Source organism: Littorina saxatilis, linkage group LG17 (assembly GCF_037325665.1).
Source record: "Littorina saxatilis isolate snail1 linkage group LG17, US_GU_Lsax_2.0, whole genome shotgun sequence".
NCBI lineage: Eukaryota > Metazoa > Mollusca > Gastropoda > Littorinimorpha > Littorinidae > Littorina > Littorina saxatilis.
This window is the reverse complement of record NC_090261.1, coordinates 64,104,484-64,176,572: the sequence shown is the minus strand read 5'-3', so window position 1 is coordinate 64,176,572 and position 72,089 is coordinate 64,104,484. Positions and strand designations below refer to the sequence as shown.

At 42.7% G+C, this 72,089-nt stretch overlaps 1 protein-coding gene across 1 annotated transcript; it reads left to right on the top strand.

The window, feature by feature from the left end:
* The first annotated feature begins 34,175 nt into the window (after positions 1 to 34,175).
* Positions 34,176 to 48,128, top strand: LOC138952113 (uncharacterized). The gene is made up of 8 exons (XM_070323710.1): positions 34,176 to 34,267; positions 36,042 to 36,188; positions 37,563 to 38,212; positions 41,679 to 41,784; positions 42,553 to 42,729; positions 43,325 to 43,463; positions 44,928 to 45,048; positions 45,889 to 48,128. Exons 1-8 carry the CDS (start codon positions 34,246 to 34,248, stop codon positions 46,099 to 46,101), a joined length of 1,575 nt encoding a protein of 524 aa, XP_070179811.1. The 5' UTR covers positions 34,176 to 34,245; the 3' UTR covers positions 46,102 to 48,128.
* Positions 48,129 to 72,089: the final 23,961 nt, after the last annotated feature.

The following is a 72,089-nucleotide window of genomic DNA, read 5'->3' as shown; positions in this document are numbered from 1 at the left end:
CATTGCCCGGTTCACCTCCGTTAGAAACGGACAAAGAAAGACAGAATTTTTACGAAAACACAACAACGGTGAATCGTCAGTGCAATCACTTTTGTGTCGATTCGATCACTATTGGGCTGTTTGTTCATGCCCCCTCCCCTCTCCCCATCATCTCATTCGACTGATTGCTCAGCGTTACTGCAGTACGTGCTTTGTGTCCAAATAAAATCGTTATCTGCAGTGATCTGCTTTTAGTGGTGGTGGTGGTGGTTGTGGTTGTGGTCGTGGTGTTTGCGTGTTCGAAGGCTTTTTGTTAGTACTGTGAATAAAACGCTGTCCTTGATTTTGTTTTCAGAACTACATCAAGACTTGGGCAGCCGAGAAAACGTGAGTGTTCACGTTACGTGTGTTGTTTGCTGGTGGCTTTTGTACATGTGTCGACACAATGTGTGTGGAGGACATGTGGTGTGTTTGGGACGTGGACAAAGGAGAGGGAGAGGGGATGAGGCAGCTTGTGTGTGGAGGACATGTGGTGTGTTAGGGACGTGGACAAAGGGGAGGAAGAGGGGATGAGGCAGCTTGTGTGTGTAGGACATGTGGTGTGTTAGGGACGTGGACAAAGGGGAGGAAGAGGGGATGAGGCAGCTTGTGTGTGTAGGACATGTGGTGTGTTAGGGACGTGGACAAAGGGGAGGAAGAGGGGATGAGGCAGCTTGTGTGTGTAGGACATGTGGTGTGTTAGGGACGTGGACAAAGGGGAGGGAGAGGGGATGAGGCAGCTTGTGTGTGTAGGACATGTGGTGTGTTTGGGACGTGGACAAAGGCGAGGGAGAGGGGATGAGGCAGCTTGTGTGTGGAGGACATGTGGTGTGTTTGGGACGTGGACAAAGGCGAGGGAGAGGGGATGAGGCAGCTTGTGTGTGTAGGACATGTGGTGTGTTTGGGACGTGGACAAAGGAGAGGGAGAGGGGATGAGGCAGCTTGTGTGTGGAGGACATGTGGTGTGTTTGGGACGTGGACAAAGGCGAGGGAGAGGGGATGAGGCAGCTTGTGTGTGAAGGACATGTGGTGTGTTTGGGACGTGGACAAAGGAGAGGGAGAGGGGATGAGGCAGCTTGTGTGTGAAGGACATGTGGTGTGTTTGGGACGTGGACAAAGGGGAGGAAGAGGGGATGAGGCAGCTTGTGTGTGTAGGACATGTGGTGTGTTAGGGACGTGGACAAAGGGGAGGAAGAGGGTATGAGGCAGCTTGTGTGTGTAGGACATGTGGTGTGTTTGGGACGTGGACAAAGGGGAGGAAGAGGGGATGAGGCAGCTTGTGTGTGTAGGACATGTGGTGTGTTTGGGACGTGGACAAAGGGGAGGAAGAGGGGATGAGGCAGCTTGTGTGTGTAGGACATGTGGTGTGTTAGGGACGTGGACAAAGGGGAGGAAGAGGGGATGAGGCAGCTTGTGTGTGAAGGACATGTGGTGTGTTAGGGACGTGGACAAAGGCCGGGGAGGGAGAGGGGAGGAGGCAGCTTGTGTGTGCCAGTCTATGTGAAGCTGTTCGAAGACATTGCTGATATCCTTAAGTTTCTACTATCATCAGTAGAACTGCACACTAAAAAGTAACATCACGTCTGTGTGTATGTATCCATTATCAGCTCAGCACAATAAAGTACCGTACACGCAGAACATAAAAACTGGATTGCTATGCAGTTATAACATTCACACGTATCACTGAAGATCAGCTGCACGCGTCACAGGTGACGAAGTTGTCCCTCTTCGTCACAGCAGCTGCTAAACAGAGTTGTCTGCTCGCCTTGCGCACTGAGCTATTTATAGCTCATTCGTTCCATGGCTGCCAGTCAGGTATCAGTTGGCTAAATGTGTGTGTGATAAGGTCTGACTGTGTTCAAAGCTGGATGACGGAAGAGTGGGCTGTGCCTTTGTTATCCCGTCCCTAAAAATAACTAAGAAGTGCAGACTAAATAATGAAGTTTCAATTTTCACTGCTGAGCTTTTTGCCATACTTATGGCGCTCACCTTTATAAATGACCTTATTGTAACCCCACACCATGTTGTGATTCTGTCTGATTCTTTATCGCCCTGTTGTACGGTTCTGGTAATCGTACTGACATGATCCACGTCATAAATATAATCTCACATCAAATTATTGTCTCAGGCACCCAGCTGGACCTTCAACTGGTCCCGTCTCACGTTGGCTTAGCTGGAAATGAGGCGGCTGACCTTGCAGCTAAAGAAGCAACAGATAATCCCTTTAAAAATACAAATGTAGGCTTCTCAGTAACTGAAATCTATTCAAAAATAAACTCTGTATACAAAACATTATTCTGCCCAAATAACCCTTGTCTGCCCACTCCCGTACTGTCCCATGCATTACTGCGTATCTTCAGACGCCTTCGTACTGGTGGCACTATCTATAAGATTTTCAAACCACACTGCTCCTGTGGACAACTCATCGGTCATCTTTGACCAGTGTCCGGAAAATATACCCTATTTCCTAAACCTATACAAACACATGTCAACCTATAAATTGACACCTCAACAATACTTAATTAAACATAGCGAGCTCGGCTGGTCACACACCCTATTGCTATGCAGGCTCGTATACCACTCCCCCGTGAGTGTGTGGGTCTGAGCCAGCATACTTTAAACAATAACCACACCGGTACGTCTCCCACCATAACAATACCGCAAGGCCTCCTAACACTCTCCCATCCCCTTCCCTCTCCCCCCAATTACCCCTTGCCGGCGTGTTTAGTTGAGGCCCCCATTGCGGTACAGTACAGACAGCTCTGTCAGATCATGAGAAACCCGCGCGGCAGTCTCTTGTCTCTAGGGCTTAGTGATCTGACAGTTCAAAACCAATACAGTGTATCTTACAAGAGTACACAGACCTATTCTAACCTGATATTTAAAACATTCGGACCTAACAATATGTGGTCTTACGCACACGATTTGCAGGGAGCGAAGGGCATTGCCCCACCTAGCGGACGTGTGTGTGTGTTTTTTGTTTTTTTGTTTTTTTGTTTTTTCTTAACCACGTAAACTCGACGAAAACTGTGGCTGTCGGCGCTCGAGTAACAGGGAGCGAAGGGCAGTGCCACACCTATAGTGATCGAGTGCCGCAGCCCAGACAGCTCCTGCTTCCGGACTCTAATATATATTTAAAAATATAACATTATAAACGAGATCTCTCTTTTGTTCTTTTACCAATCCTTTTTTTCTTCTTTTTTTGTGCAAAAAGGACACTTCCTTCTTAATTAAGACTGCTATTGTACTGTCGCCTCACCTAGCAGCGACTATTGCAGTGGCGGGGAGGTCGACGGACAATGCAGACACACATTTTTAACCTTATCATTTTATGCTGCCATAGGGCGCCGGATACATGCGTGTGAGTATGAATGTGTGTGCTTGACTTTTTACCAGATAGTTGTATATCATAAGAGAATTATTACGAGTTTGCACACTCTCCCTATTTATTTCTACAAGTTTCACTTTTTAACTTTTTAACGTAAGGTGGTCCTGAGTCTTAACATCTTTTTATGAAATTATACTTAAATTAAAGATTATGTTTTTAATGGCCCTTCCCTAAAGAAGGTGAAAAGAGTATTGTAAATATTCTTATACAATGATCTTAACGTATACCTTTTAACGTACTTAACCCCACCCCCACCCCCCCCCCCCCCCCCCCCCATATATATAGAGAGTGGGTCCCGAGTCACAGCCATCAGGGTCTGGCGTGCTTGGTCTTGCCCTTCTCCTTTCCTCCTTTTTTTTTTTCTTTCTTTCTTAAATCAAAAACACAGATCATGTCCTTAAAAGGCTAACAATACAGGCCTATAGGACAGTAATATATTTTGTCTGGTCTGGTCTGACTGTCGTTGTCTTCTGGTTTGACCTTCCAAACCTTTGAGTTCACATCGCACATTTGTATCAGGCTCTCAGTATTCATTTTGCCCAAACCCACGCCAGTTTGACTGGCTTTGCCTCCGAAGATAATTCGAGCGTGTCGTGCACTGGTGGTTATGTAGAGGTTACATGCCGAGTCTCAGTGATTATTAAAAATAATGGTCGAAGTTAGCGGATCATGAAAAATGCGAGCTTCAGCGAGCTTTTTCATGACCGCGAACTGAGACCATTATTTTTAATAATCACTGAGACGAGGTGTGTAACCTCTTTATTCCTCCTTTCTTCAGTTATTCAAAGAAAACAGGAGTTTTTGTGCGAAAGTTTGATCGAATCCGAATCACTCAACCAGTCAACCTGCGCAGGCGATCGACTAATGCGCGGTTGTATAGTTCCGTGCAAATCATTCCATTCTGTTTACACTTCTTGTCAGTTTCCCTGTTTTGGACTAAAATCAAGTACACAGATATGCTGTTATTCTGCTGTGGCGGTAAAGGCAGATATTGTGTGTTCTTTTTATGTTTTAGTATCGCTTAAGATAATGTTCTTTCGTCAAATGGGACTAGCAGACGAACATTTGCACCCGTGTTCCAACGTTAATTACTGTATGAAGTTCAGTTTTCTGGGGAAAATAGTGTATGAAACCGCTTTATTTTGTTTAAATTGATGAGATGTGTGCATTTGGTTGCGTGTGATCTGTTTATAAAATGAAATATTGTTAAAAACTGACCGTCGGATTGCAGTCAGTGTTGTCGAAGAAACTGCGTTAAAAGAAGGGGAACTACTCTTGTCGCTAGAGTATGAGTTACTTGCCTTGGGAATTTGCTTGTGATGAACGGTTTGTGCACAGCAGATCTAGATTCAGAAAACAACCGAACTCATGGATTTTATATGGAGATTCATGTGTTCAGGCCTGTAATGCGGTAAGTTTGTATCGTTTGCTCCAGAAATGTATACTTCGTACATTAGAGCGTTCGGAACTTTTCAGTCACAAAAGTAGTACCGAAACAGAACAGCTTCTCAACCCATTGCACTATCGAGGATTCAGGCTGTTGCTGGCTCGTTATTTGTTTGGTTGCTGGGTCATTATCGAAAAATAACTAGCTCTACAAGTTTACAGAGGTAAAGAAGCAGAGGGGGGAATAAGAATTCATACGACGTATGTAATTGCAAAACGAATCCTCGTCTTTTTCAGGGAAAGCCGTATTTCCCGTACTTCCCCAAGACGGGCTCCATCACCTGTTTGCAGGGCGCCACGTGTTCCATCCCCATCTTCGCCACGCCGGGTACCACAGGGTAAGTAACTCTGTCAATACAGGGTACGTAACTCTGTCAATACAGGGTAGGTAACTCTGTCAATACAGGGTAGGCAACTCAGTCAACACAGGGTAGGTAACTCTGTCAACACAGGGTAGGTAACTCTGTCAACACAGGGTAGGTAACTCTGTCAACACAGGGTAGGTAACTCTGTCAACACAGGGTAGGTAACTCTGTCAACACAGGGTAGGTAACTCTGTCAACACAGGGTAGGTAACTCTGTCAACACAGGGTAGGTAACTCTGTCAACACAGGGTAGGTAACTCTGTCAACACAGGGTAGGTAACTCTGTCAACACAGGGTAAGTAACTCAGTCAACACAGGGTAGGTTACTCAGTCAACACAGGGTAGGTAACTCTGTCAACACAGGGTAGGTAACTCTGTCAACACAGGGTAGGTAACTCTGTCAACACAGGGTAGGTAACTCTGTCAACACAGGGTAGGTAACTCTGTCAACACAGGGTAGGTAACTCTGTCAACACAGGGTAGGTAACTCTGTCAACACAGGGTAGATAACTCTGTCAACACAGGGTAAGTAACTCAGTCAACACAGGGTAGGTTACTCAGTCAACACAGGGTAGGTAACTCTGTCAACACAGGGTAGGTAACTCTGTCAACACAGGGTAGGTAGCTCAGTCAACACAGGGTAGGTAGCTCAGTCAACACAGGGTAGGTAGCTCAGTCAACACAGGGTAGGTAGCTCTGTCAACACAGGGTAGGTAACTCTGTCAACACAGGGTAGGTAACTGTCAACACAGGGTAGGTAACTGTCAACACAGGGTAGGTAACTCTGTCAACACAGGGTAGGTAACTCTGTCAACACAGGGTAGGTAACTCTGTCAACACAGGGTAGGTAACTCTGTCAACACAGGGTAGGTAACTCTGTCAACACAGGGTAGGTAACTCTGTCAACACAGGGTAGGTAACTCTGTCAACACAGGGTAGGTAACTCTGTCAACACCGGGTAGGTAACTCTGTCAACACAGGGTAGGTAACTCTGTCAACACAGGGTAGGTAACTCTGTCAACACAGGGTAGGTAACTCTGTCAACACAGGGTAGGTAACTCTGTCAACACAGGGTAGGTAACTCTGTCAACACAGGGTAGGTAACTCTGTCAACACAGGGTAGGTAACTCTGTCAACACAGGGTAGGTAACTCTGTCAACACAGGGTAGGTAACTCTGTCAACACAGGGTAGGTAACTCAGTCAACACAGGGTAGGTAGCTCTGTCAATACAGGGTAGGTAGCTCTGTCAATACAGGATGGGTTGACAGAGTGCTGACTGAGCTGTCCAAGTTATTGTTACTCTGTCAATACAGGGTAGGTTGACAGAGTGCTGACCGAGCTGTCCAAGTTATTGTAACTCTGTCAATACAGGGTAGGTTGACAGAGTGCTGACTGAGCTGTCCAAGTTATTGTAACTCTGTCAATACAGGGTAGGTTGACAGAGTGCTGACCGAGCTGTCCAAGTTATTGTAACTCTGTCAATACAGGGTAGGTTGACAGAGTGCTGACCGAGCTGTCCAAGTTATTGTAACTCTGTCAATACAGGGTAGGTTGACAGAGTGCTGACCGAGCTGTCCAAGTTATTGTAACTCTGTCAATACAGGGTAGGTTGACAGAGTGCTGACTGAGCTGTCCAAGTTATTGTAACTCTGTCAATACAGGGTAGGTTGACAGAGTGCTGACCGAGCTGTCCAAGTTATTGTAACTCTGTCAATACAGGGTAGGTCGACTGAATGCCGACTGAACTGTCCTAATTCTTGTAACTCTGTCAACTCTGGGTGTTCGGGTCCCCACGATTTCTGGTGTAATATTTTCTGCTTTGGAATCGAGGGCTATTATCATTGTGTCTCTAGTTCTTGGTTTCGTTTCACAGACAAAATGAACACGTGCAAATCAACTCTCATTTTGATTTTGTTGTTGTTTTGGCAATGAAAATGTGCTTCCTTGTCTTCGAGTGAGTAGTTTTTACATTTAGTCAAGTTTTGACTAAATGTTTTAACATAGAGGGGGAATTGAAACGAGGGTCGTGGTGTATGTGTGTGTGTGCGTGCGTGCGTGCGTGTGTGTAGAGCGATTCAGACCAAACTACTGGACCGATCTTTATGAAATTTTCCATGAGAGTTCCTGGGATTGATATCCCCGAACGTTTTTTCTTTTTTTGGATAAATGTCTTTGATGACGTCATATCCGGCTTTTCGTGAAAGTTGAGGCGGCACTGTCACGCTCTCATTTTTCAACCAAATTGGTTGAAATTTTGGTCAAGTAATCTTCGACGAAGGCCAGACTTCGGTATTGCATTTCAGCTTGGTGGCTTAAAAATTAATTAATGACTTTGGTCATTAAAAATCTGAAAATTGTAAAAAAAAAAAAAATTTTTTATAAAACGATTCAAATTTACGTTCATCTTATTTTCCATCATTTTCTGATTCCAAAAACATATAAATATGTTATATTTGGATTAAAAACAAGCTCTGAAAATTAAAAATATAAAAATTATTATCAACATTAAATTGTCGAAATCAATTTAAAAACACTTTCATCTTATTCCTTGTCGGTTCCTGATTCCAAAAACATATAGATATGATATGTTTGGATTAAAAACACGCTCAGAAAGTTAAAACGAAGAGAGGTACAGAAAAGCGTGCTATCCTTCTCAGCGCAAGTACTACCCCGCTCTTCTTGTCAATTTCACTGCCTTTGCCATGAGCGGTGGACTGACGATGCTACGAGTGATACGGTCTTGCTGAAAAAGTGCATTGCGTTCCGTTTCATTCTGTGAGTTCGACAGCTACTTGACTAAATGTTGTATTTTCGCCTTACGCGACTTGTTTTTCTTCCAACAAAACATGTCTGCATTCATCCAATGGGAATGTTTCTTTCAGTCACGTGATCCAGTCAATCGGGATCGTGGACGCGAGGACGGGTGTCCCCGGGGTGGAGACAGGGCGGGTGGAGCGCGTCACGTACCGGGGAATTCACACCTACAGGGCGGATGTCCATTTCACCACCCACACGCTGGGCAACCAGGCTGTCTGCTTCGTCGCCACGGATGACCAAGGGTCAGTACAAACCTTTTTTCTTTTCTGTTTTTTCTGTTTTTTTCTTCTGTTTTTTTTTTTTGGGGGGGGGGGGGGGGGCTACGTTGGTGGTGGTGTGAACTAGTATTACCTTGAAAAGTCGGGTGGGTCCCATCCCAGAGAGACAAAAATAACGGAATTCTGTTAAAACTGATGGTTATCCACAGATGAAAAAAGTAATACTATGCTTTGTAACAGTTAGACTAAAGTATGCGAATGTACGCTTGTATATCATCCATATGTGTACTCTTGGTGTTGTTTCTCAGTCACCTTTCTCATTCCGTGTTTCAGCCTGTCCACAGAGCGGTGTACCGACGTGTCGCTTTACCCGCCAAGTGAGTCGTCTTTGCTTTCAGCACACTGTACAAGTATTCTCATCAAAACTGATCGAATAATGTGTGATATCGTGCAAAGTTGAAGCTGCATTTGCAAAAATGAAAAAAACGGAGAGCAGACTCAGCTTATCAGTTGGCTCGACTGACATACATATATACACACAGAGCTTCAACGTTGAAGTCTTCTTCAGCGACATAAATATTGAGAAATGAAAGGAAGGGAAAAGAAAAGGATGACTAAAAACAGAAGAGGATAGAAAGATAAGACCTGCCAGTTTTCTTTTGTTGTAACTCGATCACGAGGAGTCGTTTGATATTTTATTTCGTTTAATTTATTTTACTGTATTATCCCATTGCTGTGAAATTCGGGCTTCCTCCAAATGGAAAGCTGGCCGCTGTAAGAGTCGCGCTAACCAGGTGTGTGGTGTAATCAGCCACCGGCAGTTATGGCAGAATGACCGAGGTCTTTTACGTGCCACTGTAGTGACACGGAGGAGGGACATGGATAACATCCCTGAGTCTGCACATAATGTTGACCCGTGGCCGTACCGGCCAAGATTCGAACTTGTGACCATAGGATCACAAATACAATGCTCTAGCAACTCAGCTTCCCGGACCCCAATTTTCCCTGTGCGAATTTACAATTGCACTTGATTTGCATATATTTGATCGTGGTGACGGGCGCCGTGGCGTGGTGGTAAGACGTCGGCCTCCTAATCGGGAGGTCGTGAGTTCGAATCCCGGTCGCTGCCTCCTGGTGGGTTAAGAGTGGATAATTTTCCGATCTCCCAGGTCAACTTATGTGCAGACCTGCTAGTGACTTAACCCCCTTCGTGTGTACACGCAAGCACAAGACCAAGTGCTAACGGAAAAGATCCTGTAATCCATGTCAAAGTTCGGTGGGTTATAGAAACACGAAAATACCAAGCATGCCTCCCCCGAAATCGGCGTATGCTGCCTGAATGGCGGGGTAAAAACGGTCATACACGTAGAAATCCACTCATCCTAACAACATGAGTGAACGTGGGAGTCTAAGCACATGAACGAAGAAGAAGAAGAATTGATCGTGGTTTCTTTGTGAACTTGATTTGCATATAATTGATCGTGGTTTCTTTGTGAACTTGATTTGCATATAATTGATCGTGGTTTCTTTGTGAACTTGATTTGCATATCATTGATCGTGGTTTCTTTGTGAACTTGATTTGCATATAATTAATCGTAGTTTCTTTGTGAACTTGATTTGCATATGATTGATCGTAGTTTCTGTTTGAACTTGATTTGCATAAAATTGATGGTGGTTTCTGTGTGCAGACCCGTGTGATGCCCAGCCGTGTTACTTCGCGGCCACGTGTCTGGCTGACGGGCTGAACTACACGTGTGTGTGTCCCCCGGGCAAGACAGGACCCACCTGCAATGACTGTGAGTCCTCTCTGCCTGTACAGGTTCAGCAACCCCCCCCCCCCCCCCCCCCCCACCCCCCACCCCCCAACCCCGAATACCCCCCCCCCCCCTCCACCCACCCCGAATGTAGAAAATCTGTGAGAGCGTCAATTTTCATTCGTTGGGGTAGCCTGTCGATAATGATTTCGGGCTGTTTGATCCTTATTGGAGTCGGACTTTTCAACGTATTGCATGGAAACGTGATCGGTAAATACAAAAACAGCAGGGTTTTTTTCCTGCGTGATTAGAGGACAGAAAAACAGGGAAAGAGTATTTTTTATCATCTTAGTCCTGACATCTTAATTTTGTTGAAAATGTATGGTTTTACATCAGGCAAGTAAACTATCGTATCGATCTTTCTTTGTGGCGATCCAAAAATACCGCTCTAGATTCACGTCTTACGATACGCATGACTAATGGCACCACCCTGTTATTGCGTGTTGACGTGTCACTGTCCAGGGTTAGACCCTTGTTTGTCCCACCATGTTATTGTGTGTTGACGTGTCACTGTCCAGGGTTAGACCCTTGTTTGTCCCACCCTGGTATTGCGTGTTGACGTGTCACTGTCCAGGGTTAGACCCTTGTTTGTCCCACCCTGTTATTGCGTGTTGACGTGTCACTGTCCAGGGTTAGACCCTTGTTTGTCCCACCCTGTTATTGTGTGTTGACGTGTCACTGTCCAGGGTTAGACCCTTGTTTGTCCCACCTTGTTATTGCGTGTTGACGTGTCACTGTCCAGGGTTAGACCCTTGTTTGTCCCACCCTGTTATTGCGTGTTGACGTGTCACTGTCCAGGGTTAGACCCTTGTTTGTCCCACCCTGTTATTGCGTGTTGACGTGTCACTGTCCAGGGTTAGACCCTTGTTTGTCCCACCCTGTTATTGCGTGTTGACGTGTCACTGTCCAGGGTTAGACCCTTGTTCGTCCCACCCTGTTATTGCGTGTTGACGTGTCACTGTCCAGGGTTAGACCCTTGTTTGTCCCACTCTGTTATTGCGTGTTGACGTGTCACTGTCCAGGGTTAGACCCTTGTTTGTCCCATCCTGTTATTGCGTGTTGACGTGTCACTGTCCAGGGTTAGACCCTTGTTTGTCCCACCCTGTTATTGCGTGTTGACGTGTCACTGTCCAGGGTTAGACCCGTGTTTGTCCCACCCTGTTATTGTGTGTTGACGTGTCACTGTCCAGGGTTAGACCCGTGTTTGTCCCACCCTGTTATTGTGTGTTGACGTGTCACTGTCCAGGGTTAGACCCTTGTTTGTCCCACCCTGTTATTGCGTGTTGACGTGTCACTGACCAGGGTTAGACCCGTGTTTGTCCCACCCTGTTATTGCGTGTTGACGTGTCACTGTCCAGGGTTAGACCCGTGTTTGTCCCACCCTGTTATTGCGTGTTGACGTGTCACTGTCCAGGGTTAGACCCTTGTTTGTCCCACCCTGTTATTGCGTGTTGACGTGTCACTGTCCAGGGTTAGACCCTTGTTTGTCCCACCCTGTTATTGCGTGTTGACGTGTCACTGTCCAGGGTTAGACCCATGTTTGTCCCACCCTGTTATTGCGTGTTGACGTGTCACTGTCCAGGGTTAGACCCTTGTTTGTCCCACCCTGTTATTGCGTGTTGACGTGTCACTGTCCAGGGTTAGACCCTTGTTTGTCCCACCCTGTTATTGCGTGTTGACGTGTCACTGTCCAGGGTTAGACCCGTGTTTGTCCCACCCTGTTATTGCGTGTTGACGTGTCACTGTCCAGGGTTAGACCCGTGTTTGTCCCACCCTGTTATTGCGTGTTGACGTGTCACTGTCCAGGGTTAGACCCTTGCCTGAGCAACCCGTGTCAGCACGGAGGGACGTGCAGGTCGAGAAGAAACTACTCACTCTACGCGTGCAACTGTGGGCGACTGGGGTACACCGGTCGTCAGTGCGAGATAGGTGAGTGCCCGGCCTGCCTCGCGTCTGTTTCTAACATAACCTCAAGCTTATCATCTCAAAGTTGCCAATGCTCATCGTTGTCTCTTGGCGTTTGTTTCTAACAGCACCACAAGCCTATTTTCTCATAAGTTACCTACAGCACCACAAGCTTATCATCTCACAAGTTACCAACAGCACCACAAGCTTATCATCTCACAAGCTACTAACAGCACCACAAGCCTATTATCTCACACGTTACCAACATCACCACAAGTCTATTATCTCATAAGCTATCAACACTCCATATTGTCTCTTGGGGTCTGTTACCAACAGCTTACAAGCCTATCATCCCACAAGCTTTCAACACTCCATATTGTATCTTTGCGTTTGATACCAACAGCCTACAAGCCTATCATCTCACAAGTTAACAACACTGCACATTGTCTTTTGTCGTCTGTTAAAAACAGCACCACAAGCCTATCATCTCACAAGTTATCAACACTCCACATTGTCTTTTGTCATCTGTTAAAAACAGCACCACAAGCCTATCATCTCACACGTTATCAACACTCCTCATTGTCTCTTTGCGTTTGTCTTTAACAGCCTTCAAGCCTATCATCTCACAAGTTATCAACACTCCTCATTGTCTCTTGGCGTCTGTTACCATCATCACCACAAGCCTATCATCTTACACATATTAATAGCGAACTTTGACATCACTCATAACACTGCAGCTTATTTTGTGCTGAGTTTTTTCCCCGGTGTCGGATCCGGTCCGGTCCCCCCTCTGAAGTAGTCCCCCGGGGGACCAATTCGTGGCAAAAACTGCTCTATAATGGTCCCCCCTTAGACATCCAGCCTCGTTTTTCTTGTTACAATGTTAGTAATGTTACTAGCAATTTTAGAGCAAAGAAAGGAAAGAATCAGAGACTGGTTTCATTTCTTCTTATCAGTATTTATTTATTATTCATTTTATTTCATGTCATTTTTCTTTTGAACGGCATTATAAATCAGATCTATTTTATTTTCTGCAAAATATAGTCAAACAAAGAGATTGCTGTCTGTGCACTACATAATACCGGACGAAGATATAGATTGAAAATGGCTTGAATGCCTAAGAAAAACGAGGCTGGATGTCTAAGGGGGGACCATTATAGAGCAGTTTTTGCCACGAATTGGTCCCCCGGGGGACTACTTCAGAGGGGGGACCGGACCGCATCCTACACCGGGAAAGTCTGCTTGCCGAGAAGTAGAATTTGAATCAGATTCACAACATCACCAAAAGTGTGACGGACTGTGCGGCATTTCACAAAAACAATTAACCCTGGCAACATTTAAGTGAACACCATAATTATGCAGACGTCTCGGTCTGTCTTGTTTTCCGGTGTGTCATTAGTTATTTTACAACATAGTAGGAACTGGTCGATAATACATGTATTCCACTTCACGATGATGCCCGAGTTGTAAATGTGTAACTCGCGCATGTGCGCACACGGATAAAGACATTATAGAAGCCTTCATTTCACGAACTGTTGCACATTTAAAACTATGTGTGTGTGTGTGTTCGTGCGTGCGTGCGTGCGTGTGTGTGTGTGTGTGTGTGTGTGTGTGTGCATGCGTGCGTGCGTATGTGTGTGTGTGTGTGTGCGTGCGTGCGTTCGTGCATGCCCACGTGCGTTCATGTTTGCGTGCGTGTGTGTATGTGTGTGTGTGTGCGTGCTCGCGTTCATGTGTGCGTGCGTGTGCGTGTGTGTACAGACATCAACGAATGTGACCCAGACCCGTGTCAGAACGGGGGGAACTGTGTGGACCAGGTCAACGGTTACCTCTGTAACTGCATCAACGGCTTCACCGACTCCACATGCGGCACACGTGTGTATCTGCTCTTTACACTTGGACCACGTCCTTTTTACATTTAGTCAAGTTATGACTAAATGTTTTAACATCGAGGGGGGAATCGAGACGAGGGTCGTGGTGTATGTGTGTGTGTCTGTGCGTGTGTGTGTGTGTGTGTGTGTGTGTGTGTGTGTGTGTAGAGCGATTCAGACTAAACTACTGGACCGATCTTTATGAAATTTGACATGAGAGTTCCTGGGTATGAAATCCCCAGACGTTTTTTTCATTTTTTTGATAAATGTCTTTTATGACGTCATATCCGGCTTTTCGTGAAAGTTGAGGCGGCACTGTCACGCTCTCATTTTTCAACCAAATTGGTTGAAATTTTGGTCAAGTAATCTTCGACGAAGCCCGGACTTCGGTATTGCATTTCAGCTTGGTGGCTTAAAAATTAATTAATGACTTTGGTCATTAAAAATCTGAAAATTGTAAAAAAAAAAAAAAATTTATAAAACGATCCAAATTTACGTTCATCTTATTCTCCATCGTTTTCTGATTCCCAAAACATATAAATATGTTATATTTGGATTAAAAACAAGCTCTGAAAATTAAATATATAAAAACTGACGATGCTACGAGTATACGGTCTTGCTGAAAAATGGCATTGCGTTCAGTTTCATTCTGTGAGTTCGACAGCTACTTGACTCAATGTTGTATTTTCGCCTTACGCGACTTGTTACATTTAGTCAAGTTTTGACTAAATGTTTTAACGTAGAGGGGGGAATCGAGACGAGGGTCGTGGTGTATGTGCGTGTGTGTCTGTGTGTGTGTGTAGAGCGATTCAGACTAAACTACTGGACCGATCTTTATGAAATTTGACATGAGAGTTCCTGGGTATGATATCCTCAGACATTTTTTTCATTTTTTTGATAAATGTCTTTGATGACGTCATGTCCGGCTTTTCGTGAAAGTTGAGGCGGCTCTGTCACGCCCTCATTTTTCAACCAAACTGGTTGAAATTTTGATCGGGTAATGTTCGACGGAGCCCGGACATCGGTATTGCATTTCAGCGTGGTGGCTTAAAAATTAATTAATGACTTTGGTCATTAAAAATCTGAAAATTGTAAAAAAAAAAACAATTTTTATAAAACGATCCAAATTTACGTTTATCTTATTCTCCATCATTTGCTGATTCCAAAAACATATGCATATGTTATATTTGGATTAAAAACAAGCTCTGAAAATTAAATATATAAAAATTATTATAAAAATTAAATTTTCGAAATCGTTTTAAAAACTATTTCATCTTATTCCTTGTCGGTTCCTGATTCCAAAAACATATAGATATGATATGTTTGGATTAAAAACACGCTCAGAAAGTTAAAACGAAGAGAGGTGCGGTAAAGCGGTCTAGACTATGAAGCACAGCGCAATTACTGCTACCGCGCCAAACAGGCTCGTCACTTTCACTGCCTTTTGCACTAGCGGCGGACTACGTTCGGTTTCATTCTGTGAGTTCCACAGCTTGACTAAATGTAGTAATTTCGCCTTACGCGACTTGTTTACATTTAGTCAAGTTTTGACTAACTGTTTTAACATAGAGGGGGAATCGAGACGAGGGTCGTGGTGTATGTGTGTGTCTGTGTGTCTGTGTGTGTGCGATTCAGACTAAACTACTGGACCGATCTTTATGAAACTTGACATGAGAGTTGCTGGGAATGATATCCCCGGACATTTTTTTTTATGTTTTCGATAAATGTCTTTGATGACGTCATATCCGGCTTTTTGTAAAAGTTGAGGCGGCACTGTCACACCCTCATTTTTCAATCAAATTGATTGACATTTTGGCAAAGCAATCTTCGACGAAGGCCGGACTTTGTATTGCATTTCAGCTTGGTGGCTTAAAACATAATTAATGAATTTGGTCATTAAAAATCGGAAACTTGTCATTAACATTGTTTTTATTTTAAACGATCCAAACACAATTTCATCTTAGTCTTCGTTATTTTCTGATTCCAATGTGATAGGGTGGAGTGGATGGGGGTAAATAGGCCAGGGAGCATATGAGACGCCAGGAAGCATAATGAGACGCCAAGACAGAGGTTGCGAGAACGTGACTTTTATTTAACGTACACCAGAAAGCAGTGTCTGATGACACATGAAAAGAAAAGAAAACATAATATAAGTACATGGCATAACAAGTAAAAACGCACCATTCATACCAATGCATCCTAACCATACATACATTCCACAATAAACCTACTATATCAAGTAAACAGAGGGGGGGAGAGGGGGGGAGGGGGGGGGAGAAAGAGCGATTGGGAGACAGGACCTATTATCCTTTACAACACAATAGATCTCCGAGGGCACATCACGTCTGCACGCATTGAAGCGTGACGAGGGCCGATAATTTCAAGGTCCATACTACTACTACAAGTTACTAAGGGGAGGTTACTCTAGCTATGACGTCACAAGGCACGCTACGTCGTGAACAGACACTCAGCTGTCGCGGGAAACAAAATGGCTGACACACATACATACGTACACATTCCCCCCCCCCCCCCCCCCCTGCATTTTTATTTTTTATTTTCATACAAAGCCGGGTTTTCCCGTGTAACATGCCCCTAATGGCTTTGCCGTGAGGGCGTAAAACTTACATTTTCTCTCACATACGTACACGCCAAAGCATCAATCATACGCTCAGAACACATCATAGAACTGATTAAACATAGCAAATACAATAATACCAAAGAAACAATATCTACTTACAGTTCCTTCCTCAATATACAGCCGCACACAACTCGTCGGAACTTGAATTACGATCCCGGTCGAAAGTCACTTCGCTGATATAAACCCAGCTCTAAAACGTTTGTTCAACTGAACACACACACAAAGTCTCTCTAAACAATCCTCGAATCACTCCTTCGCCAAAATACAGTTATAATGGCCCAATTAAACTACACTACTTGCATTGATTATTACAGAAACACAAACATCGTTCAACTACCTAAAACATCATAATCCAAGATACGCACACTGACACGTCTTCACACTTCGAAATCACACCGGGTACTCCTCTAGCCCACGCTATTATTCATGTCCGATGTCCGACGCCTAACGACATCCCTGCATATGTTTTTGGTGTAGCCGTGTGGCGATTTCATGTACTGTTGTCCCTCTCTTTTACTCCCTGTCTATTATTTGCCCCTGACCCAAGTTGTGTCTCCCGCTAGGATTATTGTGTGTTGTAGCTAGTTGTAGGTGTGTATGGAGGCTGGTTTCTTATTGGTTGATTGTTTGAACGGGTGCGCGCGTGAAGCGGGGGGAGTTCTGTTGCCTATTCAAGAACCCGGAATGTATATCATGTCCTGTAATTAATGTGTTGCACATTGTATCGTCTGTTGCCCAGGTATGAGTGTACTCCATCCAGGGTGATAAAACCAGACCCGTTTGTTGTTATTTGTGACAATATGTACACTTCCCTAGCTATAAAAACCGATCGACGACCCCCGAATCCCACCACGTCTCGGTACAAAGATGAAGCAGGTTATACTGTCGTGTTACAGCTGTCCCTACTGCAGCACCCAGCACTGCAGCGGCGTCTTCAGCCGGCGGCCAGACTGCTTCCGCTTCAGGATCTGGTGCAACCAACACACCAGGGAGTCAGGGTAGTCTAACAAGCGCACCAGGGAGTCAGGGTGGTCTCACTAGCGCACCAGGGGGTCAGGGTGGTCTCATTACCGCACCAGGGGGTCAGGGTGGTTTCACTAGCGCACCAGGGGGTCAGGGTGGTCAAACTAGCACTCAAGGGGGTCAGGGTGGTCTAACTAGCGCACCAGGGAGTCAGGGTGGTCTAACTAACGCACCAGGCAGTCATGGTGGTCTCACTGGCGCACCGGGCAGTCAGGGTGTTCAAACGAGCGCACCAGGCAGTCAGGGTAGTCTAACTAACGCACCAGGGGGTCAGGGTGGTCACACTAGCGCACCAGGGGGTCAGGGTGGTCAAACTAGCGCACCAGGGGGTCAGGGTGTTCAAACTGGCGCACCAGGGGGTCAGGGTGGTCAAACTAGCGCACCAGGCAGTCAGGGCGTTCAAACTAGCGCACCAGGGGGTCAGGGTGGTCAAACTAACAAACCAGGCAGTCAGGGTGTTCAAACTAACAAACCAGGCAGTAAGGGTGTTCAAACTAACAAACCAGGCAGTCAGGGTGGTCAAACTAACAAACCAGGCAGTCAGGGTGTTCAAACTAACAAACCAGGCAGTCAGGGTGGTCAAACTAACGCACCAGGCAGTCAGGGTGGTCAAACTAACAAACCAGGCAGTCAGGGTGTTCAAACTATCAAACCAGGCAGTCAGGGTGGTCAAACGAGCGCACCAGGCAGTCAGGGTGTTCAGACTAACGCACCAGGCAGTCAGGGTGTTCAAACTAGCGCACCAGGCAGTCAGGGTGGTCAAACTAACAAACCAGGCAGTCAGGGTGTTCAAACTAACGCACCAGGCAGTCAGGATGTTCAAACTAACAAACCAGGCAGTCAGGGTGGTCAAACTAACGCACCAGGCAGTCAGGGTGTTCGAACTAACAAACCAGGCAGTCAGGGTGTTCAAACTAACAAACCAGGCAGTCAGGGTGTTCAAACTAACAAACCAGGCAGTCAGAGTGTTCAAACTAACAAACCAGGCAGTCCGGGTGGTCAAACTAGCAAACCAGGCAGTCAGGGTGTTCAAACTAACAAACCAGGCAGTCAGGGTGTTCAAACTAACAAACCAGGCAGTCAGGGTGTTCAAACTAACAAACCAGGCAGTCAGGGTGTTCAAACTAACAAACCAGGCAGTCAGGGTGTTCAAACTAACAAACCAGGCAGTCAGGGTGGTCAAACGAGCGCACCAGGCAGTCAGGGTCTTCAAACTAACACACCAGGCAGTCAGGGTGGTCAAACTAACAAATCAGGCAGTCAGGGTGTTCAAACTAACAAACCAGGGGGTCAGGGTGTTCAAACTAACAAACCAGGCAGTCAGGGTGTTCAAACTAACAAACCAGGCAGTCAGGGTGGTCAAACTAACAAACCAGGCAGTCAGAGTGTTCAAACTAACAAACCAGGCAGTCCGGGTGGTCAAACTAGCAAACCAGGCAGTCAGGGTGGTCAAACTAACACACCAGGCAGTCAGGGTGGTCAAACTAACAAACCAGGCAGTCAGGGTGTTCAAACTAACAAACCAGGCAGTCAGGGTGGTCAAACGAGCGCACCAGGCAGTCAGGGTCTTCAAACTAACAAACCAGGCAGTCAGGGTGGTCAAACTAACAAACAAGGCAGTCAGGGTGGTCAAACTAACACTCCAGGTAGTCAGGGTGTTCAAACTAACGCACCAGGCAGTCAGGGTGTTCAAACTAACAAACCAGGCAGTCAGGGTGTTCAAACTAACAAACCAGGCAGTCAGAGTGTTCAAACTAGCAAACCAGGCAGTCAGGGTGTTCAAACTAACAAACCAGGCAGTCAGGGTGTTCAAACTAACACACCAGGCAGTCAGGGTGGTCAAACTAACAAACCAGGCAGTCAGGGTGGTCAAACTAACAAACCAGGCAGTCAGGGTGTTCAAACTAACAAACCAGGCAGTCAGGGTGTTCAAACTAACAAACCAGGCAGTCAGGGTGTTCAAACTAACGCACCAGGCAGTCAGGGTGGTCAAACTAACAAACCAGGCAGTCAGAGTGCTCAAACTAACAAACCAGGCAGTCAGGGTGGTCAAACTAACAAACCAGGCAGTCAGGGTGGTCAAACTAACAAACCAGGCAGTCAGAGTGCTCAAACTAACAAACCAGGCAGTCAGGGTGGTCAAACTAACAAACCAGGCAGTCAGGGTGGTCAAACTAACAAACCAGGCAGTCAGAGTGTTCAAACTAACAAACCAGGCAGTCAGGGTGGTCAAACTAACAAACCAGGCAGTCAGGGTGATCAAACTAACAAACCAGGGGGTCAGGGTGGTCAAACTAACAAACCAGGCAGTCAGGGTGTTCAAACTAACACACCAGGCAGTCAGGGTGGTCAAACTAACACACCAGGCAGTCAGGGTGGTCAAACTAACACACCAGGCAGTCAGGGTGGTCAAACTAACAAACCAGGCAGTCAGGGTGTTCAAACTAACAAACCAGGCAGTCAGGGTGGTCAAACGAGCGCACCAGGCAGTCAGGGTCTTCAAACTAACAAACCAGGCAGTCAGGGTGGTCAAACTAACAAACAAGGCAGTCAGGGTGGTCAAACTAACACTCCAGGTAGTCAGGGTGTTCAAACTAACGCACCAGGCAGTCAGAGTGTTCAAACTAACAAACCAGGCAGTCAGGGTGGTCAAACTAACAAACCAGGCAGTCAGAGTGTTCAAACTAGCAAACCAGGCAGTCATGGTGTTCAAACTAACAAACCAGGCAGTCAGGGTGTTCAAACTAACACACCAGGCAGTCAGGGTGGTCAAACTAACAAACCAGGCAGTCAGGGTGGTCAAACTAACAAACCAGGCAGTCAGGGTGTTCAAACTAACAAACCAGGCAGTCAGGGTGTTCAAACTAACGCACCAGGCAGTCAGGGTGGTCAAACTAACAAACCAGGCAGTCAGAGTGCTCAAACTAACAAACCAGGCAGTCAGGGTGGTCAAACTAACAAACCAGGCAGTCAGGGTGGTCAAACTAACAAACCAGGCAGTCAGAGTGTTCAAACTAACAAACCAGGCAGTCAGGGTGGTCAAACTAACAAACCAGGCAGTCAGGGTGATCAAACTAACAAACCAGGGGGTCAGGGTGGTCAAACTAACAAACCAGGCAGTCAGGGTGGTCAAACTAACAAACCAGGCAGTCAGGGTGTTCAAACTAACAAACCAGGCAGTCAGGGTGTTCAAACGAACAAACCAGGGGCTCAGGGTGGTCCAAGTAGCGCACCAGGGGGTCAGGGTGGTCAAACTAGCGCACCAGGGGGTCAGGGAGGTCAAACTAACGCACCAGGGGGTCAGGGTGGTCCAACTAGCGCACCAGGGGGTCAGGGTGGTCCAACGAGCGCACCAGGGGGTCAGGGTCTGCAAACTAGCGCACCAGGGGGTCATGGTCTGCAAACTAGCGCACCAGGGGGTCAGGGTCTGCAAACTAGCGCACCAGGGGGTCAGGGTCTGCAAACTAGCGCACCAGGGGATCAGGGTCTGCAAACTAGCGCACCAGGGGGTCAGGGTGGTCAAACGAACGCACCAGGCAGTCAGGGGGGTCAAACTAACGCACCAGGCAGTCAAGGTGTTCAAACGAGCGCACCAGGGGGTCAGGGTCTTCAAACGAGCGCACCAGGCGGTCATGGTGGTCAAACTAGTGCACCAGGCAGTCAGGGGGGTCAAACTAGCGCACCAGGGGGTCAGGGTGGTCAAACTAGCGCACCAGGCAGTCAGGGTGGTCAAACCAGCTCTCCAGCAGGTCAGGGATCACCAAGTATTCCTGTTCAGGGTAAGATTTGTGTTTGTTTGCTGTTCCTTGCAATACGGCGTTTCTTAAACTTGTTTTACATTTTGTCTTCGTTTGTTGATGCTTGAGAGGTGAATTGGGTTGTAGCCGTCGGTATCTTACCCAAGCTCTAAGCACTGCCCCAATATGCTTTCTTGGTTTGCCTTTCACGTGATATGTTCCGTCATTTCTCAGCTCTCTTGTTGTTTGAACTATTCGCGTGGTACCCGACGGCTAGGCTGTGTACATGCAAATAGTGTGCTCACTGCAGGGCGCTCTTGTAGAATGATGCGTACAATGCAGTGAGAAACTTAGACGTCTGTTTCACATACACTGCACCAGTTTAAGCATGTTAACGGGGAAGTTGAACCTTGACTGGTCATGACAAGTGTGTGGCTTTACAGGTGGTCAGCTCCCTCCGGTCAACCCTCACGCTGACCCCAGCAAGGTATGTCCTCTCAGTACATTCTCCTGGTTTCAGTTCTCACGTATGAACCGCTCGATGAAGTACTACAATCAGCTTCATAGTTTTTCTTATCTGGTTAACTATTCTTATTTGTTTGGTTGATTGGCTTGTTGGAAGCTTTTGTGTTCGTGCTAAAAGTGTAATCTGCTCGCCCCGCCCTGCTGACATGTGTAGGTGATACATGTTTACACAACAGGGAAACGTTTATGTTAGTCAGACACTCCACAATGTGTGTGTGGGGGGTGTGTATGTGGATATATGTGTGTGTGGGTGTGTGTGTGGGGGTATTTGTGTGTGTGTGGGGTGTGTGTGTGTGTGGGGGGAATGTGTGTGTGTGTGTGTGTGGGTATGTGTGTGTGGGAAGGTATGTGTGTGTGGGTATGTGTGTGTGTGTGCGGGGGGGGTATGTGTGTGTGTGAGTGTGTCCCTGTCTGTCTGTCTCTCTGTCATTGTTAATAACAATTAATCCTAACAGTTTTAGATTTTGGATTTGTGAACCTGATGCCACTGTCCGTGGCGTGTTGCAGCCCCGCCTTGTGCAGCCGACGCCAGGCAGCGGGTTTGAAGTGTACTGTCACGTGAGCCGAACCTGCATCCTGCCGATCTACGTATCTGGGTAGGAAGTGCTTTTTATGCCCGCCCGGGTGGCACTATTCTGTGCGAGATCCATTCCATGTGCTTCTAGGATTCACATTGTCTCTGAACGCACTCTGCGAGTAACGCAGAGTCAGATTGGGTTCCACGACCCAACAGTCATTGGGATTGTGATTTTACGTCTGTCAAAATATTTTAAATGTGTAGTTTTTTTCCCAAGCATATCATGGTGGCGTTTAATTTCTTTGAGTATATTTACAAACTTATTTTAAAGATGTTTTTAACTTGAAATGATGAAATACACAGTGCATCGTCAATACAAGACTCAATTTTACTAATTGCAAATTGAATTCATATTTGCAAGTCCAGTAGCATCACAATACAATGCGCGGAATCAGCAAAATTGAAGTGTTCAGATCACGACAGCTATCTGAACAGAGAATTACAACCACCAAGCACACAATTAAACTTCTTCGTGAGAAAATAAGCGAAAGTATCTTTTTTTCAGCACAACTCCTCACCACTTGGCCCAGGGGCCCTCTTCACCGGACGTACGTGTCAGTTTCTCACCCGCGGCCGGCGAGAGACCTCCTGGCATGTCCAACTTCCCGCCTAACACTCTGACGTCACATCTGGAATTGATACCAAGGTCTCCTGGACGTCATCCTGCCTGTATTGACGTCATACAAGATTCCGACAGGTTCTGTCCGTTACGTTGCTATGGTGCTTCTTTCAATTGGTCATTATCGATCAATAAACGTTGGCCGTTTAATACACTGTCAAACTTTTTATCCTCTTTTCTTAGAGTGTATACAAGTGTTAATACAATCGCATCTTAGCCCAAAGTTGTCGACAGCACCTCTCACGAGTTCACCTTGACCAATCACCAAGATACATCGGAAAGTTTAGTTTTTTTTATAACTGGCTTCTGTGCGAGTACGTTGCACACATTTTGTACAACCCATGGCAACACGTTCGGCTTAAAACGAATGAAAACTCAGGTATAATGAACTTTTCACATGTAGGGACGTTTAGTTTTCTTTTCGCCTACAAACAAGACCCAAAAAAACATGGTAACACACGAAAGAACACCTTACGAAAGAAATATACAGTTGAGAGTCGTACCACCAGGTCGCAGCAGTCGTAGGCAGCTGACAAGGACCTTGTTTCGTCTGTTTCCCGTCTGCCGAGTATCCGTGTCATCTGGGGTTGCTGTCACGTGTCCATGCTAAGTTTTCGTACTTGTTTGTTTCAGTAAGGTGACAGACACTTTGTGTTACTTCGTCAACACTGACCCGCCTCTAACAGGTATGTTACTTCACTGCCAACCAACATCTCTGTGTCGGCGAGATGGTACACTGGATACACAGGGGTGGATCCTGGGGGGGGGGGGGGGTCGAGATGGTACACTGGATACACAGGGGTGGATCCTGGGGGGGGGGGGGGCGAGATGGTACACTGGATACACAGGGGTGGATCCTGGGGGGGGGGGGGGGCGAGATGGTACACTGGATACACAGGGGTGGATCCTGGGGGGTGGGGGAGCGAGATGGTACACTGGATACACAGGGGTACGGTGGATCCTGGGGGGGGGGGGGCGAGATGGTACACTGGATACACAGGGGTGGATCCGGGGGGGGGGGGGGGGGCGAGATGGTACACTGGATACACAGGGGTGGATCCTGGGGGGGGGGGGCGAGATGGTACACTGGATACACAGGGGTGGATCCTGGGGGGGGGGGGGCGAGATGGTACACTGGATACACAGGGGTGGATCCTGGGGGGGGGGGGCGAGATGGTACACTGGATACACAGGGGTGGATCCTGGGGGGGGGGGGGCGAGATGGTACACTGGATACACAGGGGTGGATCCTGGGGGGGGGGGCGAGATGGTACACTGGATACACAGGGGTGGATCCTGGGGGGGGGGGGGCGAGATGGTACACTGGATACACAGGGGTGGATCCTGGGGGGGGGGGGCGAGATGGTACACTGGATACACAGGGGTGGATCCTGGGGGGGGGGGGGCGAGATGGTACACTGGATACACAGGGGTGGATCCTGGGGGGGGGGGGCGAGATGGTACACTGGATACACAGGGGTGGATCCTGGGGGGGGGGACGAGATGGTACACTGGATACACAGGGGTGGATCCTGGGGGGGGGGGGGCGAGATGGTACACTGGATACACAGGGGTGGATCCTGGGGGGGGGGGCGAGATGGTACACTGGATACACAGGGGTGGATCCTGGGGGGGGGGGGGCGAGATGGTACACTGGATACACAGGGGTGGATCCTGGGGGGGGGCGAGATGGTACACTGGATACACAGGGGTGGATCCTGGGGGGGGGGGGCGGCGAGATGGTACACTGGATACACAGGGGTGGATCCTGGGGGGGGGGGGGGGCGAGATGGTACACTGGATACACAGGGGTGGATCCTGGGGGGGGGCGAGATGGTACACTGGATACACAGGGGTGGATCCTGGGGGGGGGGGGGCGAGATGGTACACTGGATACACAGGGGTGGATCCTGGGGGGGGGGCGAGATGGTACACTGGATACACAGGGGTGGATCCTGGGGGGGGGGGGGGCGAGATGGTACACTGGATACACAGGGGTGGATCCTGGGGGGGGGCGGCGAGATGGTACACTGGATACACAGGGGTGGATCCTGGGGGGGGGGGGGCGAGATGGTACACTGGATACACAGGGGTGGATCCTGGGGGGGGGGGGGGGCGAGATGGTACACTGGATACACAGGGGTGGATCCTGGGGGGGGGGAGATGGTACACTGGATACACAGGGGTGGATCCTGGGGGGGGGGGGCGAGATGGTACACTGGATACACAGGGGTGGATCCTGGGGGGGGGGGCGAGATGGTACACTGGATACACAGGGGTGGATCCTGGGGGGGGGGGCGAGATGGTACACTGGATACACAGGGGTGGATCCTGGGGGGGGGGCGAGATGGTACACTGGATACACAGGGGTGGATCCTGGGGGGGGGGGGGCGAGATGGTACACTGGATACACAGGGGTGGATCCTGGGGGGGGGGGGGCGAGATGGTACACTGGATACACAGGGGTGGATCCTGGGGGGGGGGGGGGCGAGATGGTACACTGGATACACAGGGGTGGATCCTGGGGGGGGGGGGGCGAGATGGTACACTGGATACACAGGGGTGGATCCTGGGGGGGGGGGGGGGCGAGATGGTACACTGGATACACAGGGGTGGATCCTGGGGGGGGGGGGGGCGAGATGGTACACTGGATACACAGGGGTACGGTGGATCCTTCCGGACCCCCCCTCCCCACACACACACACACACACACCTTGCCTAAATAAAAGAAGAAATGAAAAGAGAAAAAAAACATTGAAAATAAAGAAAAACTGACGGCTCAGATTGCACCAGATTGCTCCATTTTCCTTGATGTTTATCCACATGCCCCCGGACCCCCTAGGATCCGGCCTTTGTCTTCTTGGCTCAGGTTGCACCAGATCGGTCAATTGTCCTTGGTTAGATCCAAATTTGTCTTCTTAATTTTACTTTTTAGAAGGTGTATTATGGGAAGTTTCTTGGCTCAGATTGCACCAGATAGCTCCATTTTCCGTGTTTTTATCAATAACCTCTAGGAGGTTCGAACGCTTCGCGCCCCCAACTAAACGCTTCGCGTCGTCGAATTGTCCCTAAAAGAAATTTGGAAACCCCCCTTAAAAATGATGTGATCCGCCCCTGATACATGACATGGATCGCCCCCCCCCCCTTCCCCCCTCCCTCCCCCCCCCCCCGCCCCCTCCTAGAAAAAAGTAGTATGACAAAGGCCAGCATGTGTAATGCATCCCGTTGTACACAGTCACGAGTTCATTGTTGATTTCTGTCTGCCTTTGTGTTTAATTTATTGTTAATTTCTGTCTGCCTTTGTGTTTAATTTATTGTTAATTTCTATCTGGCTTAAATTTGTGTTTAATTTATTGCTGATTTCTATCTTTCTTTGTGTTTAATTCATTGTTGATTTCAATCTGCTTTTGCATTTAATATAATTTTGGTTTTATCATTTCCCCAGGCACCACAAACTCCCCGCCCGGCAGCACAGGACTGGTACGTACCTTGCTGGTGTCAAGAGCGTGTCTGTCAGTAATGTATCCACATATTGGCCGCTAGGCGCTGCTGACACACATAGTTTCAAAGTAAGCTTGCACGTGATCATGGTGAATTCATTGTCTTTTGTGGACACTTGATGCTCAGGACATGTACATATATATATATATGTATATATATATATATATATATAAATCCTAAAGCCTCCTTAGGTCGACCAATTGTCGCCCTAAGGCCCCCATTTTACAACACTTTCGATTTAGGTCGACCGAAAATCGGTCGACCTAAGGTTTGGCCCCTTTTCTGCAATCCCATTGGACTGACCGCATCGACCCTATGCGCTATGAGAAGACAGTGCCCAAAGTGTCTTGTCTGTAAATGGCATCAATTTGGGATTTACCGTTTAGGAAAAAAATCAAAAAGTAATTTTGAGACTTATGTTGACCTTTGGAAAATGGGGTATTTAGGGCAACTATGATAAATTGTCAAATATATTTTTATCTGAGAGTGTTCCTTGTAAAAAAAATGAGATTTGTGGGAATTTTGTTTTACTCGAAATAATGAAATACGTATCCCATTCGTGCTTCTTCTCGTTTTGCGAAACTTGTCTTTTGTGAAAAGATACACAATTCACACTATGAGCCATCACGGATCCATTGATCTTCAAATGGTTCGACCACAGTCAGACGAAATTTGACCTGCCGCCCTCATCGGAGATGTGAAAGGACGCCATTTTTTCTGATGTGCTCTGCTGGTAAACAACTTTTGATGACTTTATTTGATTGTTTTGCAATGTAAAATATATACGTAAGTAATTTGAAATACAATGCTGATCATAAGCCTGATTTTTACTTTCCACATCGCTCTCTCCACAACTCAGTCGAGTCAGTGCTGAGTGCTCTGATTCTGAACATTGTCGAAGCGACGAAGGTGAACTTTCTGCGCATCGATTTCTTTCGATGTAAGCTTAATTGTAAGCGTTTAGTCTACCAACCCGAAGAACACATTTGCAAATTCGAGTAAAATATGTCGTGTGAAAACGTTCAGAGTGCTGTGTTTCATTTGGGTCTATAGAAGAGTAGATCTATAGTTTCTCACTCTCAGGTCACAGTGCAGCGAGTGCTGCTGCATGCTGACAGGGACGCTGACTTGTCAGTGACACTGACTGTCACTATAATGTCAGTGTTACAGAAGTTCAGCCACTGGTCATGGAAAATTAAAGTGTATTTATTGGTAAGGGAATTTGATAAACTTTTATGGGTTGATCTATGAACATTCCAGATGAAAGTCTTTAAACCGAGTCAAAATTGATGTGAACAAAAACATTCATTACTACAAAATTCTTCAAGTTCAACCGAATAAAACAAAAACCAGCACCCCTTTGTCACATTTGTGTTGGGAACACACTGACCACTAGCAATATCTGCAACTTGATAAGATGGTCACATGGGGGGGGGGGGGGGGTGGACATGCACGTTGAGGCAACACAAAATCAGGGTTCCACACAGGCTCTGAGGTCAAGGGTATTCATACCCTTTCACCATAAAAGTAAAGGGTTTTCATACCCTTTCCTGATTGATCAAAGGGTATGGCATGTTGTCGGCGACTCTGTGTATTGCTTTGCTGTTTTACCAGGTTCTTGCATATATATATGCATGATGTCAATGTGTGCAGATTGCATTGTCAATTTGAGAGTGCTTTGAATAAAGGAAATAATTTATGACCATTGGGAAATGTCATATGTGTAAATTCTTGCTTGTAGCATTACAATAAGTGAATAACACCATTTATCTAATACAGGTCTATGATAACACTTAAACATTTACAGCAATTACCGGGGTATCAAAACACTAGTCAGAGGCTGAGAGCTTTCACAAAACGAACAAGTAAACTGGCTTGAAATTCTGAACAGTAAACTTTTATTAATAACCCAGAACCCAGCCACCAACTGACAATTATGAGTTTACCAGTGCAGTGCCACAGTTATTTTCCCCCAAAATTCAGGGTAATGCTATGAAAAGTCAGTTCAGTTCCACAACAACAAGAATATTATTATGAGTATCAATAAGTTTGAAATTATTTGCCTGTTCAGTTGTTGGTTACAAATTAACAACACACCTATCAAGTGCCTGTTGAAATTCACATCTGCAACACACTTGTGACTGTGTCTCTCCACAACAACAGTTCAATCTAAGTTTCAACACACTAAAGCGTGGCATCATTGAAAGGGCGTTGCAACTGTATGGCTCTAATAATTATTACTCTGTAACTCAGTCTTTGGGTGAAGTCTTGGTGTTTTGTTTTGCAAGTCACAGCCACTGTCAACAGATTTCCTTAGTTTTCCTCATGGCTCCGTGCACTTGCAATGCCGCCCTTCCAGTGATGTCACGCTTTAGGTCAGTGCCTACGTGTTTAATCATCATTTTGTTAGGCCAGTCTCTCCACTGAGAGTCGGTTCCTTAGCTTTGACTTCCCCCGGTTCTGTTGACTAAAGCCTCTCTCACAGGGTACAGAAGTGATTGGAATGGTCAAGAGAATGTCACCAAAAATGCTAAAATCAGGTATCGCAAAAATGCAAACGTCAAAGTTCGTTGTTTTGGATCAACTGCAACAGGCTTTCTTGGTCGTGGCCTTTTCAAACACAAAGTCAGTGACAAAACTGATCGTCTGCAAACTTGCACGCTCGCGGTCTTCGCGGAACCAACAGAACCGAAAATAGCGGAGGGGAAGTAACTCTGGTCACGCTGACAGCGCCGACTTCCCGGAGACAGTAAAACACGTGTCGAGATCGCCGGTGAAGCTTTCCAAAATTAGTCTCCCGCGAAAAAAAAAACCCAAAAAAACCTCGAGCGTCGCATAACCAGTCGTACCGTTTGTAAAACGATCAAAGTCATACCCTTTTTCCCTTCAAGTCGTACGTTATTATACCTCTTGGCAAAATAATTGTTACTTACCGACACCCTTTCAAAGAGCGTCTCGTACGTGATTTGGGGGGGTCAGAGGGTATAATACCTCCAATTTTACGTGATGTGGAACCCTGCAAAATATTTTATTGTGTATGATTTTTTTTATCCAGATACTTGCGGCAAAAATGGACTACTACCCTCATTACACCAGAGGTAGGAGGATGTGTGGTCCTCATGGCTTTACGCAATAATTCAGGTAAGAAAAGCTAAGACAAAAACTTGCATGAATTATTTCCAGTTAATCAAAGTGACTACCTTAACCTTTAGCCTGCCCTTCAGAGCCAAAATGAAGTATTGCCAGTCATATTATCATAATTATGACTGGCAATACTTCATTTTGGCTTTATTATGAGTGGACTTACTGCTGTTTGACTTTGGAGGGCAGAGCTAGAATGGACACTTTCCTTCGTCGCTTTGATGCGGATGTAATGCCTTCACTACGGTTCTTTGCCAGACACAGCTTTTTGATCTGATGAGGCCCCCACCTGTTCAATTACACATTAAGTGATTAACATGCTTCCATTTGAAACTTCGAAGTCTTCATCGGGGATTGACGCCCGACAAAAGCTAATTGAAGCCCGACGGAGCGAAGCGACGGAGGGCTTCAATTACTTTAGACTTTGGGAGGGCGTCAATCCACGATGAAGACCGAGAAGTTTCAAATGGAAGCATGTTAATGTTATTGTAATTGAATGTCAGTGTTACAGAAGTTCAGCCACTGGTCATGGAAAATTAAAGTGTATTTATTGGTAAGGGAATTTGATAAACTTTTATGGGTTGATCTATGAACATTCCAGATGAAAGTCTTTAAACCGAGTCAAAATTGATGTGAACAAAAACATTCATTACTACAAAATTCTTCAAGTTCAACCTAATAAAACAAAAACCAGCACCCCTTTGTCACATTTGTGTTGGGAACACACTGACCACTAGCAATATCTGCAACTTGATAAGATGGTCACATGGGGGGGGGGGGGGGGGGGGGGTGGACATGCACGTTGAGGCAACACAAAATATTTTTTTGTGTATGCTTTTTTTATCCAGATACTTGCGGCAAAAATGGACTACTACCCTCATTACACCAGAGGTAGGAGGATGAGTGGTCCTCATGGCTTTACGCAATAATTCAGGTAAGAAAAGCTAAGACAAAAACTTGCATGAATTATTTCCAGTTAATCAAAGTGACTACCTTTAGCCTGCCCTTCAAAGCCAAAAACCGGCACGGTTGGCCTAGTGGTAAGGCGTCCGCCCCGTGATCGGGAGGTCGTGGGTTCGAACCCCGGCCGGGTCATACCTAAGACTTTAAAATTGGCAATCTAGTGGCTGCTCCGCCTGGCATCTGGCATTATGGGGTTAGTGCTAAGCCTGGTTGGTCCGGTGTCAGAATAATGTGACAGGGTGAGACATGAAGCCTGTGCTGCGACTTCTGTCTTGTGTGTGGCGCACGTTATATGTCAAAGCAGCACCGCCTTGATATGGCCCTTCGTGGTCGGCTGGGCGTTAAGCAAACAAACAAACAAAAATCAAAGCCAAAATGAAGTATTGCCAGTCATTATCATAATTATGACTGGCAATACTTCATTTTGGCTTTATTATGAGTGGACTTACTGCTGTTTGACTTTAGAGGGCAGAGCTAGAATGGACACTTTCCTTCGTCGCTTTGATGCGGATGTAATGCCTTCACTACGGTTCTTGCCAGACACAGCTTTTTGATCTGATGAGGCCCCCACCTGTTCAGTTACACATTAAGTGATTAACATGCTTCCATTTGAAACTTCGAAGTCTTCATCGGGGATTGACGCCCGACAAAAGCTAATTGAAGCCCGACAGAGCGAAGCGACGGAGGGCTTCAATTACTATAGACTTTGGGAGGGCGTCAATCCACGATGAAGACCGAGAAGTTTCAAATGGAAGCATGTTAATGTTATTGTAATTGAATGTCAGTGTTACAGAAGTTCAGCCACTGGTCATGGAAAATTAAAGTGTATTTATTGGTAAGGGAATTTGATAAACTTTTATGGGTTGATCTATGAACATTCCAGATGAAAGTCTTTAAACCGAGTCAAAATTGATGTGAACAAAAACATTCATTACTACAAAATTCTTCAAGTTCAACCTAATAAAACAAAAACCAGCACCCCTTTGTCACATTTGTGTTGGGAACACACTGACCACTAGCAATATCTGCAACTTGATAAGATGGTCACATGGGGGAGGGGGGGGTGGACATGCACGTTGAGGCAACACAAAATATTTTATTGTGTATGCTTTTTTTTATCCAGATACTTGCGGCAAAAATGGACTACTACCCTCATTACACCAGAGGTAGGAGGATGAGTGGTCCTCATGGCTTTACGCAATAATTCAGGTAAGAAAAGCTAAGACAAAAACTTGCATGAATTATTTCCAGTTAATCAAAGTGACTACCTTTAGCCTGCCCTTCAAAGCCAAAAACCGGCACGGTTGGCCTAGTGGTAAGGCGTCCGCCCCGTGATCGGGAGGTCGTGGGTTCGAACCTCGGCCGGGTCATACCTAAGACTTTAAAATTGGCAATCTAGTGGCTGCTCCGCCTGGCGTCTGGCATTATGGGGTTAGTGCTAGGCCTGGTTGGTCCGGTGTCAGAATAATGTGACTGGGTGAGACATGAAGCCTGTGCTGCAACTTCTGTCTTGTGTGTGGCGCACGTTATATGTCAAAGCAGCACCGCCCTGATATGGCCCTTCGTGGTCGGCTGGGCGTTAAGCAAACAAACAAACAAAAATCAAAGCCAAAATGAAGTATTGCCAGTCATATTATCATAATTATGACTGGCAATACTTCATTTTGGCTTTATTATGAGTGGACTTACTGCTGTTTGACTTTAGAGGGCAGAGCTAGAATGGACACTTTCCTTCGTCGCTTTGATGCGGATGTAATGCCTTCACTACGGTTCTTGCCAGACACAGCTTTTTGATCTGATGAGGCCCCCACCTGTTCAGTTACACATTAAGTGATTAACATGCTTCCATTTGAAACTTCAAAGTCTTCATCGGGGATTGACGCCCGACAAAAGCTAATTGAAGCCCGACGGAGCGAAGCGACGGAGGGCTTCAATTACTTTAGACTTTGGGAGGGCGTCAATCCACGATGAAGACCGAGAAGTTTCAAATGGAAGCATGTTAATGTTATTGTAATTGAATGTCAGTGTTACAGAAGTTCAGCCACTGGTCATGGAAAATTAAAGTGTATTTATTGGTAAGGGAATTTGATAAACTTTTATGGGTTGATCTATGAACATTCCAGATGAAAGTCTTTAAACCGAGTCAAAATTGATGTGAACAAAAACATTCATTACTACAAAATTCTTCAAGTTCAACCTAATAAAACAAAAACCAGCACCCCTTTGTCACATTTGTGTTGGGAACACACTGACCACTAGCAATATCTGCAACTTGATAAGATGGTCACATGGGGGGGGGGGGGGGGGGGGTGGACATGCACGTTGAGGCAACACAAAATATTTTGTTGTGTATGCTTTTTTTTATCCAGATACTTGCGGCAAAAATGGACTACTACCCTCATTACACCAGAGGTAGGAGGATGAGTGGTCCTCATGGCTTTACGCAATAATTCAGGTAAGAAAAGCTAAGACAAAAACTTGCATGAATTATTTCCAGTTAATCAAAGTGACTACCTTTAGCCTGCCCTTCAAAGCCAAAAACCGGCACGGTTGGCCTAGTGGTAAGGCGTCCGCCCCGTGATCGGGAGGTCGTGGGTTCGAACCCCGGCCGGGTCATACCTAAGACTTTAAAATTGGCAATCTAGTGGCTGCTCCGCCTGGCATCTGGCATTATGGGGTTAGTGCTAAGCCTGGTTGGTCCGGTGTCAGAATAATGTGACAGGGTGAGACATGAAGCCTGTGCTGCGACTTCTGTCTTGTGTGTGGCGCACGTTATATGTCAAAGCAGCACCGCCTTGATATGGCCCTTCGTGGTCGGCTGGGCGTTAAGCAAACAAACAAACAAAAATCAAAGCCAAAATGAAGTATTGCCAGTCATATTATCATAATTATGACTGGCAATACTTCATTTTGGCTTTATTATGAGTGGACTTACTGCTGTTTGACTTTAGAGGGCAGAGCTAGAATGGACACTTTCCTTCGTCGCTTTGATGCGGATGTAATGCCTTCACTACGGTTCTTGCCAGACACAGCTTTTTGATCTGATGAGGCCCCCACCTGTTCAGTTACACATTAAGTGATTAACATGCTTCCATTTGAAACTTCGAAGTCTTCATCGGGGATTGACGCCCGACAAAAGCTAATTGAAGCCCGACAGAGCGAAGCGACGGAGGGCTTCAATTACTATAGACTTTGGGAGGGCGTCAATCCACGATGAAGACCGAGAAGTTTCAAATGGAAGCATGTTAATGTTATTGTAATTGAATGTCAGTGTTACAGAAGTTCAGCCACTGGTCATGGAAAATTAAAGTGTATTTATTGGTAAGGGAATTTGATAAACTTTTATGGGTTGATCTATGAACATTCCAGATGAAAGTCTTTAAACCGAGTCAAAATTGATGTGAACAAAAACATTCATTACTACAAAATTCTTCAAGTTCAACCTAATAAAACAAAAACCAGCACCCCTTTGTCACATTTGTGTTGGGAACACACTGACCACTAGCAATATCTGCAACTTGATAAGATGGTCACATGGGGGAGGGGGGGGGGGGGTGGACATGCACGTTGAGGCAACACAAAATATTTTATTGTGTATGCTTTTTTTTATCCAGATACTTGCGGCAAAAATGGACTACTACCCTCATTACACCAGAGGTAGGAGGATGAGTGGTCCTCATGGCTTTACGCAATAATTCAGGTAAGAAAAGCTAAGACAAAAACTTGCATGAATTATTTCCAGTTAATCAAAGTGACTACCTTTAGCCTGCCCTTCAAAGCCAAAAACCGGCACGGTTGGCCTAGTGGTAAGGCGTCTGCCCCGTGATCGGGAGGTCGTGGGTTCGAACCTCGGCCGGGTCATACCTAAGACTTTAAAATTGGCAATCTAGTGGCTGCTCCGCCTGGCGTCTGGCATTATGGGGTTAGTGCTAGGCCTGGTTGGTCCGGTGTCAGAATAATGTGACTGGGTGAGACATGAAGCCTGTGCTGCAACTTCTGTCTTGTGTGTGGCGCACGTTATATGTCAAAGCAGCACCGCCCTGATATGGCCCTTCGTGGTCGGCTGGGCGTTAAGCAAACAAACAAACAAAAATCAAAGCCAAAATGAAGTATTGCCAGTCATATTATCATAATTATGACTGGCAATACTTCATTTTGGCTTTATTATGAGTGGACTTACTGCTGTTTGACTTTAGAGGGCAGAGCTAGAATGGACACTTTCCTTCGTCGCTTTGATGCGGATGTAATGCCTTCACTACGGTTCTTGCCAGACACAGCTTTTTGATCTGATGAGGCCCCCACCTGTTCAGTTACACATTAAGTGATTAACATGCTTCCATTTGAAACTTCAAAGTCTTCATCGGGGATTGACGCCCGACAAAAGCTAATTGAAGCCCGACGGAGCGAAGCGACGGAGGGCTTCAATTACTTTAGACTTTGGGAGGGCGTCAATCCACGATGAAGACCGAGAAGTTTCAAATGGAAGCATGTTAATGTTATTGTAATTGAATCTGACGACAATCTCTTTCCTGCTTTCATGCGGTTGTAAACAGACAGAATTGGTTCTGTTCTGTTCACACACTACTTTCAGTCCACCTACCTGCAAGGGTCAAGTCCCAAGAAATGTCTCTGTATTCCTATCGTATCACTCTGCTCCTGTTTTGTTTTCTTTCACACACATTTTCCCTTCTTTTTTGACGGTTTTCTGGACAGCAAACTCTAAAACAAATTCTTTTCATCACAAAAGCGATCTTTGGAATTGACTGACGTAGTCCGGAAGAATTCATGCATTAACTTACGTCACGTACTCAACGTCATCACTTCGCATACCTTATGGTCTCGGTATTTCGTTGGCCTTCATATTTCCTACTTGTAAAATGACCCTCAAAGCTAACCGAGACTAGTTGAGGCTGTATCAATACGCCTCGCCAGCAGGTTGTTAATGGATTTTTTAGCGAGTGGTTATCGACAATTGTAATACAATCAAGTTTGCTTTTTAATGAAACAGATCCTGTGATTGGTCAGAATGTCCCAACTCATTACAAATTACCGGTGACTAATTGTCGATAGCCACTAGCTAAAAAATTCATTAACAACCTGCTCCGCACACTCGTGAATTACCAAGAGGCTGCAAATACCCACTCGTGGTTTATTTTCCACTAATCAACTCGTGGTCATTGTTTAAGCTCTATTTAATGACCGGTAATTTTTAATGAGTTGGGGCATTCTGACCAATCACAGGATCTGTTTCATTAAAACGCAAACTTGATTGAATTACAATTAACATTAACCAGAAAAGCCTTTTAACATATGATAATTATAAGAATAACTTTGAATGTAATTAGAAAATTGTTTGCCATTTGAAGAATATTCATACCATAAGACTAAATTGTTGAAAAGTGTCAAATGTACTGAAAGTAGATGGCTTTGTCAACTGACCATAAATACAATTGGTTCTTGTGCCTGTTGTATAGGAGCACCTGAAAGAGAAGGAACAATGGAACAGAAAGTACCAGCAGGAGGTCGACAGTCTGTCATTCCGCAACTAGCAGCTGTCCAAACGAGTTGTGGTACTGCAAGAGGAGCTGGAGGCCGTCGAGTCACAGAAGAAAAAACACAAGGTTGGCACATTTCTTTAAAGCAGTAAAGCGGTAATCAAGACACCAGCATTGACTTGACAGATACAGATTTCCTCTTCGTTGAATAGGGTTGAAGGCATGGCTATCATATTCCTTGGTGGTGGCAATTCCGTTCAATATGTTTTTGTAACGTCGTGAAATATATACTTTTCCCATAAAACTAAAAGCTTAGTGTTACTGCGACTTCATTTTATCATACTTATTTTCATAGTGTGGCATTTTTCGGTTCTCGTCTTTGTTTTGCCAATACATTAACCTTTACTTTAATTGTTTAAAGTTTTAACAAAAACTTACAATGGTAGGAACCCAAGAAAAAGTCCACCCCTCTGCTTTTTGAATGTAATCTATACCTGACTAAGTTTCAAATGTACATTAGTATTAGATAGGCCATGAAGCCTGTAAATGCCCCTTCTTGATCTTGTGATCATTTTATTGCTATTTATAGTACAGAAAAGGGAACCCGTAAGATTTTGCCATATTTTGTACTCTTGATTTTCTAAATTACGATTGATACGGTCTGTGGAAAAAAAGAGAAATAATTCCTAGACTTCTTGCGTTTCTACTTTCGGTTCACTCAGTTAGTGTAAAAAAACAACCTGTTACTATGGCCATTTTGAATCTCGTATGAAGTGACTAAACGAGATCAGTTGCGTTGATCAGCTCAAAGCGTGGAAAGCTCAATTTTTATCATGCAAAAACAACAACAAAGAGGTGGATCCTCAGCAGGAGCAAAGAAAAAGGCTGTTCGGGAACAGGAATTCCTTTCAACGTATGTTTTCCAAGTTTGACATCGATAGACACTGCATGTCAAAGCTAGACTCATAGGGATCCTGAAATTGACAACACCAAGAAAAGCCGCTGCCAGCATGAGGAGCATCACAGACTTTGTCTTTTGCAAAAGATCTACCCGAGGAACAGGGTGCAGTACATGCCAAAGCGATGTTATCCGAGCTGATAGTGAAAATGAATTTGTCATTGAGCACAGCAGATGTGATTTTACAAGCTGTCAAAAGTGTGTTTCCTGTCTTAAACATCGCGCAGAAGTCTAAGTGTTCAGGCTGCAAGAAGGCTACAGCAATGATGAAACAGATGTCTAATGACATTAGGTCTTCTCTTAAAGAAAAAATCAACAAAGATTTCCATCTTTTTTTTTTATCAATGACGGTGTGTGCAGCATGTTTGAAATGAATGATTAAAAGTTATGTGGAGTACTCTCATTTTTCTGAAAATGCACGTAGCTTTTTTTTTGTTAAACTCCATGGCAAAATTGAGGTCCCCAGGTCTGTATTACAATATATATATATATATGCAACACATGCTTCTATCAGTTAAAAGATATGATTTGTTTTTTATCAGCCTCATCTGGAGATGTACTGGTACCTCAGGCCTCATCTGGAGATGTACCAGTATTGCCAGCCTCATCTGGAGATGTACAAGTATTGCCAGCCTCGTCTGGAGATGTACTAGTATCACAAGCCTTATCTGGAGATGTACCAGTATCACCAGCCTCATCTGGAGATGTACCGCCATCACCAGCCTCATCTGGAGATTTACCAGTATCACCAGCCTTATCTGGATATGTACCAGTTTCACCAGTCTTATCTGGACATGTACCAGTATCACCAGCCTCATCTGGAGATGTACCGCTATCACCAGCCTTATCTGGAGATGTACTGATACCACCAACCTCATCTGGAGATGTACCGCTATCACCAGCCTTATCTGAAAATGTACCGATACCACCAGCCTCATCTGGAGATGTACCGCTATCACCAGCCTCATCTGGAGATGTACCGCTATCATCAGCCTCATCTGGAGATGTACCGCTATCACCAGTCTTATCTGGAAATGTACCGATACCACCAGCCTCATCTGGAAATGTACCGATACCACCAGCCTTATCTGGAGATGTACTGATACCACCAGCCTCATCTGGAGATGTACCGCTACCAAAAGCCTCATCTGGAAATGTACCGATACCACCAGCCTCATTTGGAGATGAACAGGTACGAAAAGCATTGTGATTTTGAACTTACTCACGGGTTACCTCCATTATGAAATTGACCGTTTTTGTTTGTTTATTTGTTGCTTAACGTCCAGCCGACTACGCAGAACCATATCAGGACGAAAATTGACCGCTTTTATTTTTTAAACTTTCCAGGAAATGGGATTTAGCCACGTCTAGGTCGATGTTGTCAGTCTAATGAAATTGGAGAAAAGGCACCAATGGGTGGCCGAGTGGTAACGCACTTGCGCTCGGAAGTGAGTTCGACCCTGTGTCAGGGCGTTAGCAATTTTCTCCCCCCTTTCCTAACCTAGGTGGTGGGTTCAAGTGCTAGTCTTTCGGATGAGACGAAAAACCGAGGTCCCTTCGTGTACACTACATTGGGGTGTGCACGTTAAAGATCCCACGATTGACAAAAGGGTCTTTCCTGGCAAAATTGTATAGCCATAGATTAAAAAAATGTCCACCAAAATACCCGTGTGACTTTGAATAATAGGCCGTGAACAGTAGGATATGCGCCGAAATGGCTGCGATCTGCTGGTCGATGTGAATGCGTGATGTATTGTGTAAAAAAAATCCATCTCACACGGCGCCTTGAGTCCGAGTCTGGAGATACGCGCGCGATATAAGACTTCATATAACCCATACTTGTCGGTCGCCCTATGCCTAAGTGGAATGTTTTGTATAATGGGAGCTTTAGGGCAATATTTGGCTTTAACACACACACACGTACATATATAGATTGGTTGAATTTAGAATAAAAAGAAAGTATGTAAAAGTCACAACATTCTTACACGTACTCGCATTCACTACCAAGAAACTGTTAATTTTTAGGATAGTTGGACATTAACTACAGTACCTGTGTAATCCAGAAAAACACACAAGATAAGCACATAATTGAGGCAAGTCAGGACCATTATGATGATCTGTGTCAAAAGCATCACATTTATTTTAACACGAATATTTATTGGACCATAGTGGCAGAGTGGGCGGCTTGCAGTCTCACTCAATGACAAAGTTAAGCAATGCCGAGCCTAGGCAAGTACTTGGATAAGTGACTGTCTGAGTTGTACACTGCTGTTAACTTAACGGTTGACCCCTCATGGAGGGCGGTGTCTCACTACTCTTTGGGATGAGATTTTAAACTGAGGTCTATTCAGTATTCTGAGTACATATATGCACTCAAAATCAAGCTTGGACTTGATCCTGACGCCAATGTCCAACTCGGGTCAATGCAACCCGCAGAAACACACCCAGCATGCATCATAGTCTCAGAATAATCAAAATGATGATTGTGGAGACTCAACGAAAGGCAGGTGTGCTTTGGGAAATGATTCTATTGTTATTGCAAATTTGTCTGGAAGCATGTGTCGACATAAGCTTGTATGTCTGCTTGATAGGGAATGGGATCTGGGTTGTCAGTAAAATGAAATTTGAGATTTTAAAAGAATCACCAAACCTTAGGGCGACAAAATATAAGTTGAAAGTATTGTACAATTGGAGCTAAGTTACCTTTAGGACGACATTTGGTTGACCTAACTCCCCTGTAGGATTTAACACAATATATATGTTATAATTTTGGTCGCCCTAATCAAAAGTATTGTATAATGGGAGCTTTAGGGCGACATTTGGCGAATTGGATCTGGGTTGTTACTAAAATGACATTTTACTTTTTTGAGAATTTTTTTTTCATTTTTTTTCAGAGTTTTTTTTTTTTATACACGTTTTTATTTCTTTTTGGTACATGACATCAACATCAGACAGCAACACTTTTTTGAGATTTGAAAGGAAGCACCAAACTTTAGGGCGAAAGAAAATACGTTGAAAGTATTGTACAATTGGAGCTTTTAGGATAGTTGGACATTAACTACAGTACCTGTGTAATCCAGAAAAACACACAAGATAAGCACATAATTGAGGCAAGTCAGGACCATTATGATGATCTGTCTCAAAAGCATCACATTTATTTTAACACGAATATTTATTGGACCATAGTGGCGGAGTGGGCGGCTTGCAGTCTCACTCAATGACAAAGTTAAGCAATGCCGAGCCTAGGCAAGTACTTGGATAAGTGACTGTCTGAGTTGTACACTGCTGTTAACTTGACGGTTGACCCCTCATGAAGGGCGGTGTCTCACTACTCTTTGGGATGAGATTTTAAACTGAGGTCTATTCAGTATTCTGAGTACATGCACTCAAAATCAAGCTTGGACTTGATCCTGACGCCAATGTCCAGCTCGGGTCAATGCAACCCGCAGAAACACACCCAGCATGCATCATAGTCTCAGAATAATCAAAATGATGATTGTGGAGACTCAACGAAAGGCAGGTGTGCTAAGCTGCCATGGTATTATGGGAAATGATTCTATTGTTATTGCAAATTTGTCTGGAAGCATGTGTCGACATAAGCTTGTATGTCTGCTTGATAGGGAATGGGATCTGGGTTGTCAGTAACATGAAATTTGAGATTTTAAAAGAATCACCAAACCTTTAGGGCGACAGAATATAAGTTGAAAGTATTGTACAATTGGAGCTTTACCTTTAGGACGACATTTGGTTGACCTAACTCCCCTGTAGGATTTAACACAATATATATATATACATGTTATAATTTTGGTCGCCCTAATCAAAAGTATTGTATAATGGGAGCTTTAGGGCGACATTTGGTGAATTGGATCTGGGTTGTTACTAAAATGACATTTTACTTTTTTGAGATTTTTTTTTTATACACGTTTTTATTTCTTTTTGGTACACGACATCAACATCAGACAGCAACACTTTTTTTTTTAGATTTGAAAGGAAGCACCAAACCTTAGGGCGAAAAAAAATATGTGAAAGTATTGTACAATAGGAGCTTTAGGATGACATTTGGTCGACCTAGCTCCCCTGTGGGATTTAACACACATGCATATATATATATATGTTATAATTTTGGTCGCCCTAATCAAAAGTATTGTATAATGGGAGCGTTAGGGCGACATTTGGCGAATTGGATCTGGGTTGTTACTAAAAAAAAATGACATATTACTTTTTTGAGAATTTTATTTTTTCAGTTTTTTTTGGTTTTTTTTATACACGTTTTTATTTCTTTTTGGTACACGACATGAACATCAGACAACAACACTTTTTTGAGATTTGAAAGGAAGTACCAAACCTTAGGGCGAAAGAAAATACGTTGAAAGTATTGTACAATAGGAGCTTTAGGATGACATTTGGTCGATCGACCTAGCTCCCCTGTGGGATTTAACACACACGCATGTATATATATATATGTCAAAAATGGTGTGAATGTGATCATACTTTCTCCAAGTCCTTTTTCAAAAATTGACCCGATATTCCGATCTACTTACAAATACCTTTTGGGGTTTAAATTGTGATGTTTTAGTTTAAATAAAAGTTCCACATGATTCTATGTTCCGCCTTGCAAGAGACATCACATTAACTTAACTGTGAATATTTTGTTTTAGGATGAAGACTACTGTCAGGAGAGTGATTTTGATTCTGATAGCACACCTTCTTCCTGCGATTACCCTATGCTGTCACCACCTGCACAAAGGAAGAAAACTTGCCAAGGTAAAAGTCAATGAAAGAAACTGTGAGAAGTAGTAACTCACTGACTGCGACAATTCATGGTTGACCAATTTACTTAAAATTCAGCTTTCCTGAGCCAGAAACCACAACTTGGTCTATAGTTCAGGACATTTCCTAGTCGAGTTGCAATCAATTATTGTACTATCAAGGAAAAAGTTTCTTGTGTAAAGAATTTAACATGCTATACGGTGTTGTTGCCAGGCCTCGGTCTTTTGTCTGTGACGCATTCCTTTCTGATTTGACGCATTGGACCTAGCCTTGTCCGGTCGATGGACCGATAGTTTTTACGTTTTGGTGGTCAACTGACCGATACATATTCGTACAAGGCGGACAAGGTCTGCAATGAATGGAATGGGAGTTGCAAAGTCGGAAAACAAACCCCGATCGAAATGCTCATGTTTGCTACGAGTGAAAAATGCACTCGGTGCCGACTCTGTGTTTGTCGTCATTGACTCTGTGTTTGTCGTCATTGACACTCGAGGCTGCGTTTACGGAAATACCCGTTCCAGCCGGTGTACCTAATTATCGAAAACGGCGCAAACAGCGGAAATTTCATCAATATAATACTACGGCATGGTAATTTGGACCTATTGTTTTTTTAAAGCCAGGACATTTGGACTTATTGGTTTTTTTTTTAGGGAGGTCCAAATGACCTATTGTCTTCTTAGGCTGGCAACAACACTGGCTATACTTTTTCCCACATAAAACAGACTTGTGCCCATTGTGATATACATTGTACTTGTTTGACAGGCATGGTTACAACAAGGCAGCAAAGTCTGGTTTTCTCGATGGCTGGTTGGCACCCCGTTGCCTTGGCACCTCAAGCAATGATGTTGCCAGCGCAGTCTGTGTCTCGTCTTACTTTTCCCAACAATGTCCAGCTTCCCACCGACCTTACTGTCCTTCAGCAGCAGCTCAGGACTACAGGTATGTTATTCTTCAGCGTGTGGCATCACCGTATTTGATCTTTTACCCTTGTTAAATGCTTCTCATTCAAGTCACTGCACAGCAGAACATGCATGCACTTTTAAAACCAGCTTGCTGCACAATTGTTAAGTACCTATTTTATGAAGCAACTGCTTGTTTGCGAAAATGAGTGTGCCTGCATCGATACTACGTGTTTATCACTAAATCAGTGTCTGATAAGACCGTCCATCCGGAGGGTGAAATGAATAGGCTAAAGTTGCTGATGCGACCCTCATTCACATTTCACACTGTTAGACTGTACGGTAGGCTACGGTTCATGTTGGTTAATAAATATTGGCTTCAAATTGGTACCCTTGAAAATGACAGAAGGCCGCCTTACAATTCTTAAACTTCTTGAGTTTCTACTTTTGTGACATGACGTGGTGAGTCTCGTATGAAGTGACGAAACGAGATCAGTTGTATTGATCTGTTCAAAGCGTGGAAAGCTCAATTTCCATCATGTAAAAACAACAACAAAGAAAAAGGCGGTTCGTGAACAGGAATTCCTTTCAAAGTTTGTGTCAGTAAAAAGATGACCTGATTTATTTCTCATCAGCCTCATCTGGAGATGTACCGCTACCACCAGCCTCATCTGGAGATGTACCGCTACCACCAGCCTCATCTGGAGATGTACCGCTACCACCAGCCTCATTTGGAGATGTACCGATAAAACCAGCCTCATCTGGAGATGACAGGTACGAAAAGCCTCGCGATTTGAACTAACTCACGGGTTACCTACTTCCTGAATTTGACTCTCCGGATGACTTTTTAACTTTATAAGCCTGTGATTAAGGTGACCCACAAACTGTTACCAGACACTCCCTGGACTTATATTAAGCCTAGTGCAGAACCGCGCGAGGTGACATGTGACTCATTTCGTGGTGGAGGGTCACATTTTAAGGATTTTTTGCATTTTACTTCAGTATCTGTGTAATCCAGAAAAGACACAAGATAAGCGCATAATTGAGGAGAGTCGGGACCATTATGATGATCTGTGTCAAAAGCACATTGAACACGACTATTAATGGGACCATAGTGGCCGAGTGGGCGACTTGCAGTCTCACTCTATGACAAAGTTAAGCAATTTGAGATTTAAATAGAAGCACCAAACCTTAGGGCGACTGAAAATAAGTTGAAAGTATTGCATGATTAGAGCTTTAGGACGACGTTTGATCAACCTAGGTCCCCTGTTGAATTTAAAGGCACACGCAGCTTCCCGTAAACCATCACAGACACTGTCAGGCTTTTACACACAGTACAAACACCCTTGCATTTCAACACTCACCACTTGAGAACATCGTAGGTGCCCTCCGAAAAGAGCGAGCACTTATGAACGAATTTATTTTTGCGTGGCCAGCCGGATTGTCTGATCAGACAATGGGATGGCTCGTTTTGGCGCTAGACCTAACTTATACTAATAAATTGACAGCTTGTTACACAAATATTCTTAAATAATTCTTTTTGCATTAAGACAAAATCAGTAAAACTCGAAGATTTTAAAGTTTAAAAACTAGCCCTGAAGCGTGTCCTGCAAAACGTGTTTCTCGTAGCAGACGAATGTTCAGCATGTCGCCAGTTTCTTTGAACGGTCAGCCGACACCATTCACTTCGTGTGACTCGCAGCCATTTGTTGCGTTTTAGATAACGTGCCATGGCAGATACAGCGAGTCGCATTGAAATCAAGGACTGACTACTAAATTGTGAGAAAAAAAGGGAAAGTAGATCACATGGGTTCACGATGGCTCAGGGGTTAGATTAACCACGAAAACAGGTGTGTGGTTTACTCGAGCTAAACAAAAAAACTGTGTCATTTAATGCTATTCACTAAATGCTATTGCAAGTGTGTTCGATAAGGTTAGAACTGCTTTTTCATGAAAAGATTTGAATCGTTCTGTAAACCATTTGGGACGGACTGGGGCTTTAACACACACGCATTACAAGTCAAATAGTGTGAATGTGATAATTTTTTCTCCTTCCTCCAAGTACTTTTAGTTTTACTCAAAAGGACCTATGACCAGATTTCCAGATCTACTGACAAATACGTTTTGAGCTTTCATTTGTGATGTTTAGATAAAAAAAAAAAAAAGAGTTTCACATGATGGCATGTTCCGCCTTGCCAGAGACATCACTATAACTTAACTGTGAATATTTTGTTTTAGGATGAAGACTACAGTTACGATCCGGAGAGTGATTCTGATTCTGATGGCACACCTTTTTCAAGCTACATGTACTACTACTCAATGCTGTCACCACCTGCAAAAAGGAAGAAAACATGCCAAGGTAAAAGTCCGTGAAAGAAACTGAGAAGTAGTGACTCTATGACTGCAACCTTTCATGATTTGCCAATTTACCTAAAATTCAGCTTTCCTGAGCCAGAAGCAAGACTTGTCTATAGACTATAGTTCAGGACATTTGCATATGCAGTTGCAATCAACTAGTGTACTATCAAGAAAACAGTTTCGTGTGGACAGAATTGTACATGCTCTACATTTTCCCATCTTTGTTAAAACATTAAGTCAAAATTTGACTAAATGTAAAAAACATCAATTTTGAAAACAACACTGGACAGCAATTAAAAATAGCATTCACCAAAACTGGCAACATGGTCTCAAAAGCTTCCTCACCTCATGTCTGACACATGCATGCACACACACACACACAAACACACACACACACACACACACATACACACACACATACACACACACACACACACACGCGCATCTCTGCCTTATGCAGCTTCATTTGTTTCTAAGGAAAATGCTGGGAGTCCATGGTTTCCAGGGAAATTGTATATTTGTGAAACACGTTATTCACCAGTCTTGCAAAGACCAGGCAAAAGTTACTAAATGTTCAGTTAAGCTGCTGCAACATTCCCCCATTTTGAAATTTTTACCATGCTCCTTTTTGTTGTGAACATAAAGATCTGAACCTGGGCTTTTATTTCCAGGAAGCGATCACTTTTCATAATCGTTGATATTGGTTTTGGTTATGCCTAATATGATCACATGGTTATTCTTCAAGAAGCGTTGTTCAGTTTTCATTTTTTTTCTTGGGTAGAGCTGCTTTGATCTTTGAAAACTTTGTAATAGGATTTTTTGCATATTTTGTTTTTTTCAGAAATACCAGACAAACACGATGTACTGCCACCTGCCTCAAACGGACTGCCACCTGCCTCAGATGAGCTGCCACCTGCCTCAAATGGACTGCCACCTGCCTCAGACGGACTGCCAAACATTTCTTCCAAGAAACCGAAACGACCTTGCCTATATTGTGGCCAATTTCAAAGTGTGCTCATCAGACACTTACAAAGAAAACATTCTAATGAAGTAAGGGTTGCTGCAGCCATGAAGCTGCCTGCTTGTTCTAATGCGCAACTTGATTGTGGGCAGGCTTACCCTTTTTAAAATCAAAAAACAAGAAAGGTAGGTTGTTGGAACGTTTGTTATTGGATTTACATTAACATAAAACGTTTTAAGAGAACAGCCTTCCTTCTGTATGTTTTTGCTCATTGAACACCTTTGATTTCACCAACTCTTTTTTCTTCTTGTCACTGAGCTCTGACCGGTACGGTTGGCCTAGTGGTAAGGCGTCCGCCCCGTGATCGGGAGGTCGTGGGTTCGAACCCCGGCCGGGTCATACCTAAGACTTTAAAATTGGCAATCTAGTGGCTGCTCCGCCTGTCGTCTGGCATTATGGGGTTAGTGCTAGGACTGGTTGGTCCGGTGTCAGAATAATCAGAATAATGTGACTGGGTGAGACATGAAGCCTGTTCTGCGACTTCTGTCTTGCGTGTGGCGCATGTTATATGTCAAAGCAGCACCGCCCTGATATGGCCCTTCGTGGTAAAACGCTGGCAGTTTCTTTGTTTTTGGATTTACCCTTTTTAACGCAAGAATGGATGGTGAACCAGCCAGACTGACACTGTGTGAATGGCAAGAAGCAGAAAGCAATCATTGGGTGGTACTGGTTCAATCTCGGCAGCTAAACTAAAGAGTATGTGTGTATGTAAAGTCACCCATGACAGATGTGTACTGGTTCAATCTCGGCAGCTAAACTAACGAATATCAAGTATGTGTTTTGAAAATCGTTGTCAGTATCGGATAAAGGAGAATTTCACTTGAGACTCGACCGAGGCCTGGTTTGTGTTATTATGCAAGGTCCGGTACTATGAACAAATTTGGTCAAATCCACTACAAATGTATGCGTGTTTGGCTTATTTCATAGAGTAAAAAGTTCACGCACTAAACATTTTATGTTGACCGACAAAAGTGTGCCACGTACACTCTAAATATTTGGACGCCAGATACCTCTGCAATGACCGGAACAGAGCTGAGCAGAAAATGCAATCAGGTGTTCTATCTCAGACTAATCAAAGCAGTCTGACACAAGCCTGATCACTTGGATCGTCACTAATCTATTCAAGAGTTCTGCATTGCCCATTATCTCCCATTCAAACCCTCTTTTGTACTGTGAGTTAGTAATCGCTGAACGATCGCTGTTAATGTTATAGCGATACTGGTGAAAACGAAATGTAATATTTTGAGTGCATGCAGTAATTGAAGGGCGCACAAAGCATGTGACTACCCTCCAGTGACTGCACTCATAACCTTTTGAGATGAGTGGTTGTAAGGTATTATAATAAGACTTCCTCTCCACAATACAAGTGCCTGTTGTTGTTATTCATGTTCAATTGATGGGAAGCTAATTCTGGAGGATAAATAGAAAACAATTAAGCTTTTTGAGTCACTTGAGAAAATGTGACTCTATGTAATCGGTCAGTGTTAGTCTGTCCGGCCGGCCGTCCGTAGACACCACCTTAACGTTGGACTTTTCTCGGAAACTATCAAAGCGATTCGGCTCATATTTTGTTTAGTCGTGACCTCCAATGACCTCTACACTTTAACGATGGTTTCGTTGACCTTTGACCTTTTTCAAGGTCACAGGTCAGCGTCAAAGGAAAAATTAGACATTTTATATCTTTGACAAAGTTCATCGGATGTGATTGAAACTTTGTAGGATTATTCTTTACATCAAAGTATTTACATCTGTAGCCTTTTACGAACGTTATCAGAAAAACAAGGGAGATAACTAGCCTTTTCTGTTCGGCAACACACAACTTAACGTTGGGCTTTTCTCGGAAACTATAAAAGTGACCGGGCTCAAATTTTATGTGAACGTGACTCATTGTGTTGTGAATAGCAATTTCTTCCTGTCCATCTGATGCCTCATATAATATTCAGAACTGCGAAAGTGACTCGATCGAGCGTTTGCTCTTCTTGTTTAATAGGTTACAATAATGTCATCATTTATTTCTCATTGAAAATTTCAAATCATTTTATATCATTTTGCTTTAAAAGATGACATTTGTTTTATGTTTTGCTTCTAATACTGAGTTCTAATGACAGAGTAAATATAGCATTGTAATTTGTAATACCATGCACAGTTCAAACTGTCAATCACGCTCCTTCCCAGTTTGTGATATGTATGTACATGAATTCTGTAAGTGGTCAATTTGTGTGTGGCATTGATCAACATTGCAAACAACACAGTTAATCTATGCTATCATGTACATCAAAATAATTTCAAAGAACTGTTCTCTGTTTTAATCTGTATTTGTTTCACTTCTCTGGGGTAAATTAGTTCCCCAATAAATCCTGTTGCATTGTAAATGCATGCCATTTATTTTCTTCTGTCTTGACTTTATTTTGCCAAAAATGTTATGCTTGGAAGAGCATGTTATACAGGGCCGTAGTCAGTATGTGTCTGTCAATAATCTCTCATCTCCTCCATCTCCTCTCTGTTTCGGCGTTCCCCAGGGATCAGTTCTAGGCCCAGTTTTATTTGTACTATACACCACTCCTCTCTCTGCCGTCATCAAGCAACACGCAGTCAATCACTACCTCTTTGCAGACGACACACAACTCCAACAAGCATGCAAGCCTACAGAAATCCAAGCGGTGACGCACACTCTCCAAAACTGCACTTCAGATATTAAATCATGGATGACAAACAATATGCTCAAGTTAAATGATGACAAGACTGAATTTCTTCTTTTCTCTGGAGCTTCCTCTTCGACCACTTTCCTTCCAGCCTCCATCACAGTAGGTTCTAGTGACATTTCTCCCTCTGATAGTGCTAGGAATCTTGGGTTCATCATGGACTCCCACCTCTCAATGAAACAACACATCAAAAAAGTCTGTCAGACATGTTACTTTGAGATCAGAAGAATAGGTTCCATAAGAAAATTTCTCACTGTTGATGCCACTAAAACTCTCGTTACATCCTGCATTCTGTCCAGATTAGATTACTGCAACTCCCTTCTCATAGGCTGCCCTGACTCCACTCTCCAACCCTTGCAAAAAGTACAACACTCTGCTGCACGTCTCATTTTCAGAGCACAGCATCGACAACCCTGCACTCCTCTCATGAAAGAACTTCACTGGCTTCCTGTATCTGAACGTATTAGGTATAAAGCTGCCTGCTTCTGCTACAATATCATCTCTGAATCGGCACCTGCCTATCTTTCTGAACTGGTCTCTCTCTACACTCCCTCTCGCACCCTTCGTTCTTCTGATGATGCTCGACTTCTCTGTCAAGGTCGCTTTAAACGCAAGGCTCATGGCTTCCGCACGTTTTCGTATTATGGACCTCAGTTATGGAATTCACTCCCCTTTCAATTACGTCACTCTCCATCCATTTCATCTTTTAAGTCCAATTTGAAAACTCACTTGTTCCAACAACACTACGGATAGTTCCTTAGTATAGAGTCTGGGGATGTGAGATGTGCATGATGTGTTGTTTGAATCTGACAGTGATTGTATGAATTTTGTATACATGTATTGTTGTCACGCGCTTTGAACTTCTGATAAGGCGCTTTATAAATGCCCGTTATTATTATTATTATTATTATTATTATAAGAGGGCTTAGTAACTCTCTCCAAAAGGCCACTGGTTCTGATTCTACTCAATTACGATTGTTTTCTTGATAGTGTACATTTGATTGAAATTTTAACTAAAATTTGTTGTTTCTGTGCTTCATTAATCTTCTTCAATTTGAGGTATCTTGGTGTAGCTTGTGTGTTTATGACATCATTTCTGCCCTAACATTTACAATGATTTCAACATAAAAGATAACTTAAACATACTAAATATGGATCTCTATGTTGTTAATGATTAGGTGAAATGTAAGACTACCAAAATATGTGTGCCATAATTCTGCACACGATATTTTTTCTTTCAAACAAATCATTGGTAATCTGAACCGTACACTTGCAAGTGGTCAAATTACTTTTTTGTGTTCTCAAATTGTTTCATGGCAGAGATTTAAAAAGACCTCAATTAGTGTACTGTAAACTATAGAGCATTTATTGTGATCTTAGCAGACTTTCACTGTGCTGTTCTGGAAAGAACGTCGGCAAGACTATTGAAAGCATTCTGCATTTAGAACATTGACAGATCATGCAGAACACACTGAGAGCCCATAACAGCTTACTTTTTCAGTTCATTCAGCACACAAAAGATGATCACAGCAGCTAACTCTCAAAACAGAACATTTGAATGCCGTTCTCAAACTGTTTCAAATAAGTGAGTGTGTGCAATTCTCATCATGTTCATTTAGAGTGTAGTTGGGCCCCAGATCAATCCAGCATTGAGTGCATTTCTGCCATTACCTGAAAACAATAGACCTTTTGCAAGTGTATTCTTTGCAAGAACTTTATTCTTGTACATACTTGTAAGTTGTCTTTTTTTCCCGTTTTTGTTACCCTCTACAGAGAGGTCCCACTCGCAACTCTGTACGACATCCCTTTTGTCAAATCTCCCTTACTGAACAAAGTATAGTAGGTTTTGGACTCGAACAATATGGTAAGTGTAGGGAAGCGATTTAAGAACAAGTGCGCACATTAAAACATCATTGCTGAAGGTGTACGTGTATAATTTTATTCTTGTTTTTGACAAATAAATGAGCTGTTGAACAAATACACATTCGTTGACTTATCGCAGTTTGCATTGTATGTGTTAATGTGTGTATATGTACATCCTGTTATATGTTTTTCTTCTGTGATGTACTTTGCTTACATCTGCCTGTTAACATTACAACAAGGCATTCCTATTGATATGTTTAAATTTTGCAAACAGTGACCTTTTATTTTTGACTTGGGAACAACACTGATGAAAGCATCTATCATTTTTTCTGTCACAACTCATACACAAAATCTATTGCACGTTTTGAACTGTTTATTAAAACTGCCAACAGAATAATTAGTGATGAAACAGCCATGATTACACTCAACACAAAGCATCAGGAACCTTAAATAATAACGATTTCGAAAGCGGGAACTGCAGAGTTTGAGCACATAACTAAATGACAATTAAAATTGTTAAAATAATAATAATAACTGGACATTTTTAAGTGCATAACCTATGGCTCTAGGCCCTTTACAAAACTTTGTGAACAACAAAATATACAAATACTGGTCGCCTTAATATACCTTATAAATTGGTTGCCCTAAGCTACCCGAAAAGGCGTGTCGCCGTAACCCCCACTCTTGCATTATTTTCATTAAGGCGACCATGCAAAACACCTATATCTTAATCTTGACAGATTTTCACGTTCAATTCATGACAGTCGGGTGTAGGTCAATTAGCAAATGTAATTACAAAATTTTATTAATATTGCTTTAAAAACAACGGATATAGCACCGGTAGCTATAAAACCCCTTTTTACAATGGTCGTCCTAAAGGCGGATTTATACTTATATATATATATATATATATATATATATATAAAGATATACACACACACAAGCACGCACACAAGCACACGACTTACTCATAAAGCAAATACAAAAAAGTACAATCTAAAAAAACAAGAAAGAAAGAAGTAAACAAAGAAAGAAGAAAACAAACAAAACAGAACAAAACACAGCAAACCCCCCAAAAAAACCCGCCTCAAATCGCTCCAAGAAATACAAAGTTAGGTGTTGGTCAAGGAAACATTCTTCACATAGCAGGAATACCTAAACTTTGCAAACATCAATACAAGGGTTTGGCAAACCTTGATTACTGTCTTCATCCTCCTGTGCAAGTGCGACAATGAAGAATGGGGGACACTGACGCAGAATACTGTGTTTACCATCCCCTATCCACATTCATCATACTTATAGAATACTTTGGGGTAAATCATTGCAGAAGTGTCTTAATTACGCTACAGAAAATGTCGCTTAGTCGTTGAGTCCTATTTGGCACACACTGTTTCTTAAAACATGTCGCGGGGATACATGCTTTGACATTTAATCAAGTGAAAAGCCCTCAGTGTAAATAACGAGTCCATGTCATGTCTGGCCTTGAAACTTAAAAAAATTAACACAAAAATTCCGCTTGGCTGAGAAAAAAAAGTTATTTTACGAATGAGACTGAGAGAGCGAGAGGTGATGTTAAAACAGCAGCTGAGATAACACACATATTACCTGTGTCATCTCAGCTGCGATTGTCATTCCTCTTAGTACATCATCGGTGGTGGCTTGGACATTCTTCAAGAGTGGTGTCCCAAATTCAAGGAACCGTTGCAAGGTGTTATTCAGACGAAGAGAACCGTAGTATTCCGTTGAAACGAAAGCAAAAGCATAGTGAAAAGCAACTATTTTGACAGTGAAATTCGACTCATTCTGCAAACTGTATTTTCATGTTCAATGGACACAACCACATGGCGGACTGTTGAAGGAGACAGTTGATTTGGAACATGGCACTGTTCTCGATTTTTACCGCAGCTTGGCTTTGCACCTGTCGAGAGAAAAACAGGGTGGGTCAAATCATGCGTTCTCGGTTCAGGCTAAGTCACAGTTTTAACCTCACTGGCAAAGAAGAAAGAGAGCTGAAGCGTTGACTTTTAGCGAGCTACGCAGCGGCAGAAACACACCGATAAAACATCAACCCCAGGCCTGCTTGAAAACATCGTCTTCGATTATCCGTTTCTGAGCGCAGCTATCTCTCTCGCGATTCTAGCGGGAATTTCTCCAGTGTTTCAAGAGATACTGGCGGGGAAACAACACACAAGTGGCTTTGTGGTTTCCTGAAGAAACAATATACACAGGGCCCATCGCCGCTTTGGCCGCGTCCGGGAATAGATGATGTGTGTGTTAGGGATTGAGTCTGACATCTGCTTTGGGGCTCGCTTGCTAGAACTGTTGATTGTTACGTACAAGTTTGCTTGAGTCGGTGTCATTCTGAGGTCAGGTATCTAAAATCGTTTGTTAGTTAAGAGGTGCCAGTCATAATATCGGATTTACCTTGGAAGTTTTGACCAAGAGTCATTGCATTACTTTGAATGTTTTGACGAAACGTTAGCTGCGTTACCTTGCATGTTTTGACCAAAAGTAAGCTGCGTTACCTTGCATGTTTTGACCAAAAGTAAGCTGCGTTACCTTGCATGTTTTGACCAAAAGTAAGCTGCGTTACCTTGCATGTTTTGACCAAAAGCTGCGTTACCTTGGATGTTTTGACCAAATGTTAGCTGCGTTACCTTGCATGTTGAAAAGTAAGCTGCGTTACCTTGCATGTTTTGACCAAAAGCTGCGTTACCTTGGATGTTTTGACCAAATTTTAGCTGCGTTACCTTGGATGTTTTGACCAACCGTTAGCTGCGTTACATGCCTAGAACGTTTTAATCAAAAGGCAGGTGTGCTACGTTGTCTTGACCAAAAGGCAGTTGCCTTAACATGATCAATGCAGTCATATGACCGGTAGCATTACTAATAACTTTTGATGGAAGACACGATTAAAAGGAATTGAGACTGACGTCTGCTTGGACTTCGCTTACTGGAACGGTTCCTTGAAACGGTGTCAGATTGTTTTGTAAAGTCCGAAATTAATCGGGCGAAGTGTACTTCGCGAAGTTTACTTAACGAAGCTCGCTGATCGAAGCTTTGACACAGAATTGTTGTTAAAGAGATTTCGCGAAGAAATCAATTTGGGACTCAATTCTTCTTCTTCGTTCATGGGCTTAGACTCCCACGTTCACGCATGTTTTTAGCACGAGTGGATTTTTACGTGTATGGCCGTTTTTACCCCGCCATTCAGGCAGCCATACGCCGCTTTTGTGAGGAAGTTTGCTGGGTATTTTCGTGTTTCTATAACCCACCGAACTCTGACATGGATTACAGGATCTTTTCCGTGCGCACTTGGTCTTGTGCTTGCGTGTACACACGAAGGGGGTTAAGTCACCAGCAGGTCTGCACATAAGTTGACCTGAGAGATCGAAAAAATCTCCACTCTTAACCCACCCGGCGACAGCGACCGGGATTCGAACTCACGACCTCCCGATTAGGAGGCCGATGTCTTACCACAGCGCCACTGGGGACTCAATTAAGAAAGGCCTTGAACCTATGTATGATTATTTTAAGAGTCAATTTTGGTCCCGTTGCACAAGAGCTTTTCTTATTCACACCCACACCGTCCCACACAACACACGCGTACATTGTATTCTGGTGTCTTATTACAAGAAATGAGTTGTTACGGTGTTCTGGCAATCGTGCCTGTTGTACGACTATTTTTTAGATTTATGAAACAAAAGTTTTATAAAAACACGGATCGAGACTTGGATGTAGGGTATTACCGTTCCCTAAGGATTCTACGTATTGACCAAAAGTCAATGACCTAAATTTAACACGGAAGCTTCGTTTTTAAGAAAATGGAGTGACTTTAGATAAATGTTATCAAGTGATTGTCAACATCACTAACAACAACCTTTTTTTTTAAACGCTGACAAAAATGTTTGTTTTGTGTGAATCGGTGTTGTGAAAGGAGTTCTCTTAAGTTGTTAAGTACATCATTAACGTTTTATAACGATAACGAGTGCTGCTGAAATCTCTAAATCACCCTTAGACTTTCATTTTGGACGACAGATGGAAATAACGAAAGAAAGAGAGAAATAAAGAAAGAAAGAACAAGTCGCGTAAGGCGAAATTACTACATTTAGTCAAGCTGTGGAACTCACAGAATCAAACTGAACGCACTGCATTTTTTCACAATGACCGTAGTCCGCCGCTAGTGCAAAAGGCAGTGAAAGTGACGAGCCTGTTTAGCGCGGTAGCTGTTGCGCTGTGCCGCATAGCACGCTTTACTGTACCTCTCTTCGTTTTAACTTTCTGAGCGTGTTTTTAATCCAAGCATATCATTTCTATATGTTTTTGAAATCAGGAACCGACAAGGAATAAGATGAACATGTTTTTAAAACGATTTGTTAAATTTAATTTTAATCATAATATTTATATTTTTAATTTTCAGAGCTTGTTTTTAATCCGAATATAACATATTTATATGTTTTTGGAATCAGAACACAATGAAGAATAAAACAAAAGTAATTTTGGATCATTTTATACAAAAATAATTTTAATTACAATTTTCAGATTTTTAATGACCAAAGTCATTAATTATTTTTTAAGCCTACATGCGCAAATGCAATACCGAAGTCCGGCTTTCGTCGAAGATTGCTCGGCCAAAATTTCAATTAATTTGATTGAAAAATGAAGGTGTGAAAGTGCCGCCTCATCTTTTACAAAAAGCCGGATATGACGTCATAAAAGACATTTACCGAGGAAATGAAAAAAAACCATCTGGGGATATCATACCCAGTAACTCTCATGTAAAATTTCATAAAGATCGGTCCAGTAGTTTAGTCTGAATCGCTCTACACACACACACGCACAGACACACACACAGACACACACAGACACACACACACACACATACACCACACACACACACACACACACACACACACACACACACCACGACCCTCGTCTCGATTCACCCCTCTATGTTAAAACATTTAGCCCGGTAGCTCAGATGGTAGAGCACTGGACTTGTGATCGGAAGGTGGCAGGTTCGAATTCGGGCCGGGACGGACACGGGTCAACTTTATGTGCAGACCCAGAGACGGAAGCCATGTCCCACCCCCGTGTCATCACAATGGCACGTAAAAGACCTTGGTCATTCTGCCATAAGTGCAGGTGGCTGAATACACCTAAACACGCAGACACCTGGGTAGCGCGACTCCGTTGCTGCTAGCTTTCCACTGGGAGGAAGCGACCCGAATTTCCCAGCGATGGGACAATAAAGTAATGAAAATGAAAATGAAATGAAATGTAAAAAAGAATGAAAATAAGAAAGACAAAAAGAAGAGAAAAATATAACGTGGTCAGTGAGGACCCCGTCGATAGCACTAATTGTCTTGTTCAACCTTCGTACTAAATCGTACTGGGACTTTCATTTTGTTTGACAGATAGAGAAAAAGAAAGGGAAAAGATATTGAAAAAAAAGAAAGAAAGAAAGAAAGAAAGAAAGAAAGAAAGAAAGAAAGAAAGAAAGAAAGAAAGAAAGAAAGAAAGAATAAGTCGCGTAAGGCGAAAATACAACATTTAGTCAAGCTCAGTCGAACTCACAGAATGAAATTGAACGCACTGCATTTTTTCCGCAAGACCGTATACTCGTAGCATCATCTGTCCACCGCTTGTTCTGAGCATGTTTTTAATCCAAACATATCATATCTATATGTTTTTTGAATCAGATACGACAAGGAATAAGATGAAAATTTTTTTAAATCGATTTCGGAAATTTAATTTAATCATAATTTTTATATTTTTAATTTTCAAAGCTTGGTTTAAATCCGAATATAACATAATTTATTTATATGTTTTTTTTTTATTTTATTTTTTTTATTCTCTTTTTGTACATTTTTTTACATGTATATGCTGTACATTACAGGACATCACCTAACCGAAAAGACAGAATCATATAACAGAAAAGCACACTTGGACAATTACAACATACATGGGGTGGGAGGATGGAATGGGGAGGGGGGGATGTTCAGTGGTTTGGTGGTCGCATTATCAAAAGGTTTTAAGAACGAAAAAACCTAAGGGTTACATCAAAACGTGCATATACAGGCGCCAATCCTTGTAGAATTTATCTACTGTATTATTCACAACTGCGTTATACTTTTCACAAATAAATCTTTGCTTAAAGTTTCTACTAAATGTCTGAAAATGAGGGGTCTTTTTGTTCATTTTGGAAATATATACATGGTGTTTGGCACAGATTAATAACACATCAAAAGCTTTATCGGTGACTACATTGTTCGCCACTCCAAGAAGAACCAGTTCTTTAGACAGTTTTAAATTGTTGCAATGGGTGCAGTTCGCCTTTAGCCAATTTACAAATTCTATCCAAAAAGTCTGCACTTTATCACACTCCCAAAACATATGTAAAAGGGTTTCTTCATTTCTACCACAAAATGTACACAATGACGTATCGACAATTTTTCGCAAAAATAGAAACCTTTCTGTGGGCAAAATTCTGTACAATAATCGGTACTGGAACCATCTCAGACAAGTGTCTTTTGTTGTTTTAAAAACATGTTGAAAAATAGCCTTCTTATCTAACAAACAGTCTAAAGATTCAGACCATTTTTCGATACATTTTGGGACCGTAGCATGTTCAATCAGTTTTTTGTAAATAAGTTGTGTCTTACCTTTACAAATACATTTCCACACAATGGGCTCTGTCATAATAAAATGTTTATCAAATTCTAAGCCGATTTTTCTCTGATATTTCTTAACAGCCTGGATTACACCTTGATACAATACAAAATCGCCTCGCACATTTGGATATTTGATTTTAAACGCATTATAGGATAAGTATCCATTTTGTCCCAAAATATGACCAATCTGAGCTATTCCATTGTCGATCCAATTTTGAATGTACACTGTCTTTTTATCTCTCCGAATATTAACATTATAATGTAAACATTCTGATACAAAATCGTTAAAGGTTATAGGGTCACATTTTCCATGTAGTTTCTTATAATGTTTAAAAACATTGGTCCAAAACGGGTTTTCCATTCTCTGCATCAAAACATTTGCAAATTCCTCTCCTCTCATATTAATTGTTGTAACAGATGGACATGCTTTAAACAATAATCTTGATATTAATCCAGTAAGGCCATCAACTCTTTTTAACCAAACGATTTTTAGAGATGACAGAAAACTTTTCACGTCAACCATCTTTAGTCCTCCATCTTCATAGGGTTGGGTGACCGTACTTCTTTTAATTTTATCTCTTTTTCCATCCCAAAGAAATTTGAAAAAAATATTATTTAACTCCATCATAAACTGTTCGTCTGGATCAGGTAAATTAGTAAACAAATGTGTCAATTTGGAAATAGCCAAGGTTTTTAGGACTGTTATTTTACCAAAAGGTGTCAGGTTCCTTCTGGTCCATGAATTCAGAAGTTTTTGAATTTCCTTTAACTTATTTCTATAGTTAAGAAAAACAACCTCGGATATATTCACCGAAAAAATAACGCCAAGTGCTTTAAAATTATCCGGGTTCCAGGTAAAATTCATATCATGTTTTTGAAATCAGCAAATAATGACACATAAGATGAAATTGTTTTTGGATCGTTTTATAAAAAAAATAATCTTAATGACAATTTTTAGATTTTTAGTGACCAAAATTATCAATTACCCTCGTTTCGATTCCCCCCTCTATGTTAAAACATTTAGTCAAAACTTGACAAAATGTAAAAAAGAAAGAAAGAAATAAGAGGGAAAATAAAGAAAACGATATATATTATTATGCGCTTAGAGCCAAATATTTTTGTTTTTTGTAAGGGATAGGCGCAATATAAATAAATACACTCTATTATTTTATTTTTGTCAACCTGCATTCAATACAGTTCACTTTGATGCTTTGTTCGTCCCAAGACTGATTTAGATATTGTTAAAACTTGAGCATTCCTTTTTTCATTAAAGGCTACCAAATTTTGTGAAGAACATTTTCTGCAATTTTGTTTCCATAACGTTTAACTCAGAAGAAAATGACGCACATCGTGTTCCCCTTTTTACATTTAGGAAAGTTTTGACTAAATGTTTTAACATAGACGGGGAATCGAGACGAATGTGTGGTGTATGTGTATGTGTGTGTGTGTGTGTGTGTGTGTGTGTGTGTGTGTGTGTGTGTGTGTGTGTGTGTGTGTGTGTGTGTGTGTGTGTGTGTGTTTGTGTATATATAAGGCGATTCCAAGAAACTACTACACCGATCTTCATGAAACTTAACATGAGAGATTCTGAGTATGATATATCTCCAGATATTTTTGTCCATTTTTTTGATAAATGTATTTGATGACGTCATATTCGGCTTTTTGTGAAAGTTGAGGCGGCACTCTCACGCTCTCATTTTTCAAACCAATTTGGTTGACATTTTGGTCAAGTAATCTTCGACAAAGCCCGGACTTTGGTATTGCATTTCAGCATGAAGGCTTAAAAATTAATTGATGAGTTTGGTCATTAAAAATCTAAAAATTGTAATCAAATTTGTTTTTTTATAAAACGATATAAAAACAATTTTATCTTATTCTGTATCATTTTTTGATTACAAAAACATATACATATATTATATTTGGATTAAAAACAAGCTCTGAAAATTAAAAATATGAAAATTATGATCAAAATTAAATGTTTGAAATCGATTTAAAAACATGTTCAGCTTATTCCATGTGGGTTTCTGATTCCAAAAACATATAGATATAATATGTCTGGATTAAAAACAAGCTCAAAAAGTTAAAAAGAATAGAGATACAGAAAAGTGTGCTATCCTGCTCAGCGCAACCACTACCGCGCTGTTCTGGCTTGTCAAACTCACTGCCTTTTCCACGAGCGGGGGACTGGCGAGTATACGGTCTTGGTGAAAAAATGCAGTACGTTCAGTTTCATTCTGTGAGTTCGACAGCTTGACTAAATGTTGTATTTTTGCCTTACGCGACTTGCCTTTTCTTTTTTCCGTTCCATTTTCTTTTTATTTTGTATTCATGATGCAAAATCATTACGGCTATTTGAGTTCACATAAAACAGCAGTAACGAAAACCACATGTTGAACAGAAGAAGACAATTAACAGGAGCCAACACAAAAAAATCCAACCTTTCTAATAATCTTAACCAGATCAACATTCTCCCGCCTCCGCAATTAAAAGAAGAAAAAAACAAACGAAAAAAACAACTTTTCTCCGTTAAAAAAAGCTCAAATTATCCCAACCCCCGTGAAAAAAGAAATCTCAGGTCAACCAAGAACATCGTAACACGTCTCACACAGGGTTGGGGGAGTGCACGTGGTGCACGGAGAAAGGATAAAAAGAGGAAGAAGCAACAGGAGCGGCCAGGATAAAGAGAAGCAGGAGAAGCAACTGCACAGTGCAGTGGCAACCCAACCAAGTGTAAACAGCCAGATCGTCAACTTCCCCGTTCTCCCGAAACCATTGCAAGCTATAGCACACACAGTGAGTGTCTGCCCTGCCGCTACCAGGGCTGGTGGTGCTACTGCCGTCTTCCTTTCTTTCTCTCCCACTCTCACACTCTTTGCTTGCTTGCCTTCACTCCAACTCCAAGTCGCTCTCTCCGACCATCGACCCAACGGAACCCTTGTTCCTGCTATAGCCAGTGGTTCCAGACTGTTCAGTGCCTGTGTGTGTGTGTCTGCGAGTCAGCCAGAGTGCCAGGCAGAGAACGCAAAAAGCTATAGCCGCTGAGACCACTTTGGTGCATGCACCAGCGCCCGTGGTAAGACTGAGATTCTGTCGTGATCTCGAAAAGTGTTCTGGGGATATTTCTATACCCAGGGCGGCTCGATTTTGCTCTTAAATATTTTGGGACAACCTGCTGATTTCTGTCGTCAGTTTGGGGTACTGGACTCAGTGTTGAAAGTCAATTTGTGGGATTGAGGCTTTTGTTTTATTAACCTGTTGTGGACTTTGTGATTTACTGCTATGCCCTTTGAAATGGATTTGATCTGCACGGACATTTTGTGAACAGTGTTTTTGAAACTTTTTTTCTTCTACCGAAAAAGTTGACAGAGTACAATCATTCCCCTGTGACAAGAAAACAGAGTTGTATAAGTTGGTCAGTGCCCAAAATCAGGGTATTGGAGTGCATCAACGTGATCTTGACTGTGATATGAGTAAATTACGTTTATGACCTGCTGTGTTGCCTGATGTAAGAGAATTAAAATTAAAAAAGAACGGCTTTAAAGCCCATAACGCCTGCAAGACTTCTTGATCATGATTTCGTGTGGCATCCTTAGATGTTGCTGTTAATCTTTAATCGTGACAGGAAAAGAGACGAATGCGGAAGACGATGAAAGTAATCAAGACATAAACGATAACTAGAACCTTTTACAAGAAAACAAACAAAAAGCGAGGTACAAAATGTAACAGTTTGGAAGTCTTTGAAAAGTTTTGGACAACAAAAACTCTTACATGCACACACACAGAGCTTTTTTTCTGTCTTTTTTACTTTTCTCTTTTTTTCTTCTTTTGTAACTTGGTTGAAAAAATAAAAGGAAAAAAATAAAACCAGGAGATTTTCCCACAGACCTCACCAAAAATGTCAAGCTGCTAGAGACTACAGAGCTTGCTGTTGCGTGACTGACAGCCGTGACGACAGCAACACCAGGATGCCCGGAGACATTCCAGTCCCTCCCTCCCTGCCCCTCCCACGCAGATCCAAGGGGGACCAAGCAGCACTGCTTGTGGGGGGAGAGTGACTTCCTCAGCGACACTGACCATCTCATCCCCTTCGCGCGAGCTCCGGATCTTGGATCTTGGAATTGAGGGATCTTTCGCTCTTTGTGGTTGTGGTGTCTGGCGATATTGAGCAAGCTACAGTGTGTCACGGTCGTTGACTCTGCTATAGCGTAACATCTATGCTCAGCCTGCTCTAGTGTGTCACGGTTGCTGAGCTTTTAAACTGTGTCACTGTAGCTGAGTCTGCTATAGTGCATCCCCTTTGCTCAGCCTGCTATAGTATGTCACGGTTGCTGAGCATTTAATTGTGTGTCACTGAAGCTGAACCTGATATAGTGTGAGCCAGCCGAGCCTACTATAGTGTGTCACTGTTACTGGGACAGCAATAGTGTAGTACGTAGGACGCTTCGAGGAAGGAGCGACTGAGTGAAACTCACCATCTTAATCACCTACTTCTTTGCTCACGGACCTAGGAGCTCGTACGGGGGGACCCAGTCTTTTCTCCATGTGTGTGTGTCTTGCTGCCACTGTTTCTGTCATTGTGTGTCACCGTCGCTGAGCCTGATATAGTGAGAATTGACCGCTGCAAAAACGCTACAGTGTCCCCGATCTGAGTGTATTTAACTGTCACTATACTGTGTCGCTGTTGCTGGGTTCTAGCATGTTACTGTTTTAGAGCCAGTCAAAGTGTGGTAGGACAGTTACATCATCCCTTGCCTACACTCTCTAGAGGGCCTTTGTAAGAGACATTGTGCTAGGTTCACAGACCACCATAGGGACTTCCCTGAGGTTGCAGTCTTGGCAACTCTACTCAATGGTGCTTTTACTTTGTCTGTGGCATTGCGTCTTCCCCTGCGTTCCTTTACGGTAATTTCAGTGTTTCTCTTCGTTGGGGTCTCTTCTGAAAATTGTTACTGTCTCACTTTTTTCCAGCCATTACACTGTGATCCCAAGACTGTAGTTCAGCAGGCCTCCAATGCAACGATCTCATTATTTCATCATCTACGAATTTCTTTCTCGATTTTGTGAAAACGATTACCCCCAGGCGTTTGGAGTTTTCTAAACGCATTCTACTCTTTTGAACTGAAACCTCCAACCCCCATCTGCTTTCTTCCTCTCCCTCGTTTCCACAGTCATCCACCCTCCATCCCCTACTAGCTTCAACTCCCACCTTACTCCCTCCCCATCAGCAGTTCATCCTTTGCCCTTTCTCCCATCCTCTTTTCGCAACAACCTCCACCCTGTCTCCCCCTCCCCCAGCCGACCAGCAGTGGTTGTGCAGTGCCGCTGACGACAGTGTGTCGTCCATCCACTCACAGCAAGGGCACTGCAACAACGCCACCACCAGCAACAACATCAACGACAGCTGCTACGGCAGCACAGGCTTCGCGATGAGCACTCTGAGGAAGACGCCTCACCTGTCGGACGGACTGGCTGCGGTGAAGTACACTCCTGCATCAGCTGAAGAAGACCCCGAGGACAGATTCTCCGACACGGGCAAATTGGTGTACATGACCTCGACAGGATCAGCCCCTGTGAACGGGGACGTGTTGTACCAGGGCAGGGCAACGACCACGATGTACTCTTCAGTGTCTCCCCCTCCTCCTCCCATCAGTTCGACCCTCAACGGGACGTACCCGTACTACGACTATAACGACACGGATGACAATGAGTCTGAAGTAGGGGGGTGTGACAGCGGGGACCTCTGCTCCTCCCCGAGTCGCCTGCCCAACGGAACCCCCCTGCTTCCACTAAACCATTCCACGCAGCAGCAACAGCAATACAACACTCACACCAGCACGACCAACGCTTCGAACAACCCGACAAACCACAACCACATGCACAACAACAACAGTTCCAACCACATCCACCACCCCACCCTCAGTGAAAAGACCAGTGTGGATTCCACCACTGGCTACAATCGCCACCACCGACACGACGAGCTCAGAGACTCTCGGGACCTCAGCAAATCACCACTGTCCAGACGGTCCTCCCGCCCTGGGGGCAAAGGCCGGTGTATGTGTTGTATGATGTGCGTATTTTTGCTGTCCACGGCTGGACTAGGGGCAGTGTTGGCCCTTACTTACGCAGGCAAGGTCCAACTGATGCCTTCCGCTCCCAGGCACACATCGCATTCCAACGGAGGATTCAAAATTGACAGACTTGGAGACGATAAAGTACTTGTTCAGGTAAGTTGATGTCCCAGTGTACACAAAGTTATACGTCGTTGATGCTGTGTGTGTGTGTGTGTGTGTGTGTGTATGTGTGTGTGTGTGTGTGTGTGTGTGTGTGTGTGTGTGTGTGTGTGTGTGCGTGCGTGTGTGTGTGTGTGTGTGTGTGTGTGTGTGTGCGTGTGTACGTGTGTGTGTCTCTGTGTGTGTGTGTGTGTGTGTGTGTGTTTGCATGTCTGTCTGTCTTCTTGTATGTCTGTCTGTCTGTCTGTCTGTCTGTAATTAAGAACAATAAATTAGCTTAGTTGCTGACGTTTAAATAGCTTTGGATTTGTTGTTCAAACGAGAAATAATGTGTTCGTTCGAGACAATTGTCCGCCACATAATTCTCCAGGATATTTTTTGGCGGAAACGACGGAGGTTGTGGGAAGTTCATTTGGGGACAAGACAGTCTGCCATGCGCCAGTCTTGTGTTAATAATAATAATAATAAGAACATTTATATAGCGCTAAATCAAAAACTTTCGTTAAAAAGGCTTGCTCTAAGCGCTTGACATCTAAACTAAAACGTCATTCACACTCTTTACAATGATGTACAAGAACTTCATGTCACACTCTTTCATTCAGTATAGTGTTTCGGACGAGAACAATATAAGGAGTATGCTTTTACGGCTGGGACGAGAAAGATTGTGGGCGTTGTGCATTTAAGATGAAACACATTAAGATTTTGAGCTTCATAGTTTGGGTCTATAGACTATGTTTACGATGAGTGCGTTGTTCGACAATGTCACGGGACAAATATAAGATTATGGACTTAGTGTTCGGGTTGATGATATTTTTGGGATTTTAGTTCGGGGTCTTCTTCTTCTTCTGCTTTCGTGGGTTGAAACTCCCACGTACACTCGTGTTTTTGCACGAGTGGATTTTTACGTGTATAACCGTTTTTACCCCGCCATTTAGGCAGCCAGCCATACGCCGCTTTTCTGAGGAAATTTGCTGGGTATTTTCGTGTTTCTATAACCCACCAAACTCTGACATGGATTACAAGATCTTTTCCGTGCGCACTTGGTCTTGTGCTTGCGTGTACACACGAAGGGGGATAAGGCACTAGCAGGTCAAAACTTGCGATTCTGGGATTTACTTTTCGGACGAAAAAGAGTGTAGACTGTGTGTTTATGGTGAGAATGATGGTTGGGCTGTGTGCTTTGACGGATGGATATTGTAGGCTCTGTGCGTCAAACAAGGAATTAAGCCTATGTGGGAGTTGCGTGTTTGCGAAAAAAGTTATTGTTCATATAAGTGCGTCCTTCAGTGTGCGAGGAATAAATGTGTAATCTGAATTGATTAATGCTATATATTTCTTGCAGTATTTCACCAGGCAAAATCTAAGGCTTGAAAGATGAGCAGGCTTAAATCTTCTTTAGACTAAACTGGCAATTAGGTATGCAAGGGCATTATTAGTACTTAACGAGTAACGGGTTCAGGGACATGTTTTATAAGTCTAGTGTACCAGATCTTCGGCTTTCGTGAAGTCTGTGTGAGATTAACTTTGGTTATTATAATACATCCAAAGGACACCGTTGTAATATTGCTCCCTTTTTAACCTCTGTAGCGATTGGAATTTTAAAGAAGGAGCAAAATACTGTTCATTTACAAGAAAACACGGCAGCCATAGTGAGACAAAGATCGATTGAGTTTTTCTTGAATAGAGATGCGTTTTTATTTTTCATTTCAATCTAGCCCTCGAGGGTACTTGAGGGTAAGAGGGTACAGTTTAAACGCCTAATTATCTCCAGCGGGAAAAGCAGCTTCAATCTCTCGGAGAAGCAAAGCAAGCAGCCAGAAGTGTATTGCACCATTCTGTCATGTTCTTGTTGTTCATTCCTGCAATTCCTGTAATGTGTGTGGTACGTAACAGAGTACGTCTCAAGCTGGATATCTGTACATACATGTATACGGACGAACCTTCTAATTCTGCGTACACAGCGACTCTGAGACGGGTTGAGTTTTATGTGATTTGGCTCAGATTTGGGTTACGTGTGTGTTTTGTCTTTCGACTCGTGAAGTTGCTTTAAACGGTTGGAATCTGGCGTTTTTTGTGTTATCGTTGTCTTGATATTGAAGAAGATCGGGGTGTTTTCGTCAGTTTTTCGCGCGCTACCTCATACAGACATACGTAGGCTTACGGAAAAACAGATGAAAAGCACGCACACCCGCACGCGGATAGACAGGAAATAGCAAAGAGCCAGGCAAGACAGGTAGACATGCAGACAGAAAAACAAAGGATCACAGAAAGAACGAAAGAAAGAAAGAAAGAAGCACACAAAAAAACAATAATCAAACAATCAAACAAACAAACAAACAAACACACAAACACACAAACAAACAATCAAACAAGCAAACAAACACACAAACAAACAAACAACCAAACAAACACACACAAACAAACAAACAAACAAACAAGCACAGTAACAAACACAAAATGCACAAATAGATATATTATTGCAAAACAACTTGGACAGAAAAAATATATATAACTGCAGCAGCCGAAGAGGGGGTGGGACATCCTTTGACCTTTTTGTTCATAATTTTATTGTACAGCAAGGTAGGTTTGATCTCCCAACCAATTTGCCACACGAATGGAATGATCGTTTCCAAGAACTAACCGAGTTGTTCTTTGCTTGATTGGCATGTTTCACTCGTTCAATACTGTTCTCGTGACTTTATAGTCTTTGTTATTGTCTTCTCATTACATTTAGTCAAGTTATGACTAATTTTTTTAACATAGAGGGGGGAATCGAGACGAGGGTCGTGGTGTATGTGTGTGTGTGTGTGTGTGTGTGTGTGTGTGTGTGTGTGTGTTTGCGTGTTTGTGTGTGTGTGTGTGTGAATAGAATAGAATAGAATAGAATAATCTTTATTGCCATGAAACACACAGTTTATAAGGCACGTAATTAATTAACAAAGAAACTGTAGTAAAAGCAAACATCACCGTTTTTTGAAACATTCGTAAACAAACTGTGCTAGCTGGGTTTGTAGTTTGGGTATTTGTAATATTTGGCTGGGAAGAGTGTATTGGCCTGAATAGGCTATGCTTGATATGAATTTTTCTCTAATGGAAGTATATTTGGTGCATTTATCCAACAAATGTATTTCATCCTCTATCACATTACATTTTTTGCATAATCTGTCATTTACTGGTGTATTTAAATGTCGACCCTTTTCAATTTCTAAATCGTGTGCACTTATTCTTAACTTTGTTAATGCTTTTCTGTGATCTAAATTTTTTACCTCATTGATATAAGATTGCACTTCGTATTTCCTCGAGTCTGTTACTTTTGCGTAGAATTTTAATTTTGAACTTCCTTCAGACTTTTTATTAATCCAGAATTTTATGAATTTGCATTCTAATTTCTCTTGTATGGCTTTTTGTAACTTTTTAGAATTAAATGTAGATTGATTTTGCCAGACATGATTAAATCCTAATTTATCTACTGCTTGTTTTATGAAATGTGACCATGAACTTTCCCGTGACGGATCTAATAGTGATAAATATGCTTGATATATGTAGGAGTCTTTTTTAGTCTCTAGTATATGAGCCCAATATTTTATGCATTGTGATAATATTCTCAATCCTATTGGAAACCGTCCTAGTTCTGCTAGCACTGGAATTTTCATACTTTTCTTATGCGTACCAAGAATGAATCTGCAAAATCTTATATGTGCACTTTCATGAGGACATTCCTTGGAGATGCAACATTGAAAAAAGGCATCAATGTCGTCAAATATATGTGTATTTTTTATAATGTACGGAAACCATACTTCTGCGCCGTAACAAATAATTGGGGACACTAACAAGTCAAATAAATTTAAAATTGTTTTTGTTTGAACAAGACTATTTCTGAACGCTTTTCGAAGAGAGTAAGCTGCTTTGTTTCCTTGTTTGCTAAGATGCTCCTGGGCAATATTTAAATTTCCATTTTGGTTGAACACTATACCCAAATATTTATACTGGTCTGTTCTTTTGATAATACAATCTCCACATTTAAATATTGTATTCATTTTGGGAAGACTACGACAAAATATTACAATGTTCGTTTTTTCAGTATTTATTTTTAATCCCCATTGTTGACAGTATATATTTAAGTAATCTAATTTTTGTTGCAGACCTAACTTTGATTTGGATAGCATTACTAAATCATCTGCATACATTAAACATGATATTTTTGTTTTTGAGTTTATATCAATGTATGGTGAATCAAAATCAGGTATATTTGTAGTGAAGTCGTTTATGAAAATGTTGAACAGTATAGGACTTAATGTATTTCCTTGATGAACACCTTTTCTGACATGTATACTCATTGGACACTCTTGATTGTATTCAGTTCTAATGAATGAATTTGTATACATATCTTTTATTATATTGAAACAGTATCCTCTTATCCCTAGTGTATATAGTTTAAGTAGAAGTGCTTCGTGCCATACATTATCAAAGGCTTTCTGAAAGTCTACAAAACATGCATACATTCTTCCATTTTTTAATTTTAAGAGATCGTCTACAATTTTTTTTAATATGAAAATTTGGTCCGTAGTTCGATATCCTTTTCGGAAGCCTGCCTGTTCTTTCCTAATTATGTTATCATCTTCTAAGAATTTTGAAATCCTTGAATTCATTACTTTGCAGAATAATTTACTAAGATTACTGCTCAAAGTAATACCTCTATAATTGCTTGGGTTAAGAGGGTCTCCCTTCTTATAGATTGGTATGCTTATACTTGATTTCCAATTTTTGGGATAATGTCCAGTAATTAATATTAAATTAAATAACTTTGTTAAAATATGTACAGTTCGATCTAAGCTTGCTTTAATAATCTCATTTGATAGTTTATCTGGTCCTGGTGCTTTTTTGTTTTTCAATGACTTACTTTCAATTTTAATTTCTTTTCCTGTAATTGGGTTATCTAATGTTGGTATATTATATTGATGAGTACTCTGTTTTAGTTCCTCTGACACTTCCTTACTTCTTTGTTCTGAAATATCTGGTTTAGTTCCGATTAAATTTGCTAAGTGATTTAGCCATTTGGTTGGATTTATATTACATTTATTATTATTTGTGTCATTATCACCCATTGATTTTAGGTCTTTTAATGTTTTCCAAAGTTTATTTGGATCATTATTGAATTGGTCATTTAATATTAAAACTAATTTATTTCTATATTCTCTTTTTTGTTTCTTTATTAGAGAATTATATCTTTTACGTACACTATAATATTTTTGACAAAGTGAGCTATTAAATGGATATCTGTTCAAAGCGTTTAATATCGATTTTAATTTTTATTAATTTTAATTTTAATTCTTTTCTTTGTTGATAACAATTTTTGGTAAACCAAACTTTGTTTCTTTTCTTTTTTCGAATATTGATTTTCATTTTAATCTGTTTGTTTAGGCTATTATTTGCAGCATTATTTAATATGTCTGTAAATTTATCTGTGATATTATCAACATTGCTCTCTGTGTAACTGGTTTTGCTTATTACACGGGTTTGTTCTTGTGTGTGTGTGTGTGTGTGTGTGTGCGTGCGTGCGTGCGTGTAGAGCGATTCAGACCAAACTACTGGACCGATCTTTATGAAATTTGACATGAGAGTTCCTGGGTATGATATCCCCATACGTTTGTTTTATTTTTTTGATAAATGTCTTTGATGACGTCATATCCGGCTTTTCGTGAAAGTTGAGGCGGCACTGTCACGCCCTCATTTTTTAATCAAATTGGTTGAAATTTTGGTCAAGTAATGTTCGACGAAGCCCGGACTTCGGTATTGCATTTCAGCTTGGTGGCTTAAAATTTAATTAATGACTTTGGTCATTAAAAATCTGAAAATTTAAATTTTTTTTTTTTTTTTATAAAACTATCCAAATTTACGTTCATCTTATTCTTCATCATTTGCTGATTCCAAAAACATATAAATATGTTATATTTGGATTAAAAACAAGCTCTGAAAATTAAATATATAAAAATATTATCAAAATTAAGTTTTCCAAATCAAATTAAAAACACTTTCATCTTATTCCTTGTCGGTTCCTGATTCCAAAAACAGATAGATATGATATGTTTGGATTAAAAACACGCTCAGGAAGTTAAAACAAAGAGAGGTACAGAAAAGCGTGCTATCCTTCTCAGCGCAAATGCTACCCCGCTCTTTTTGTCAATTTCACTGCCTATGCCGTGAGCGGTGGACTGACGATGCTACGAGTATACGGTCTTGCTGCGTTGCATTGCGTTCAGTTTCATTCTGTGAGTTCGACAGCTACTTGACTAAATGTTGTATTTTCGCCTTACGCGACTTGTTTTATTCTTTTTATGGCATCGTGTTATTGTTTGTTAGTGGGTTCTTTTAGTTGTCAGTCTAATCAATACGCATCTCCTGTTGCGTTCTATATTGTTAACCAGATACGATTTACAAATAACGTGTCCAATATTTCAGCTACACTGCCTTTGGCAGATTCACTTCTTTTCTTTGGGTTGACAAACTTCTCATGTCAGTTTTCATTTTCTGACAAAATGAATCTGTTTCGTTTTACCTGGAAGATTATCATCAATAATGGGTTATCAGATTCTGGACACATAACATAGAGGTTAGGTATGGATTCATATTTGCGGGTAATTTGTAGAGATGTGTGTAGGCAGGCTTTGCTGTCTGTTTTGCTTGCTGACTGTTAGTTTATCTGTGTCTTTCTGTCTGCCTATCTGTCTGCATGTCTGTCTGCCTATCTGTCTGTCTGTCTGTCTGTCTGATGCTTCCCCCCTCTCTCTCTCTCTCTCTCTCTCTCTGTGTCCCTGTCTGTCTCTGTCTCTCTCTCTCTCTCTCTCTCTCTCTGATAATACCCCCACTAAGATTAGTTTCAATTAAACAATCTCCCTAAAATAAAATAAATGAGCAAGAATAAAACAGCAGTTATTTAAAAATGTGGAAGATTATTTTGTTAAGATTGTAAGTGTGTAATCCAATAAATCGTTATTGACAAACAAAAATTAAACCAGCCCATAAATAACCAGCGACATAAACAGAAAACGGAGATCTCGAACGGAATACTTGGGAGATCGCTTTCGGAAGTTAGGTTTTTAATTTGTAAATGGTTTTTGCGTCATTGATTAACCACTGTCAGCCTTCTTCACTCTATTTTCGCTTTTGACGTCAGTTATTTATTTGTTTTGGAAGAGCGGTTCAAGAAGACGTGTCATCAATTTTGGCATCCCGACTCCGTCTGAAAGTTAAGGTAGGAGGCACTCAAGTAGGGGAAGGGCTCCTAATATGGACCGGCTCCTAATATGGACCACCTTCTGTTCTGACAAACTAACGGCGCTAGAGCGCTCAAAAAAGTGTTATTCGCTGTATTCACCCTCTCTGGATAACTTGCACATGTCAAAACAGTTGCAGAAACAGAAATCTCAAAACCGTTAGTCTTTTTCTCTTTTTTTCATTTTTGGCAGCGTTCACTCTAAATTTGCTGCCTAAAACGGACTCGTTTCTGTCCACAGCCAAAGCTTTTATCACACACAAATTGCTATATATGACAGCTAAAACCGTATTTGTTACATTTTAGCAGTGTTGACCCCGAGTTTCTACTGCAAACAAAACATAATAGCAAAATATCAAAGTATGTGCGAGTCCCCTAATATGGACCACCTTCAACAAATCGAAGAAAATAAAAGATAAAGCTATTTTTTATTAATTCATTAAGAAGCTTGCTGGAAATAACCTATAACTAGCCCTCGAGATTTAAAAAAAATGCAACAAAAAGTCTTCTTTTCGTGGAAGTTGATAATTTCACTTATTTTCACTCTGTTTTTGATAAGCTTCTTTAGTTTCCTGGTGTGCTTCAAATAATGCTCTCATCAACCCGAACCAGATAAATCTAGAGCATATTTTAATTAGGCTCACTTGTACACTAAGTTGTATCATGTTATTTTGAAATATAGGGGGCTTTTTACAGTGATTCGTGAAGGCCGCTTCTCTGGACTGGGTGGCCGAGTGGTAACGCACTTGCGCTCGGAAGCGAGAGGTTGCGAGTTCGACCCTGGGTCAGGGCGTTAGCAATTTTTTCCCCCCTTTCCTAACCTAGGTGGTGGGTTCAAGTGCTAGTCTTTCGGATGAGACGAAAAACCGAGGTCCCTTCGTGTACACTACATTTGGGGTGTGCACGTTAAAGATCCCACGATTGACAAAAGGGTCTTTCCTGGCAAAATTGTATAGGCATAGATAAAAATGTCCACCAAAATACCCGTGTGACTTGGAATAATAGGCCGTGAAAAGTAGGATATGCGCCGAAATGGCTGCGATCTGCTGGCCGATGTGAATGCGTGATGTATTGTGGAAAAAAAAATTCCATCTCACACGGCATAAATAAATCCCTGCGCCTTGAATATGTGCGCGATATAAATTGCATACAAATAAAAAATAAAAATTAAAAAAAATCCCTGCGCTTAGAACTGTACCCACGGAATACGCGCGAAATAAGCCTCATATTGATTGATTGATTGATTGGTCTCTATTAGGCGTCCAGTCTCCTAATATGG

What these genes read in the sequence shown, in the direction of transcription:
- LOC138952113 (XM_070323710.1), top strand. Translation starts at nt 34,246, where the DNA reads ATGGCTTTACGCAATAATTCAG. An exon ending in GCAGCAGCTCAGGACTACAG is followed by an intron (nt 42,730 to 43,324) that starts GTATGTTATTCT and finishes ATTTCTCATCAG; the next exon opens with CCTCATCTGGAGATGTACCG. An exon ending in GCCTCATCTGGAGATGACAG is followed by an intron (nt 43,464 to 44,927) that starts GTACGAAAAGCC and finishes ATTTTGTTTTAG; the next exon opens with GATGAAGACTACAGTTACGA.